The sequence below is a fragment of the Coffea arabica genome, chromosome 3e (assembly GCF_036785885.1).
Source record: "Coffea arabica cultivar ET-39 chromosome 3e, Coffea Arabica ET-39 HiFi, whole genome shotgun sequence".
NCBI classification, from domain to species: Eukaryota; Viridiplantae; Streptophyta; class Magnoliopsida; order Gentianales; family Rubiaceae; genus Coffea; species Coffea arabica.
This window is the reverse complement of record NC_092315.1, coordinates 46,387,125-46,459,213: the sequence shown is the minus strand read 5'-3', so window position 1 is coordinate 46,459,213 and position 72,089 is coordinate 46,387,125. Positions and strand designations below refer to the sequence as shown.

General features: G+C 36.0%; 5 protein-coding genes and 1 non-coding gene across 12 annotated transcripts; 3 read left to right on the top strand and 3 right to left on the bottom strand.

Moving 5' to 3' along the window:
- Positions 1-2,147: 2,147 nt before the first annotated feature.
- LOC113738333 (small nucleolar RNA R71) lies at positions 2,148-2,254 on the bottom strand. Its single transcript, XR_003460119.1, has one exon. It is a non-coding gene; the product is annotated as a small nucleolar RNA R71 (small nucleolar RNA).
- Positions 2,255-2,615: 361 nt separating this feature from the next.
- LOC113737724 (uncharacterized) lies at positions 2,616-3,911 on the top strand. The gene is made up of 2 exons (XM_027264906.1): positions 2,616-3,456; positions 3,520-3,911. Exons 1-2 carry the CDS (start codon positions 2,616-2,618, stop codon positions 3,909-3,911), a joined length of 1,233 nt encoding a protein of 410 aa, XP_027120707.1.
- Positions 3,912-35,103: 31,192 nt separating this feature from the next.
- On the top strand, positions 35,104-36,423 carry LOC113737723 (probable disease resistance protein At5g45490). The gene has a single exon (XM_027264905.1). It carries the CDS (start codon positions 35,104-35,106, stop codon positions 36,421-36,423), a length of 1,320 nt encoding a protein of 439 aa, XP_027120706.1.
- A 2,278-nt stretch (positions 36,424-38,701) lies between these two features.
- Positions 38,702-42,562, bottom strand: LOC113737722 (uncharacterized). Its single transcript, XM_072083564.1, has 2 exons — positions 42,426-42,562; positions 38,702-41,181 (listed from the first exon to the last, which is right to left on the bottom strand). Exon 2 carries the CDS (start codon positions 41,114-41,116, stop codon positions 38,975-38,977), a length of 2,142 nt encoding a protein of 713 aa, XP_071939665.1. The 5' UTR covers positions 41,117-41,181; positions 42,426-42,562; the 3' UTR covers positions 38,702-38,974.
- Positions 42,563-44,289: 1,727 nt separating this feature from the next.
- LOC113736952 (putative late blight resistance protein homolog R1A-3) lies at positions 44,290-48,703 on the top strand. Its single transcript, XM_027264179.2, has 3 exons — positions 44,290-44,924; positions 45,362-47,666; positions 47,782-48,703. Exons 1-2 carry the CDS (start codon positions 44,466-44,468, stop codon positions 47,624-47,626), a joined length of 2,724 nt encoding a protein of 907 aa, XP_027119980.2. The 5' UTR covers positions 44,290-44,465; the 3' UTR covers positions 47,627-47,666; positions 47,782-48,703.
- Positions 48,704-49,899: 1,196 nt separating this feature from the next.
- On the bottom strand, positions 49,900-62,170 carry LOC113714899 (uncharacterized). Of its 7 annotated transcripts, XR_011842132.1 has the most exons (6): positions 60,940-62,167; positions 58,297-58,352; positions 55,081-56,282; positions 53,394-54,777; positions 50,751-50,806; positions 49,900-50,122 (listed from the first exon to the last, which is right to left on the bottom strand). XR_011842132.1 is itself a non-coding variant. In XM_072083562.1 (5 exons), exons 3-4 carry the CDS (start codon positions 56,267-56,269, stop codon positions 50,763-50,765), a joined length of 1,233 nt encoding a protein of 410 aa, XP_071939663.1. In that variant the 5' UTR covers positions 56,270-56,282; positions 58,297-58,352; positions 60,940-62,166; the 3' UTR covers positions 49,900-50,122; positions 50,751-50,762. The 7 variants fall into 7 exon arrangements, 2 of the variants coding, with proteins under 2 accessions (XP_071939663.1, XP_071939664.1); XR_011842133.1 differs by lacking the exon at positions 58,297-58,352 and having other exon boundaries at positions 60,940-62,170; XR_011842134.1 differs by lacking the exon at positions 50,751-50,806.
- Positions 62,171-72,089: the final 9,919 nt, after the last annotated feature.

Sequence of the window (72,089 nt, the reverse complement as noted above, 5' to 3'; positions counted from 1 at the left end):
ATAGAGCTTGCCCCAGGGGCATTTTTGAAAAAGAAGATGTCACGCCGCAATTAAAAAAAGAAAAAGGAGGAGGCTTGGGGAGGAGAGCAATTGTGAGCATCAGATCTTCACTTTTCCCTGGGAGACAGCAGATGAGGCAGCCGGCTTCATGCTTAGTTTTTCGTCTTTAGTTTAGCACAAATTGTTGACTTTTCCTTGAAGTTTTACCTTTTGCTTTTGGGACTTACGAAATGTCAGGAGCTTAGTCATTGCTGGCTTTGACTTTTCTTCTCTAAATGCTCTCAATGGTTTCTTTTCCTTTGTGCGTGAGACGAAGTGAAACTGTGAATTGCCTTTTGTAGCTTTTCTATTTATTCACATTCGGACGAGTTGGATTCTCCAGAATTTCAACGGACAATGGCCGCTGTTCCCTTTTCAATTTCCCGTGGATTTAGTTCATCAATTATGAGCTAATTTTTCAATCCTAGTCAAGGAGCAACGAAGGCTCTGGTTCGCCTAAAAATTGTGAGATCGTTTTAATTTAATCTTTTCCTTTTATTTATTGGTATCCGCATATTTCTTGATTGCTATGCTTATGGTTATTTAATTCATTGATTGTCTTGGATCCGGATAATTAATTGATTTGGTAACCTATTGTCAATTAGGGCATTAAATCCGTAATTGTTTAATTGTCCTGAAATAATGACAACTGGCATGATTAGATTCGTGCCAGGGGGATACGCGAGCTAATCTGAAATAACTCTGGTAGTGCGTTATTTGGTTAGAATAGGCCTCCTCTAATACGTAAGGCAATTGGGAAATTAAATCTTACGGGCGTACCTAGGATTATTTCTTAATTAGAGCAGTGATTAACGGGCGTACCTTGATCACCGACACAATAAGGAGGGGTTGACTGTCATCGCTTGTTTGACAGTTATAACCTATTTATCAGTAAATAATTGGAATTGGCTTGCATCAATGATCAATTAGGTGAACCATTCCTGAAGTTACTTCTTGGCTAGATCTTTAATTAGTATTATCTTGATTCTAGTGAATTGTCATTTGGTTCTTAGTTGTCTACTTTATTTTATTTTTAATTGTTTCCTTGTTCTAATTGATTTAGGTTTTTAATGATTGTTAGTCCAAACTCAATGAGGTGTGGTTTAATTTCTAGGTAGTTATTTATTTTTATTTCCTTATTTGAATTTATTTGATTGTCGTCGTTCTTGCAAAATCACCCCCTGTGTTACTTTGGATTTCTTAAGAAACAAATATACCCAATCCCTGTGGATACGACCCTACTTGCCCTGTCTGCAAATTCATAATTATTGGTGAAAAGAAATAACCATTCCATTCGGGTATATCGGATTAAGCAAACTCTTCGGGAACAGGATGAATCAAGTAACACATTGCACACCTAGGATCCCTGCTCCAGTACTTGGAATTGGATTTTGGTCATTTTAACTGGCAATTAGGTTTAATTTTATTATTGCATAGGCTGACGACCTGTCAAATTTTGGCGCCGTTGCCGGGGACTGGCGTTATTATTTGTTTCTTTTTAAATTCATTTTTGTTCTAATTTTCTAGTATTTTTCTAGTGTATGCCTCGGTCTTCTTGTACAGGTGATTTGATTTTTGACCCTGAAGTAGAGAAGACCACGCGTAGAACGAGAAAGAAAACCAGACAGCTCAGAGAGGAGCACTCCAGTGCTACATCTCAGAGACCTGAGTCAGGAGTTGAACCAACAGATTCATTTGGTGACACTTCGATTGACTCGGAGCAAGAAGAAATCCCCATGGCTAATGCACGAACATTAAGGGAGTTGGCTGCCCCTAATTTAAATCAGCAGCCTTTGTGCATTACTTTCCCGAGTTTGAGTGAAAACACTTCATTTGAGTTAAAATCTGGTTTGATTTCTCTTTTACCCTCTTTTCATGGTTTACCAGGTGAGGAGCCGTATAAGCATCTGCAGGAGTTTGATGTTGTATGCAACAGTATGAAGCCCCCGGGCATTACAGAAGAGCAGATAAAAATGAGGGCATTTCCCTTTTCCTTGAAGGACTCTGCAAAGGACTGGTTATACTACCTACCACCAGGTAGCATCACCACGTGGGACCAATTGAAGAAAAAGTTCTTAGATAAATATTTTCCTGCATCCAGGGCTGCAAGTCTGAGAAAAGAAATTTGCGGGATCAAGCAGCACCCAGGGGAGTCACTCTATGAGTATTGGGAACGGTTCAAGAAGTTGTGCAGAATGTGCCCCCAACACCAAATAAGTGAGCAGTTGCTCATACAGTATTTTTATGAGGGGCTCCTTTTCAGAGACAGGAGCATAATTGATGCTGCAAGTGGAGGGGCACTGGTGAACAAAACCTCTCAGGAAGCACGGGAGTTAATAGAGGGGATGGCAGAGAATTCACAACAATTCAGTTCGAGAGAGGACGTCCCAATACGTAAGGTGAATGAGGTAGAGACATCCTCTATACAGCAGCAGCTAACTGAGTTGACCTCGTTTGTTAGGCAACTAGCTGTAGGGAATGCATCTCAGGCTAGGGTGTGCGGGATTTGCACTGGTATGGGTCACTCTGCAGACATGTGCCCAATGCTTTAGGAAGAAACTGCAGAACAGGTGAACATGGCTGGCCACGCGCCCGCGCCAAGAAAGCAGTACGACCCTTACTCAAATACCTATAATCCCGGGTGGAGAGATCATCCCAACCTCAGTTATGGAGGAAATAGGCAGTCCAACTTTGCACCGAACAGGCAGTCTAATTTCGTGCCAAATAAGCAACCAGGATACCAGCAGCAGTACCAACCCCGACCACCTCCGCCCCCAAGCTCTGGTCCATCTTTGGAGGAGATGATGAAACAAATGATGGCAACCATTACGCAAAATCAGCAAAGGACGGAGGCAACCATTATGCAAAATCAGCAAAGGACAGACTCCAAAATGCAGGACATAAGGAATCAGATAAGTCAAATGACCACAATAATCAACCGTTTGGATTCCCAAGTAAATGGAAGATTGCCATCCCAACCTGAACTGAACCTGAAGAACGTAAGCGCAATGACTTTAAGGAGCGGGAATGAAATTCAGGGGTCTGAACCTATGATCCCTAAGGATAAGGATGAGGAAAAGATCGAAAATGAACTTGAGAGGGAGGACAGCAATGGTGCAGATCTAAAGGTACTTCCAGACCCAATAATTACAGTTAAAACTAATCCCCCTCCATTTCCTTGCAGGTTGGAAAAATCGAAAAAGCAGGACAAGGAGAAAGAGATCTTGGAGGTGTTTCGCAAGGTAGAGATCAATATCCCCCTACTAGACGCCATCAAGCAAGTGCCGAAGTATGCAAAATTTCTGAGGGACCTATGTGTCAATCGAAGGAGGCTGAGGGGAGATGAAAGAGTTATTGTTGGGGAGAATGTGTCAGCAGTTCTCCAAAGAAAGCTACCACCAAAGTGTGGGGATCCAGGTAGGTTTACTGTCCCATGAAAGATAGGTAATACTCTGATTAGAAATACCTTGCTGGACTTAGGAGCATCGATCAACGTAATGCCAAAATCTATGTATGCTTCTCTGAATCTCGGTCCATTAAAAGAAACCGCGATAATAATTCAATTAGCTGACCGAACAAATGCATACCCTGATGGGTTGGTCGAGGATGTGCTGGTTAAAGTTAATGAATTGATATTCCCGGCTGACTTTTATGTACTTGACATGGATGATGATCATTCCCCTGACCCCTCACCTTTACTACTAGGTAGACCCTTTTTGAGCACAGCACAGACAAAAATTGACATTAATAAGGGTACATTGTCCATGGAATTTGATGGAGAACTAGTCCACTTTAATATTTTCGATACAATGGAACATCCTGTTAACTCTCACCATGTGTTTGCTATTCATGCTATTAATCCCTCTGTATAAGAATTTTCTGAGTTTGCTTGTAGGGATAAATTCAAACTTACTGAGAACAAGTATAAGGGGATGAAAGCACTGTATGAGGTGAAAAGGAGTAGAAAATTAAGAAAGAAGGCTGCACTCAAAGGCTATTTGGATCCAGGAGGAGGGCCACCGATTTTCAGGAAAATTGAGTTACACCCAAATTGAAGAGTGGTGTTCAATGTCTAGTCAAAGACATTAAAGAAAGGGGGAGCTGTTATATTTTCTGCTCTATCCAATTGTTTTGTCATCATCAAAAAGGGGGAGATTGTTTATCTCAATTCATATCTTTTGATGATTACAAAATAATTGGATGTTTCTAATACCTTTTGTAGAGATCCTTTTCAGAAATGCACCAAACAGGTCTGTGGATTTAAAACAGAAAAAGAAGATCAAAAAGAATGAAGTCTGCTGAGGATGATGTCGGATGCACAAAAGGAGAGTATCGGACGTCCGACATTCTTTGAGTATCTTCGGACGAGTAAAGAACTCAGACTCGGACGTCCGAAGAAGACAAGCCAGGAGTTACTTGATTATTGATCAGGATCGGACGCTCAACACCTGTGTATCGGAGGTCCGACAAGTGGTGCTGCTCTTCGGACGCAACACTCTGGATGCATCGGCCGTCCGAAGGAATTAAAGAAGAAAGTCCAAGTATTCATCCTACCCTTGGACGCATGATCGGACGTCCTAAGGGATTCAAGAAAACTTCCAAAACTCATTGATCTCGTTCGGACTCATAAAAACCAAACATCGGACGTCCGACAGCACCAACGGCTAGTTGACTCTTCAGTTGCCTTCTACCCGTTGACAGCATTAATTGAAGAACTCTCTGGTCTCCTATAAAAAGAACAAAGTCAACCACCTCAAGACAACTTTGCACATCAAGCCTACGTCAGATTGTGAGTGATTCGAGTGCTAAAATACTCAAAAGGAACATTTGTACTCTTTGCTTGTGCAATCTTCGTGTAATTTTTCAAGTGTGACACAGCTTCTTCAATAGTGTAGCATAGTGAGGGTTTGTAAAACTTTCTTGCTTGACCAAGTGTGATTTGGGGCAAGAAGGAAGTGATCCCTTCCTTGTACACAAAAGATTGGTTGCAAGTTTGTTCAACTTGAAGTAACTTGGTATATAAAAGTGGTGTTCAAACCTCAGTAGTGTTTGAAGCCTGGTTTGTTTCTTTACTTTCATTTACTGTTTTTCTATATAAACTGTTCTTCTCTTCATCTCACGAATACCTGTGCTCTTGTGTTATCTCGTTCATTGGGAGGTATCTGAGAAAAGAAAGGTTGTCTGTGAAAAAGTGGAATATATCTTAACAGGTTTTTTTGAAAGCCTAATTCACCCCCCTCTTAGGTTGTCTTCGATCCTTACAAAAAGTAACCAAATTTGTCCAAAGCAAAAATAGAAATCACATTTTGTCGAAAATAATATAATAAATATTTCATCAAGATCCAAATAAAATTCGGTGTTTAACAATAATCTAAAACTCCTATTACCTCAACTTAAATTGTTTTGTCATTGCCTATGTAGATATATCTTTCATTATCATTAGTTTTTCGATAATTCAGGCAACTCTATATAGACACACTGATGTGAATTATTGAACCAAAACCTTACTACCATGTGTGTCTAGGTATCGAAGTTAAAGTAATTTCAAAACAAACTAAATTAAGAAGCATACCTTTCTTAGCACGCCTAACGTGATAGTTTGTACAATGCTTTTTTTAAAACTCTTCAGTTCCATAGAAAAAATAACTATTTTCTTTTTCTGAATCAGTTGATTTCTTTTGTTGTTTCCTTTGAGGTGTCATACCTGTAACTTCTTTATGTTTCTTTCTTTTATGTCCCTTACTTTTATTATTAGTGGTTGAAATCAGATGAGAAGTCTCTATATGATATTGTTTCAATCTTTCCTCTTCCTTTACACAATGTAAGATGAGTTTATTTAGAGACTAAGTCTCCATTTTATAGTTGTAACTCACCTTAAATTGGTTAAATTGTGTAGGAAGAGATATCAAAACCAAATGCACTAGTAACTTTTCAGAAAGTACTATAATTAGTGCATTTAATTTCCAAACAAGATGAGACATTTCCGTGATATACTCTCTAATATTACATTTACTACTATATTTTATTGAAATTAGGCATATGAAGAGCGTACTTATTTCAATTTTTTCGTTCTTGACAAATTTTTTTTTAATATCCTGAAGGAACTCCTTAGCAGTAACTATCGTTTTTAACATTACTTTTTAGAATGTTTTTGGAATGACCTTTTTAATGATCATCAAACACAAACGATTTGTGCTCTCCCACCTTTCCTTATTTCTCATTTCATCAGAGGTATTTTGATCTATAAGAGGTAGAGGAGAATCAACCTTTAACGCAAGATCGAAATCCATTATTCCAAATACAATCAAGAGATTTTATTTATAGAACCTGAAATTTGTGTCATTTACCATAGGATTATTATTGATATTGGTAGTAATATTTGTAAGATCATTCGCAACTTAACAGAAAATATAAATAATTAAAGCACCACATAGACTAAAATAATAATAAATTTAAATAAAGGTAACCTCATCTTAAGATACCAATATTCCATTAATATTTTATTTCTGAAAAAAATATTAATTTCTAAATGATATCTTGGCACAGTAATAAACACTGGCAATAATAGCATGTCAAAAATAAAATTTTCTTTGGGTCAATTTATAATTCACATGTAAAAATTTGAATAATCATCATGTGTTTATTACCAGAAGTGTACAAACATTGATCTTCCTTTAGGCTGATCAACATTCACAAAATTATAAGTACCCAACTAATTATATTCTAGAATAAAATAAATAAATTTTCACAATAGATGTCACTTTGGTGGCATATTGTTTTAATTAATTTATTCCCAAAAAATATATAATCATGCCAATATTCAAATTTAAAATTATACAAATTATACAAAAAATTTGATGAAAATCAACTTTAGTCAACTCTAGTCAAAACATGGCCAAACCTGTCAAACGGATCAAAACTTATTAGACTAAAAGTCCATATCCATAATTTGACCCAAATTAATCATTCAAACCCAAAATTTTCTTGAAATCTATAAATGCCTTATAAGATTATATATTTAGTAGGCCAATCTTATGGACTTTGTAAGGATTAAATGTCTCTTTTAATTTTATTAAGATTCATTCAAATTAGAGAAATTCTAATTTTCTTAATATAAATATAGGCATATGGTTCTCTTACACAAGGAACATATAGAAAAAAATCCAAGTATTAACCAAATCAATATATAAAGTAAGTTAGTACACTAAAGTATCATAGTAAATCAATCGATCGTGATTAAAGTTTGATTACCGTGGAGCTCACTTGAATATCACAGCAATTCATGTGTAAGAATCTATGGAGCCCACTGGATTTGAGTGTCAATCGAATTCTTGAATCATGCGGCATGACTGTACGAAAGCATAGAGATAACATTATAGACGAAGTCATACGGCGTGCCATTAGGACAACAATTCATGCCATCAGCAACCAAAACTTCCAAAAAAAGGAAAAGAAAGAAAAAATACGAAAGCCAAAACACGAAATCTAAAACACGAAACCGTATCATGAAGCAATCATTGAACTTGACCAAAAACACAGAACAAAGACTTGTTGGCCGTGCAAACGAAAACTAAATTACTAAATTCAAATTATTTTCTAATAATCAACCATATCTAGTTCGGATACTACTTGTTAGTGAATATTTATATTAACCTTTGAATGAAAACCATCACCTATTAAATCCAAAATCTTTATAAAGATTATTAAAAAATAAATTAACAGTAAATTGCGGAAGCGTATCTAGATTTATGTTCACAAACTGGTACTTGAATCCTCAGCATTTTTTGGAGCGGCCTTACAAATCAACACGTATTCGCTAATCCCTTGAAATATGCTTTTAGTTTCTCTCTGATATCTTTCTTGATGATGAAAAGAGTTATTTTGTGGTACTAGAAAATACTACAATAACAATACGTGCGACTTGGGTGATGAGAACATGAAGATTTGCATGGATTCCTTTCATTTTACAAGTCTTCACATTCCAATGATGGTTGATGGTGCAATCGGGCTCGAGAATCATTGAAGATCCAATGTTTCCAAATCTTGATTGAAATCTTGATTGGTTTCCAAATCTTAATTGATTTCCAAATCTTAATTGATATCTTGATTGATTTCCAAATTGAGAGTTAAGTAAGTTGTTTGAATTAGGGAATAAAGGCTAAGGTCATGTTGACCATAGTTAAGCCTATTTGAGTTAGTTTCCTATTCTAGTTGAATTAGAGTTTTAGGAAAGTAGTTAATTGCTTCCAAATTTATTTAGGAAGTTGTGTCAAATTTAGAAGTCAAGTCAAATTTTCCAATTTAGATTAGGGTTTTGAGTTTTGTAAGGCTATAAATAGCCATGTTTATGATATTTTCAAGGAGAAGACAATTATGAATAAAATTTGAGAGTTTTCTCTTGTTCCTTGGGGAGCGTCCCTTGATACAAAGTGAGTTGAATCTTCTTTGTTCAAGTTTCGGCTTATCAATTCAAGACCATGTTGAATTTGTAGCACCATTCTACTGCTCTAAACAATCTCGAGTTGTCCTTGATTGGTTTAGAATCCATCTTTTGTACCCATAACCTGATCAAGATAGATCCTTCCGCTGTCTGATCGATTCGATTTCTTCTCGAGTAGTCCTTGGAGAATCGGGTTCGTATCATCTGGTATCAGAGTTTCGACTCTTGATTCAGGTTAATATCCTTTTGTTTTCTTTTTTTCTATTTATTTTTCTAACAAAACCCTAGCCGCCTTTTGTTTTAAAGGAAACAAAAAAAAATTTTGATTCTTGTTTTCTTGATTTTATCACTTGAGTCTAACCTATCCCTTTGATCGATCGAGGTTAAACTTTTTTGGTGTGATTACGTTCTTGAAAACAGGTTTTTCAAGGGTTTAATTTCCATTAAATTTCTTCCAAATGAAGTCGTAACCTTGTGTCGAGTCGTCAAAAGCAAAAAAAAATCGGACTGTTCACGGAGGTACTATTCACCGGTACTGTTCACGACTGTAGCAATACTGTTCATCCCCCGCTACTGTAGCAGTAATGTTCATCCGAATTTTTTTTTTTTGGGTTTCCATACCTTGTGATTGTTTCTTGTTGTTCTTGAGTCTTGTAATGGTTTGGTTATTTCTTGAAATTCTTCGATTACATATATCAAGACATTCTCCGAATTACTCCTTTGTTAGCAAGCGCTCGATTTGAGGACAAATCGTCTTTCAAGAGGAGGGGAATGATGAGAACATGAAGATTTGCATGGATTCCTTTCATTTTATAAGTCTTCACATTCCAATGATGGTTGATGGGGTAATCGGGCTCGAGAATCATTGAAGATCCAATGTTTCCAAATCTTGATTGGTTTCCAAATCTTGATTGATATCTTGATTGATTTCCAAATTGAGAGTTAAGTAAGTTGTTTGAATTAGGGAATAAAGGCTAAGGTCATGTTGACCATAGTTAATCCTATTTGAGTTAGTTTCCTATTCTAGTTGAATTAGAGCTTTAGGAAAGTAGTTAATTGCTTCCAAATTTATTTAGGAAGTTGTGTCAAATTTAGAAGTCAAGTCAAATAAAGAAACTTGTATCGTTTCCAATTTAGATTAGGGTTTTGAGTTTTGTAAGGCTATAAATAGCCATGTTTATGATATTTTCAAGGAGAAGACAATTATGAATAAAATTTGAGAGTTTTCTCTTGTTCCTTGGGGAGCGTCCCTTGATACAAAGTGAGTTGAATCTTCTTTGTTCAAGTTTCGGCTTATCAATTCAAGACCATGTTGAATTTGTAGCACCATTCTACTGCTCTAAACAATCTCGAGTTGTCCTTGATTGGTTTAGAATCCATCTTTTGTACCCATAACCTGATCAAGATAGATCCTTCCGCTGTCTGATCGATTCGATTTCTTCTCGAGTAGTCCTTGGAGAATCGGGTTCGTATCATCTGGTATCAGAGTTTCGGCTCTTGATTCAGGTTAATATCCTTTTGTTTTCTTTTTTTCTATTTATTTTTCTAACAAAACCCTAGCCGCCTTTTGTTTTAAAGGAAACAAAAAAAAATTTTGATTCTTGTTTTCTTGATTTTATCACTTGAGTCTAACCTATCCCTTTGATCGATCGAGGTTAAACTTTTTTGGTGTGATTACGTTCTTGAAAACAGGTTTTTCAAGGGTTTAATTTCCATTAAATTTCTTCCAAATGAAGTCGTAACCTTGTGTCGAGTCGTCAAAAGCAAAAAAAAATCGGACTGTTCACGGAGGTACTATTCACCGGTACTGTTCACGACTGTAGCAATACTGTTCATCCCCCGCTACTGTAGCAGTAATGTTCATCCGAATTTTTTTTTTTTGGGTTTCCATACCTTGTGATTGTTTCTTGTTGTTCTTGAGTCTTGTAATGGTTTGGTTATTTCTTGAAATTCTTCGATTACATATATCAAGACATTCTCCGAATTACTCCTTTGTTAGCAAGCGCTCGATTTGAGGACAAATCGTCTTTCAAGAGGAGGGGAATGATGAGAACATGAAGATTTGCATGGATTCCTTTCATTTTATAAGTCTTCACATTCCAATGATGGTTGATGGGGTAATCGGGCTCGAGAATCATTGAAGATCCAATGTTTCCAAATCTTGATTGGTTTCCAAATCTTGATTGATATCTTGATTGATTTCCAAATTGAGAGTTAAGTAAGTTGTTTGAATTAGGGAATAAAGGCTAAGGTCATGTTGACCATAGTTAATCCTATTTGAGTTAGTTTCCTATTCTAGTTGAATTAGAGCTTTAGGAAAGTAGTTAATTGCTTCCAAATTTATTTAGGAAGTTGTGTCAAATTTAGAAGTCAAGTCAAATAAAGAAACTTGTATCGTTTCCAATTTAGATTAGGGTTTTGAGTTTTGTAAGGCTATAAATAGCCATGTTTATGATATTTTCAAGGAGAAGACAATTATGAATAAAATTTGAGAGTTTTCTCTTGTTCCTTGGGGAGCGTCCCTTGATACAAAGTGAGTTGAATCTTCTTTGTTCAAGTTTCGGCTTATCAATTCAAGACCATGTTGAATTTGTAGCACCATTCTACTGCTCTAAACAATCTCGAGTTGTCCTTGATTGGTTTAGAATCCATCTTTTGTACCCATAACCTGATCAAGATAGATCCTTCCGCTGTCTGATCGATTCGATTTCTTCTCGAGTAGTCCTTGGAGAATCGGGTTCGTATCATCTGGTATCAGAGTTTCGGCTCTTGATTCAGGTTAATATCCTTTTGTTTTCTTTTTTTCTATTTATTTTTCTAACAAAACCCTAGCCGCCTTTTGTTTTAAAGGAAACAAAAAAAAATTTTGATTCTTGTTTTCTTGATTTTATCACTTGAGTCTAACCTATCCCTTTGATCGATCGAGGTTAAACTTTTTTGGTGTGATTACGTTCTTGAAAACAGGTTTTTCAAGGGTTTAATTTCCATTAAATTTCTTCCAAATGAAGTCGTAACCTTGTGTCGAGTCGTCAAAAGCAAAAAAAAATCGGACTGTTCACGGAGGTACTATTCACCGGTACTGTTCACGACTGTAGCAATACTGTTCATCCCCCGCTACTGTAGCAGTAATGTTCATCCGAATTTTTTTTTTTTGGGTTTCCATACCTTGTGATTGTTTCTTGTTGTTCTTGAGTCTTGTAATGGTTTGGTTATTTCTTGAAATTCTTCGATTACATATATCAAGACATTCTCCGAATTACTCCTTTGTTAGCAAGCGCTCGATTTGAGGACAAATCGTCTTTCAAGAGGAGGGGAATGATGAGAACATGAAAATTTGCATGGATTCCTTTCATTTTATAAGTCTTCACATTCCAATGATGGTTGATGGGGTAATCGGGCTCGAGAATCATTGAAGATCCAATGTTTCCAAATCTTGATTGGTTTCCAAATCTTGATTGATATCTTGATTGATTTCCAAATTGAGAGTTAAGTAAGTTGTTTGAATTAGGGAATAAAGGCTAAGGTCATGTTGACCATAGTTAATCCTATTTGAGTTAGTTTCCTATTCTAGTTGAATTAGAGCTTTAGGAAAGTAGTTAATTGCTTCCAAATTTATTTAGGAAGTTGTGTCAAATTTAGAAGTCAAGTCAAATAAAGAAACTTGTATCGTTTCCAATTTAGATTAGGGTTTTGAGTTTTGTAAGGCTATAAATAGCCATGTTTATGATATTTTCAAGGAGAAGACAATTATGAATAAAATTTGAGAGTTTTCTCTTGTTCCTTGGGGAGCGTCCCTTGATACAAAGTGAGTTGAATCTTCTTTGTTCAAGTTTCGGCTTATCAATTCAAGACCATGTTGAATTTGTAGCACCATTCTACTGCTCTAAACAATCTCGAGTTGTCCTTGATTGGTTTAGAATCCATCTTTTGTACCCATAACCTGATCAAGATAGATCCTTCCGCTGTCTGATCGATTCGATTTCTTCTCGAGTAGTCCTTGGAGAATCGGGTTCGTATCATCTGGTATCAGAGTTTCGGCTCTTGATTCAGGTTAATATCCTTTTGTTTTCTTTTTTTCTATTTATTTTTCTAACAAAACCCTAGCCGCCTTTTGTTTTAAAGGAAACAAAAAAAAATTTTGATTCTTGTTTTCTTGATTTTATCACTTGAGTCTAACCTATCCCTTTGATCGATCGAGGTTAAACTTTTTTGGTGTGATTACGTTCTTGAAAACAGGTTTTTCAAGGGTTTAATTTCCATTAAATTTCTTCCAAATGAAGTCGTAACCTTGTGTCGAGTCGTCAAAAGCAAAAAAAAATCGGACTGTTCACGGAGGTACTATTCACCGGTACTGTTCACGACTGTAGCAATACTGTTCATCCCCCGCTACTGTAGCAGTACTGTTCATCTGAATTTTTTTTTTTTTTGGGTTTCCATACTTTGTGTTTGTTTCTTGTTGTTCTTGAGTCTTGTAATGGTTTGGTTATTTCTTGAAATTCTTCGATTACATATATCAAGACATTCTCCGAGTTACTCCTTTGTAAGCAAACGCTCGATTTGAGAACAAATCGTCTTTCAAGAGGAGGGGAATGATGAGAACATGAAAATTTGCATGGATTCCTTTCATTTTACAAGTCTTCACATTCCAATGATGGTTGATGGTGCAATCGGGCTCGAGAATCATTGAAAATCCAATGTTTCCAAATCTTGATTGAAATCTTGATTGGTTTCCAAATCTTGATTGATTTCCAAATCTTGATTAATATCTTGATTGATTTCCAAATTGAGAGTTAAGTATGTTGTTTGAATTAGGGAATAAAGGCTAAGGTCATGTTGACCATAGTTAAGCCTATTTGAGTTAGTTTCCTAATCTAGTTGAATTAGAGTTTTAGCAAAGTAGTTAATTGCTTCCAAATTTATTTAGGAAGTTGTGTCAAATTTAGAAGTCAAGTCAAATAAAGAAACTTGTATCGTTTCCAATTTAGATTAGGGTTTTGAGTTTTGTAAGGCTATAAATAGCCATGCTTATGATATTTTCAAGGAGAAGACAATTATGAATAAAATTTGAGAGTTTTCTCTTATTTCTTGGGGAGCGTTCCTTGATACAAAGTGAGTCGAATCTCCTTTGTTCAAGTTTCGGCTTATCAATTCAAGACCATGTTGAATTTGTGGCGCCATTCTACTGCTCTAAACAATCTCGAGTTGTCCTTGATTGATTTAGAATCCGTCTTTTGTACCCATAACCTGATCAAGATAGATCCTTCCGCTGTTTGATCGATTCGATTTCTTCTCGAGTGGTCCTTGGAGAATCGGATTCTTATCATTGGGGACCATAACCCTATTTATAGACAATTATCTTGTTACGTTTTAGATTTTTATTTCAACCCATCATAGAAATAAAATAAAAATTACCCTTAAGTTTCTATATATTAAAGGTTCACATCCTATTAGATATATTAATATCCAAATCATAATTGGACACTTTAAATAGATGTAATCTTATTTGACAGTCTGCAAATACATAATTATTTATATATAAGTCTAACGTTAGATTAATGATCCAACACCCAACAGCTCTTATTTTTGTCAATGTTTATCGAATTAGACAATTACTGGTTCTCCAATTCCACCCGTGCCATTGCCCCCACTAACTACCACCCCTTACCACTGCTGTCTGTTTAATTCACTCCACTTGGGACCAAGATAGTATCATCTCGGCGCGTTAGTACCTCCACTGTTACTACTAGAGGTGTCAAGATGGGTGACTTGGGCGGGTTTGGGTTGGGTAAAATGGGTAATGGGTATAAGTGAGTCAACTCATTTTTACCCATTTAATTAGATGGGTATAAATAGGTAAGTTAAAAAATGAATTGGGTAACCCAATTACCCATTTATAACCCATTTATTTTAACTTTTTGTAAACTCATTTAAATTCATTTTTGCAAACTAAGTTATCAATTTATACCACTCTTTGTACCCATCATTAGTTTTAAATATTTACTTATAATGTTCAATAAACTTAATTACCAATTTTTTTTCATTTATACTCTATGTCATAAAATTACCTATTATTTAATAATTGAATAATAAGAATATAAAAATTTGAACTAAGTACTATAAAAATTAATATAAAAACTTAATCGAAAAATTTTGAACCCCTAACATTTTTTTCATATATAAATTTAAAATTTCATTTTATAAAGATAAGAAAATAGGCTAAAATTTATCATAAATTGGTAATGCTAAAAATTGAGCAAGTTAACAAACTAAGAGAAAATAAAATAATAAGATAAAACCAACAAATAATAATAATAATAATGAAACAAAAGTAGTTGACATCATAACAAAATGAAAATTTTGAAAAAAAAAAGGTGGGGGAAAAAAAGAGATTTGGGGGGAAGAGAATTCTAAATGGGTTAATTGGATTTGATGGGTTACCCAATAATACCCATTTATTAAATGGGTATTATTGGGTAACCCATTTATACTCATATACAAAAATTTAAGATACCCATACCCATCTATTATGGGCGGGTATGGACAAATTTAGTTAAGTGGGTTGATTTGCCACCTCTAGTTACTACCATCTTCTTTTTCCATTCATTTTTTTTTCTATTTGGTAAAACACAAATGATAAAAAAGAAAAAAGAAAAGATAGACTTTAATAAAATTTTCTTTGGGGACTTGAATATGGTTTTTTACCCATGACCAGATCTTGCTTGCTTTTTTTATTCTTATCCATGCTTAATCCATGTTTGGTTGAATCTCAGGTGTGGCATTGCCCTTGAATCTGAGTGCTCATTTATTAAACGTGGAGCTTGACAATTTCCTTGTCGTAGAGAATTTGGCTTGAATATAAACACATGTTTTGTTGGATTGGGGTGATTTTGAAGCTAATTTAAAAAAAAAAAAAGATTTAAGAGAGACAAAAAGATTGGAATTGGCAATTCCAACAGTTATTGGTTTGCTATTGAAAAAGGCTTAGAACTGGTGTTGGGATGGAAGAAGAACCTCCGGTTTTGGTGGGCATTTTAGGGATATCATAATTTTTTTTGTCAATAGTACTAACACAGTTGATTGGCCAGCACTAGTCAACTCATGGCAAGGGTGTGTTTGTTATTAAGTTGTGAGATTTCAGGATCTTTTCGTAGTTTGACTTAACCTGAGGGTCTGACTTGTAGTTTGACCAAACCTTAGGGATGATAAATGTAATTAATCCACTTTTTTTTTTATTTGAATAGTCAACACCAAAAAAGTCAACTTTTCTTATTGCATTAATCTAGAATTACCTATCTGTCCTGTAAACTCTTCCGTGCATGACTTTGTATTGGCCAGCACTTTAGTTTTGGGGTGAAAGTAAAATACTACAAGAATTTGTGGGCAAACATAAATTTTTTTTTTCCTCTCTTCTCCCATGATTTGTCTCATGTGCCGACTACCATATGCCACCATTTCTAGGAAAATGGCCAATTTCGTCCCTAAAGTTTTTTTATTGATGCTGATTTAGTCACTAATTTTTATTTATAGCTAATTTAATATTTGAACTTATGTTGCAGTTCCAATTAACAACCTCTGTGGTGGCACCATTACCCAAAACCTACTTGGCTCCTAATTAATTAACCAAATAGGGATATTATGGGAATGTCACTTATGACATTGTAATAAAACAAGTAAATATGTAAAAAATCATCTGATAAAACTTTTAAATCGTATAAAAATTCACCATATAAAACTTTTATAAAGTTTAATCTTGTGATTTTTTTTACAAGATTTACTTGATTTATTATAGTCTCATGAGTAACATTCCCAAAATACCCTGTTTATTGGGTCAATTAGGAGCTAGACCGATTTTAGGTAGGGGCACTACTGCAAAAGTCTTTAATTGAAACTACAAATTAAGTTCATCTATTAAATTGGCTTAGAGTAAAAGCTAGAGACTACATCGACACTAATGAAAAAGTTTAGGGGCGAAATTGGACATTTCCTCCACCATTCCCATTGCTTTCCGTCAAACATACAGATTTATTTAGTTTTAGTTTTGTCAAAATGCACAATTATAATGGATTGAAGAACTAATAATGGAAAAAAAAAAGAAAAAAAAAGATTGTGTAGTTTTTCTTATTCAAAATCAACACCCAAAGGCCTTAAGATATATATTTTCTCAATGAGCTCAATTTATTATCTGTCTTAGAACTCGTTTGGAGTTGCAGTAGTTTATTAAAAAGGACTTTTCCTAATCGAAATTTTAATAAAGCACTTATTGAGTGTTCAAGTGCTTTTACGTATATTATTTGGATACATAGTTCAATAAGTACTTATTATATTGGATAATGAATAATTTAAAATTTATAATCGTACTTATCTTTTTATTTAGTTCATAATATAGGATAAAAAGATTAAATTTGGGGATAATATTAGAACCCTCCATTGAGGTATCTCCTAATATCACTTGGCACCCCTGACATTTTGAAAATATCACTTATCACCGTCATTAGTAATTGTAAAAAGACTATATTAACCGTCATTTGTTGAATATCAAATAAATGGAATATAAAAAAAAAAAGAAACAAAAGTCACTTTGGTCTCTCTTCTTTTTTCAACATTCTTTCTTACTCATTTTTTTGGATAACTATACGATTTTTTATCTGTAAATTATAGTAAATTAAATTTTATCTATCTTTTGATTTTTATGATTGTAATAGAATTTGTATGATTTCTTTGTTTATTTTGAGTTGATTTTCATATCAGTATGATTTAAAGGTTTGGACATAGATTGAGAAGAACTTGAAAAAAAATATTAGATTCATAAAAAATCGGTTTTGAACACATAGAGTTAAATTGGTACTAGTGCATTTCTCTGTAAATATCTTTTTAGTTTTTCAAATTTATACTTTTATGAACTATAGAATTGTAATGTGGTAGTACTACTAGAGATTATTTTTTAGGTGATGTTTTTTTTTAAATAAAAAATGTGGCTTAGAAGTATCTTTAATTAGCGAGCAAAAGGGTAGTTTAGGGTTTTAAAATTTTGTAACACAAATAACAAAAATAAGAGAGGTAAATAATATTTTTAAAAACTTAAGGGTGCTAGGTGATATTAAGAGAAACCTCAAGGGAGGTTTCTAATAGTACCCCTTAAATTTAATGTTTTATTTTCTAAAACACAAAAGGTATTCTAAAATCACCAAATTTGTGTTTCTGCTAAAAGTGCTTCTAACACCAAAAACTCTAACTCCTAATTTATTATCTTGGTTTTTGTGTATATGAATAATTAGACTATAAAACATTTGCAGTCAAATATGGTTAAGATTTGCATGAAAATTATTTGGAATTGAAAACTTTCATACTCTTCACAAATATTTTTTAGAACTTAATATTGAAGATCACTTAGAAAATATTAGCCAATACAAGGTGGACGTCTCATAATTTAATTAACCAACATAGAAATTGTTAGATTGGATGAGCATCGACACGAGCCAATAATTTATTTAAAATCTTGAAAGCATGATACTTACTTTACACGGCAACTCATTTAAGAAAAATTTAATAAACACATAAAATGCCGTAATAGAAATAAAAAGGTTTTGCTTATACAGTTTTTTTTTTTTTGGGAGGGGAGAATTTATGTTTAATCACTTGAAAATGTGATTAGGAAATTGTTCAAATAGATAGGTAGAACCAAAACTTGCTAACCTTCTCGGCCAAAAAAGTTATATTCTAACAAAAGGCTAAGCACCCATGGTTGGTTTAAATTGATGCTTAGTATTGTATATTTATAATATCAATGACATAAAAAAAATTCCTGGTACAAATAAAAAAGATGAAAAGTATAATTTTATTTTGCTCATATATCTGTCTTTATGAGTGAATGTGCTCATTCCGTATGTTAATGTCCAATTGGATGCTTAGCATAATTTTTATTTTTTGTGTGACAATTTGTATGCAATAATTGGTTAGGTAGTCAAATTGATGAAAAGAATAAAAATGACACATAAACTTCTTTTGGGGATGGGATTGGTTTTCATTCTATACAGGACTTAAAAAAGAATTATTAGAAGAAAATAGGATATTACTTCCACATAGTAAACTTGGATAGCCATTTATAAAAGTATATTTTGCAATATTAGTGGGTAAAAAGGAATCAATATTGCTCTTTAAATTTTTTAAATTCCTTTTTAAATATTTTTTCAAGCAGGAAAACAATGGAACTTAAGAAGCGGGAAAGGGGTAAGTAGATTATATTAATGCAGGAAAAGGAATAAATGTGGCTCTTTGGTTTAGTTGTATCTTAATTGCTATGAATGTTATTATTTAATTATTAAAAGTATAGGGCAAAAGGAGCATGATTTTAATTTGATACTCTAATTCGGGTTTAGGATATTTTTAGACATGCCCAGGAATCAACATCGCCTAGAATTCAAAATGTAGATTATCCTTTGGTAATCATATTTATTGACGAAGAACTAATTGATTTTGTAAAAAAGTGCTATTAGATTCTTTTATTAAAGAATAAGAGAGTCAACAGAAATATTAATTAATACAGTAATAGAAATTTTTTTTTCCTTTTTTTCCTTATGCAAAATATTATGTTTCTTTATTTCCCTTCTAATTTACTTCTCTTTTGCTTTTTTAAGATTCCCACCAAAACATAAAACAATTGTACTAGAGAGGGTGGTTTGGGACTTGTTAGAATGCATGTTTGGAATAATTCCTTGCTGTTTAAACAGAATTGAAGTATTTTTAACAAGAAAGATATTCTATTGATTGCATGAGTTCATACGCTGAAGGTGAAAAAATCAATCTTTTTGGAAGTCAAAATTCCCCGGGACTCTACTTGGTTATGGACAAAGTTATTGCAGCGCCGAAATGTTGCAAGAGAGCACATCATCACCGTAATTGGGAATAAAAAGTGATCGTTTTTTGTGGTATGATCTTGGCACTGAATTTTCTGCTGGATGTTTATGGTTGGGACATCATTAATTTCTTAAGACAGTTTGCAAGTAATTTGACAGCTAAAATTTCCTCTTATCTATCATTCGGATTGGGAATTGGCAATGGTCTCAAGGTAGGCAAAGGACCACTCAGGTGGAGAGTTTGATTCAAGTTATGCCTGCTAATATAATTCCTGTGCTATCTGAACCTGATTCTCATAGATGGAACTTCCGGTGACTTTGCAACTCAGTCATCAATTCAGTTGCTAAGGGATCATTTGAAAAAGAAAAGCAAATTTGAATTAACTGCAGACAGACAACACAAACGGATAGGTTACCCAGGAAGCCGATATCCAAAGGAACAATGAAGATGTTTCGAATCCCAAAAGCTGATATACAAGTCATTGTAACTGAGAAACATACACAAAATGCATATAACCATTGACACTACGGAAATAAATTAATGCAGTGGAAGCACCAGTGTCGCAGAATGAAGATCTAATGCTTGTTATCTTTCTAGTCCCTCCATACAAGAAGACACTGAAGAAACGGCAGATGCCCATATGTTGGGAGTCCTTGCAAGTTTCTTGAACATAGCAATTTGACCCCTATTAACCATCTGTCTCAAAATCAATCACCTTGAATTATCAATACAAACTTCCATCATCATATACCATGAAGGTAGCTAATATCACACTAACTCTCAAAAATATTAAGCTTTTCAAATTTGCCATTCTTAACACCATTCCTGTCCCAAATCCATTCAAATTCCATCTTGCACAAATTTGGTTTTCCAAACAACACTGTAGCCTAAGCTGCTTCTTTGCTCTCGACTCGCTCAATTTTGCAGATAACTAGCTTAATGGAGAAGTTATTGAAATATTCCAGTTCTTTAATTCGATGATTTTCTCTTAACCGGCATTAGGAAACAATTTAGCGAGTCACAACTTAGGAAACAAATGCAGTCACAATTTAGGAAACAAATATATCGTTCCCATTTTCTTTCTTTTCCTTTCTTCACTTTTCTTAAAAAACAATCAAACAAAAAAATGATTTATTTTTTTTAAAAAAATATTTAATTTATATTAAATAAATAAATTATCGATTTCATTTTTGCAAGAATATTACTATAACAATTTTTGAATTTTACTTACAAATATTGATATATTTATCATAAATTAAATGTTTGAAAATAAAATACCCATAAAGAGCCGTTACTTTAAATAGGTAATGCGTATTTGTCTATAAACTATACTTCTTAAAATTTATTAATTGTTAATTGATCTGCAGTATTTTGTTATTCATTGGACATGTAGTACAAAGGACAAATTTGGTAAAAAATTCTAATTTCACTCCCTAAAATAATATTTTAATCATTTGGACTGAATTTGCATAGGATTAGTAACCTCAGGGGAGGTTAGTGTAATTTTTCAAACCACAAGGGAGGTCAGTGCAAATGTCAGAAACCTCAAGAGAGGTTTCTGCAATTATCCCTTTAAAATAAGCACTTGCTGTACTTGCTCATAAATGTTTAACCACCCTCCAAATCTCATAACGCATTCAATTCTTTACTTTTCTTACATTTGTCTTGTTTATTTCTAGCCTATTCCATACTCGTTCGAAATTAATTAGGACCCTTTCTTTTATTTGGATTGACCTTGATACCTACTATATATATATCCTTATACTATATAAGAACGAGTTTAGAACTAGATTTCAACCGCAGAGGTGAGGCTATTTTGGGAATGTGAGAGTGTTTGAAGAGTAATTAGAACACTGAGTACAAGTCATTATAGCTTTAATTTCACTATAATTACTCATATAACCTTTCAGACATTTAAGGTTAGGGGCAGGTTTGGTATGTTACAATGTTTGATGCCAAGTTGAGTATCAAGTACAACTGAATAAAGCTTGTATTTTGATAGAATTACATAAAAGTCCTTTTAATCATTTATTATACTAACATCCAAGCCTTCCAATTTCCTGAAACCTTTCTCATCGGTTAAGGAATTAATTGGATGTTTACATAATTGGATTTTAATTACAATTAATTAACTTAATTATTATCTGAACAATCATTATCATATTTATGTTCCCATGTTTAGCCGATACCCTTTCTTCTTTTCGGTTTCACCTCTTTGATTTTATTATGGCTATTAAATATTTGGTGGAATGCATAGCTTTTCCTTTAAATTGAGGCAAGTTCTTTGGGTTTGTCTTCTTCGATTATAGTTTTTTTTCTTATGATTGGTATATTCAAGAACTTCATATAGTTTGCCTTTTGATACTTCTAATTCCAAAAACTGACTAATTGTATTGTTTTTCTTAGTAGATCCCAGAGATTCTATCTCTGGTTAAAGTACAATTTGAGATAACGTTGTCACTTTCTAAAATAATCAGAAAAGCAATTTTGTCATCTTCTCCTCCTCAGCCAAGGTATTATCTCTTTATTTAAATCAAATAACCTTATTTCTCATGAACTTTCTCCTATTATTCTTGACTCCAGGGATCTGTTGACTACATTCCTGCAGTTATGGTTCAAGTAGTTATTTTTTCATGTAATATGATTTGGAATTCAGCTTGTGTTTATTTTAATTGGGAATTTTATGATTGTAAAATTTATTAACTTAGAATTTTGTACTTCATTGAAACTAAAAAAGAAAATTAATCATGCTACATAGTACTAAGATGTTATTTGCACTCTATTTGCTTTCCATGTGATCTCGTTCTTGTATTATACTGTTTATATAGTTTCAAATACAAAAAAATTGCTTTTTTATGCTATCTAAAAGAATTTGTGGTGAAACTTGATGAGTTTAAATGCTTTAGCTACAACACCATTTTGATTGCATTGTATTAATTTATTTACTCATAATTGTATATTGTACAATGATAAATAATGTTTCTTGATTTGATTGAAACAACTATTATCCATAGTTCAAACGAGTCAATTAAGTAGAGATGTTATATTGGATACTTATACAAGTAAATATTGGAAAATATCATTAAGCAGTTTCTACCTATAGTTTGCAATTCGAATTCATATGAGGAATTTCTTTTGATTTTAGTTACCATTTTCTACAATTTCAAATTTAGAAAATATTATTTGCACCAATTTTTTATAATCAAGATGGTTTCAATTCAGATCTTTAACAATTATGCAGATTTGAACTTATTTATGAGATTACAAAGAAATGTCTCTAGCAAAAAACACCAAATCTGAATAATTTCTACAAAACTTTGAAAAAGACCACTTAAATTTCTTATCTATCTATCATTTTTGGGCATTATTATCTCTGTAAGAAACATGTGATTAAGTCATATTATACCCACCAAATTATATAAATAGTTAGTCAAAAATAAAATTATTTTAGATTAGATTGGACGCAAAGTGATTGATGGATAAACTTGACTTGATAATTCAGGTTGAGCTTAAGTCGAGGGAGAAATCAGAAGCATTGCTTGAAGGATCTTTCACGAACATATATAGATTCGAGAGATGAAGGGTCCAATTGATACTTTAAAATGTTTTATCATCTTGGATAAGTTTTAGAAGAGACCTTTGGATACTTTTCAATTGCACTTCAAACATTCTTACATTTTCAAACTACCCTTATCTTTGCAGTTAAAATTCAAACATAACCTTTGATCACAATGGATTCTTATATAGTATAACGATAAGGATGTTTCATTGCACATTATTTTTATTGACTCACTATGTAACTTATGATTTTTCTATTAAAATCACATCATAAAATCATCATACTTCAGTTTCTATACTACAAAATATTAAACAATAATTATTAATTATCTTGAATCACAAGCACCAAATTCACGCGCGTCGCGCGGGCTGTCCCTCCCTAGTATATATATATAATCGAGTTGGCTTGCAAACTAATGAAGATCAACTCGATCTTAACTCAAGTTAAGTATTGATCGAGGTCGAGTCGAGCTACTCGCAATCAACTCGGGAGTGGCTTGACTCGTATGCAGTCCTAGAATTGATTGAAGCTTTGATGATATGATTTTTTAATTAATTATTTATTTGACTTGTATTTCTTTTTTTCAATGCTCCATTTATTTGTTAACCATTTTTTTCCTTTTTGGTATTAGGACTGCATGGTTATTATTATATTTGGATTTTAAGAATGCAAAATTTAAGGCTATACTGTAACAAGGGAAGGACGTACACAACTATACTTTGCTAAAATATTTCTTGAAATTTTCTTTTACAGTAAAATGCATAATATTGGGACAATTGTAAATGCCTCTAAGGCCTATTTTGTGTTCGTATCATCCACTTTCTTTTAAAACGGTCCTGATATTGGTTAAAAATGGTAAAGATCGTAGACTCAATATAATTTGCCTGAAATTTAACAGGACCAAATTGATTAATTTTCTAAATATCAAGGACTAAATTTGCTTCCTTGAAACGAAATTAAAAGAACCATTTTATCCACATCCTAATTGTGGAGGACCAAAATCTAATTAGTTTAATATTGAGGCGGAGGGCAAGCGCCTGAATGGAGGTAAATGGAGTTTCGAAGGGTGGTTGCCCCTCTCTTCTGCTTCTGATCCTCTGCCGATGATCTCCAAAAAAAAAAAAAAAAGTGCAATTCCTTCTTTCTAAATCCTAATTCTATATATTTTTCCATGTGAAATGCTAAGGGGCAAAAGGTCGTTTTGGATGACAATCATTTTCTTGCACAGTTGCGCGTACGTATTACACGTTTATAACTCAAAAAGAAGTCTCTGCAGTTGGTGGAGTCAGCGACCCATCTTAATGTGATAACTTATCTTTTGAAAGAACAATTAAAAAGTGAATTAAAGAATGATTAATGGTACAAATCAGTCACCACCACCCAATAAATACTGCAAGTTGTCATGTGAAAAGGTTCTTCCGTTTATTTAAATGTAATTAAAGGCAAGTGGATTGCTGCTTGAGCTTCTCAATCACATGTACTAATAATAAGCATTTAGCTGGACGTGTCTTTTGAGGTGGACATAAGGTGTAAACTATTTAACCATACCTGCTTCTTTTTTTTTTATATATCTTCAGGTTCATTTATTTAGAGTGTATTTCATAAAATTGAAATCTCAAATTTGAAGTTTGAAGTTTGAAATTTAAATCTATTAATTTATTAAATTGTAAATATTGAAATCTTAATATTTGACCTTATTCTGCATTAACTGAAATCCTACACAATTCGGACCCATTTAATTAATTAAAATGCTCTATTTTTCGTAATCAAACATATTTAAATATGTTAAAGATTTGAATATGTCAAGTAAATTTAAATATTGAATTAGGTTATCAGACAGAATTTTAATTTAAGAAGCATAAAATTGCATTCAAGTGTATATTTTTATTTATCAAACTAGTTTTTTCAGCCTCGCACGAGGATGCCCTGGGTCTGTGTTCTGCTTATTAGTAACAAACTTTATTGTGATTTCTAAAACACATTTATTGGGTATTTCAATTGCAAGGGGATACGATTCTGTCTGTTGTTTATTTACCCAATGCTAGTGGCATTGCTGAGCATATTCAATTGCATTCCACATACTGCGCTGAGAATGTGACTCGCACGGGTATACATATAACAATTAGTTCATCTATAGTCAAGTTTTATGATTATAAATTTCTAAATATCCTACACACAATTTTTCGCAAGTATACAAGTCGCAATTAAGTATAGGATATTAAGGGTCGAACCCACAGGAAAGATTTTCAATTACCGGTAATTTTCGAACTCTTTTATTATCTACACTATCATAAATATAAAAGTAATAAAAATAACACTAGAAAATTTCTAGAGGTATAGAATTTCTCACTATTCTTGCAAATGACATATTATTGATTAAATAAATATTATTATTTTGGTTAGTTATGGCGTAATTTCCTCATGTACGTGAAACCTATTGTCGTAGTGAATCAACTATACTTGTAACTAAATCATACCTACTCTCGAGGTTATGAAATTAACTACAAGTTTATTCTTTCAATAAAATTATATGAAACAAGTTACTAAAGTCACAAAGGTGTACCTCTACTCTAGTAAGTGTACTCCCTAGGTTTATCACTTCCTTGAACTAGTGTTAAATTCTAATTCTTATTGCAAACTTAACACCTTTAGATAATCACAACTAATAACCAATTAATCATGATTAAAAAAGCAAAAGTGATAAATAATTTGCTCAAAATAATATCATCGAATAATCAAACAAACATCACCAACAAGATATAGAAAGTTCATCCGTAACTCTAGGCATAAACTTTAACTAAACATAAAGAACACGATCCAAAGTTGTATTATAGCCAAACATAAAATCAAATACAAAAAAAATAGTGATAGGAGAGAAGTCACCCTTGTCACATGAGTTTTAACTCTCTATCTTTGCTCTTCAAATTTTCATCCAAATCTATCTACAAATACAAGATAGATAATCTACACTAACAACTTCTATACTATCCTAACTAATAAACTAAGGAAACTCTAGTGAAGCCTACTTTTTTTTTGGAGAGTTTCTCTAGCCTTTCAAAGTTCTGAAAATGGTTTCTAAAGGCTGCTATTTATAGAGGAATTCAAGAGGCAAATGAGTTGTTTCGAGTTGTCATTTTTTACTCTTGAAACTCCCATGAGTTGTCTCTCCAACTTTCCTCACTCTTCTTGGTCAGATACAATCAAATTTGCTTGCTAGAATTGAGTTGGAAAAGTTATGTGAAAGCAAGGCAAATTGATGAGCAAGTTGCAGAAAACAGAAGAGAATTTGCGACTTCAGGTCATGTATTGATAGCTCGCATTTTCGCTTCTATGCATTTGGCACCACTTCAATTGCTATTTTCTCAATGAGCTAGGTCTTATGCAAAACATGAGTTAGCTTTCCAATGTCTCAAAAATCATCCAATTTGGAGCTCTGTGACTAAGAAATGACCAAAATACCCTCCAATGGTCAGAGTTCTGTTTCAGTTTTCGACAATAGAGTTGCACTTTTGTATTTCAACTTTTTGACCATGACAACAACTGAACTGGATTTTGATTTCTTCATACCAAATGTAGATATACCTCTTAGCTTCAAATGGTATAAGAATCATCTCAATTCGATGTTTGTAGCTCAAGATATTGCCAAAATACAATAAGGTGTCAAACTATAAAACTTGCTTCCTTTTATTCTTGATTGCATTTCCTCTTTTGCACTTCATATTCTATTTTTATTACTTCAAACCATTATCAATCATCCAATTATCTTCTCATTTCATGCCATTTGATGATTGAATCCTTAAATCTAAAAAAACATGAAGTTTTCACCATAAAAATCCATAGAAATGCAACTTTTACCACTTAAACCATAAAATGTATATTTTTACTAGAAACTTAGTTAATTAGTTATAAAATTAAATAAAACACAGCAAAACTAACTAATAAAATATTTAAAACACGTAAAATATACATTTATCAAAATGCAATTATTCGTCCTGTGATGATGCAAGATTGCTTTCAAAATGTATATTTTTACTAGAAACTTAGTTAATTAGTTATAAAATTAAATAAAACACAGCAAAACTAACTAATAAAATATTTAAAACACGTAAAATATACATTTATCAAAATGCAATTATTCGTCCTGTGATGATGTAAGATTGCTTTCAAATTCGCTCTAGCCTATATCAAATAACACTCACAAGGCACACTTTTATTCAGCAAGCTGTAACTGTTCATGATTTAGCTATTCACAATTGTTATTAGTTGACTCGTTTTAGGGATTTGGCATTGATTATGCTAATCTAAAAAATAAGCATGACTGACTAATTTTACGTAAAAAGAAAGTTCTCTGTAGCTTGCTTTGTTTATATGAGTGGTTATAGTTTATTGTTCACGTTTAGTATGAATGAACAAAAAATTGGACTTCAATATGGAAGGTGCAGAGGCACGAAGCATTTCCCGACCCCTGCAAAACCCGATACCTTCAATTCGGGAAGTTCCATGTGACAAGTACTTGGCACACATAACGAGGCCTCCGACATACGATTGCCTCCCTCTTATCGTAGGTAGCCATCGAGCCATCAAATCGCCTACCTCCCTACCTACCCTAGTCCCCTACGATGGAGCGAGACCCAATAAAGGGATATCATTTTCCTATTATAAAAAGGAGTTCTGCCCGTCCTTTTGAGGTATGGAAAAAACATTAAGAAGCTTATATATTATTATTCCTTATCTATTACTCCCTCCGTCCTATTGAAAGTGTCATACATCTCCCAAAATATTCGTCACTTGCTAAAAATAGTAAAGACTTTTCATTCAATTTCACTCTTTTACCCTTTTGGTCTCCACAATAATCAAGTTAAGTCAGCCCTTTAAGCCCACTTGTTCCGTATTTGTGTGTTTGAAAAGTTCATATGAATATGCGCGTGGAGTGAAAAACCATAAGGAACTTGGTTGAGACCCTAACGTGCAAAGTACGCATAAGATATATGCAAACAAAACAGAAGTTTTGGCCCTACCTTCCAGTAGTTGTTCAGGGTTTTAATTTGAATTGGCACCAATACTTGAACCTATTGCATTTATGTGAAGAGCTTGGGTGAGGGACAAAACGATAAGCAACTCACCTATGCTGGAACTGTTCATATAAAGCATAGTTTTCTAAGTGCAAAAAAATTTTGGAACAAAGGGAGTAGAAGCTAACTTAAGTATCAGAGAGACAATGGGGGAAATAGCCTGGTCCTTTGTTTTGCAGGTTGTTTGGCTCCAATAGATTGGCAAGTTCACCGAACCTATACGATTTGGCGCCATCTGTGGGAATTGATGCATCTTATGGCTAGACGAGGTCTAATAGGGGGGACCAGGTACCTAAAGAACCAATAACAAGTCCTTACAATGCACATCAAACCATCCCAGAAGAGCAGTGGAGGGCAGAAGCAATAGCTAGAAAAGCCAAATTTATGGCCTCCAATCCCGGCTTTTTTTTGAAAAAAATAACCCATTATATGAAAAGGAAAGATAAAGCGGAATCTTCCAAAAAGAGATCGGAGACCCCTTCTGAGGGTGGATCGAATGATGACCATTGCAAAACGAAGAGGGATGATCTAGTGAAGCATAAGGTACTTTCTAAAGAAGCATCGGTTTTGAAGACTTTCATCCAAAACCTATTTCGTAGACGAGAGAATGAGGGCAGCACACACAGATACGCTCTTCATGGAGATTATGTGAAAGCTCCTTCTTTGATACCAAATATAAACGAGAACTCTTTCCCATCAATTTTAAATTATCCAATGTCTTTTACTGTAAGAATCAAAGACAACTTAGAGGGGAGTGAATTAGGTTGATTAGAAAACTAATCAAGTTATGGGCACTTTTTGCTCAATATGAAATTTATCCTCTTTTCTTGATGATCATACAATGAATCAATCAATGAATGAACAAAATCACTTGAGACAAGTAGAAGATATAGGCAATTTAAAGATCACACGATAACAATAAGTAAATAAGAAGGGAAGAATTGCAAACCAATTGACTACCAAACTCCTCTTGAGCTTGTCGATCAATTCAAACAAGCTTCTTCAAATTGGTGAAATACAACCAATCTTGTGTACAAAGGAAGGTTCACTTCCTCCTTGCTCCAAGTCCCACTTGATCAAGTTAGGTAGTTTTACTATCCCTCACGACAACCCTCATAGAGCTACACTATTGAAGTATTCACTCACAAATGATAAGCTTATAATGAACTTCACACCACCAAAACTACAAATCTTCCTTGGAGAGTGTTTTCTCACTAAAACTACTCTATATTTTTTGTATCTTCAGTGTGCAAAAGTTGTTTGAAGTTTCTGACCATGCTCTATTTATAGGAGACCAAGAAAGTGCTTCATTAATGTTTCCAACGGATAGAAAGTAGCTAAAGAGTCAACTAGCCGTTAGGAGTATCAGACGTCCGGTACATCCGAAGCATGCGTCCGACAGCAGGCAGTGAGTTTGAAAAATCTTCTTCAATTCTACCAGACATTCGGTATTGTCTTTGTGAGCGTCCAACAGCTTTCGTCGAGTTTGAGGGATCCTATCGGACGTCCGGTACTTCCGTCCGATAGCAGATAAAGAGTTTGAAGGATTCTAGTATCCGATCGAGGTCAGTAAGCTAGGGGGAATGTTTTATTTCCTTCGGACGTCTGGTGATGGAGTTCTTCATGCGTCCAAAGTTGCGCAATGATTATCGGACGTCCGATCCTGTCTTCACAAACATCCGACAGCTTTCAGCAACTTTTGTTTCTTTCAATTGCACTTGATCTTTGAATCTGATTTGCTTCATAACTGAAAGAATATCTTGAAGAGATATTAGTATCATCCATTTGTTTTGTAAATATCAAAAGTTAGGGACTAAGATCAACATCTACCATGATGAAAAGGGGGACCCGAAGGACCACATTCACACATTTTTGTCGGCATTTAGATTGTACGGCATTTTTGATGTGATTATGTGCCTAACTTTTCCTCATTTCTTACAAGGCAACGCTTGGAAAAGGTTTTGGAAGTTGGAACCGAAGAGCATTTCATCTCTTGAGGAATTGATAGAGAAATTTATTCATCGATTTGTCTTGTCCAAACCTATCACTAAGACCTCAGCATGCTTGATGAACATCAAACAACAAAATGATGAGTCACTTGATCGTACTTGTCTAAGTTTATTAAAAAAAAAATTCAAATTCCCGATCCAATCGAGAAGGTAACTATGGCTGCATTCATTCACGGACTCCGACCAGGGCCTTTAATATGGATCTCCATCAAAATTATTCAGCCTCTTTGGATGAGCTCTGGGAGCGAACTGATAGGTTTGTCTAGGGTGAAGATTCCAATAGGCTAAAAAGGGAGATATAAGGGCCTCTGTCAGCTGCAGATTGACGAGAGAGACCCAGACGAGGAAATTGGAGATTAGTGCTTAAGGAGGGAGCAGTCGAGAAGGGCAGAGCGTTTTTGACGGGATCTCCAAAGGCAAGCCACCCCTTCAAGACAAAGACTTGACTCTCCTATCCGCTACCTGTTCTCATATTTTATCCATTATGGAATAGCAAAACTTGGGTCATCCTGCGCCAAAGATGACAGGAAAAATACAGAAGCGAAATGCCAATGTATATTGCACTTACCACCGCGATATTGGTCATGAAACTAAACACTGGAATGATCTCAAGAAAGTGATTGAAAGATTGCTAAAACAAGGTTATTTGGATAGTCTATAAGGAATGACAAGAAGCATGACTCCCAAGGCGATAGAAGAAGTGATGGTCAGTTTGAGTGATGGGATGGTTTCCAAGATGACCGATGAGATTATCGAGATATAGATCAGTAACATTAGGATCATTGTGATGGCCGAGCATCTTGGGATCTGATAGGCTTTAAAGATAAGTGTAAGTTTAATTCAAAATACACCTGTTTCACTGCAAGTATATAGGTGAAATAGTAGTTTAGGGCATATATCGAGTTGAACCCATGAGAAGCAACTAATACAAGTACTAAGACCTTACTTACTCTCTTCTTTAGACTAATTATCAATAAAAGCAAGAGAAATCATAATTACTACTATCTAACTAATCTAACTAGCTAGATAAGTTGCAAGAAAACAATGGAGAATTGTTACTAAATACTTGAGTGTAGGGAAGTAAAGTCCACTTATGGTACAAAAGATACAAATGAATAGATTTACCCCTTTGTTACTACTATTGTTTAACTAGGAATTCATTTCCATATTTACCAAAACTTATTCTCACGATGTAGTGGTTTAGAATAGTCTAGTTTTTCCTATTCTCATGGTGAATAACTAGATCTACTTTCTAGTTCTTCATGAAATGCAAAGGTAATCCACTTAAGAGCACCTTTATTCTCATGAGTCTACTTCTTGATAAGTGTGTATTTTGAGTATTTTAAGTGTGTTTTCTTTTTTAGTTTTGGAGTGTTTTAATTATTTTTATAACTAATTAACTAGTTTTCTTGTGAAAATATACATTTTGTGATTTAACTATCAAAAGTTGCATTTCTATGGATTTTAATAGTAAAAACTTCATGTTTTTATAGGTTTAAGGATTCAATCATCAAATGGCATGAATTGAGAAGATATTTGGATGATTGATGATGGTTTGAAGTGATTAAAAGAGAATACGAAGTGCAAAAGATGAAATGCAACTTAGTGTACAAGATGGACGTTTTACAGCTTTGACACCTTGTGGTATTTCAGCTATATGAATATGATTGAGGCTATTCTTATACCATTTTGGAGCTAAGAGATAGATCTATATTTGATATGAAGACATCGAAGTCCATTCAATCATTTTCATTGTCAAAATGTCAAAATACAAAAGTGTAATTTTGTTGTCTAAAGTTGAAATTGGGGATTGACCAATAGAAGGTATTTTGGTCATTTTTCAGCCCACAAAGATCCAAATTGGATGATTCTTGATGCATTAGAAAGCTAACTCAAAGGAATATAATTTTATATTTTGTACAAGAACTAGTTCAGCCTCTATCATCAAGAAAATGTCAATTAAATTTGGAGAAAAGATAAAGCAAAGAGAAGACTTGACCAGAGATGAGCAAATCTGCAAAAGAGCAAAACATGGATACAATACATGACCTCAGATTGCATTTTCGAGGTCATGTATTCGTGTTTTGCTGCTGCAACTTGTGTTCTATTCACACAACCTTTTTGACCACTTTTTCTGCAAAGATTCCAGCTGGAAATAAGCAGATGAGCATGGAAACTTTGAGAAACAACCTTTGAGAGATTCAAGAAGCAATTTTGCCAACTAGAAACAACTCATCTTTAGCTTGAATCTCTCTATAAATAGAGGCCTTTGGGGAACATTTTCATAACTTTGGAAGGCTAGAGAAACTCCACAAAAATGTAGTATTCACTAGAATTTTTCTAGTTCATTAGTTAGGATAGATTAGTATAGTTAGTATAGCTTATCCTTCTTGTACTTGTAGCTAAACTTGGATGAAGATTGAGGAGCAAGATAGAGAGTTTGATCTCATGTGACAAGGGTGATATCTCTTCCACTACTTTCTCTCCTATATTTGATTTCATGTTTAGTTATTATACAAGTTTGGATTTGTATTTAATTATGTGTTTCTAAAGTTTATGTCTTAATTTTGGTTGAACTTTCTATGATTGTTTGGTCTTAACTTCTCGACTAATTTGATGCTATTATCTTGATTGAGCTATTTAGCACTTTTGTTCTTGTAATCATGATTAACTGGCCATTGATTATGATCATCTAAAGATGTTAGATTTGCAATGAAAATTGGGATTTAACACTAGTTCAAGAAGTGCTAAATCTAGGAGTACACTCACGAGATTAGAGATACATCTTTGTGGCTTTAATGATTTATTTTATATAATTTTATAGAGAAAATGAACTCGTAGTTAATTTCATACTTGTGAGAGTAGGTATGGATTAGTTGCAAATATAGTTGATTCACTATGAAAGTAGTTTTCACATATATGAGGAAATTATGCCATAACTAACAGAAATAGTAGTGTTTAATGATCCAAAAGTTTCACTTGCAAAAAATCGACTCATATATATGATATAAAAAATACTGGCGTAGGCGTAGCTGCTAGTAAGACTAAATATGATATTTCAAATGGTAAAGTTACCCATAATGGCACATGGAAGTTGCGGACGTTAAATGATGATAAAAAAATTCTTCGAGGTGCAAACTGATACTTATCCCTAATGATAGGGGTTTACTATAAATAACTCTTTTTCTTCTGTACATTGAGAGCCATCACGGTTGGGCACACTATTAATTTAGATTACTATCACGGTTTGATGAGCAAATATACAAAACTAAATCTAAATTTTAAATTCAAATTTAGATTAATTTTTATGACACATACATATGTTGTCATGCATAACAATGATATAGTGTATGAAAAATTAAATTTTAAAAAGGGAAAAATACAACTTTAATCTCCAATATTTTGCCCCTATGCAATGTTGTCCTGAAAGTTTTGACGAAAGCAAATTTGGTCCTCAATATTTAACCATATATAGTTTTGGCCCTTAAAATTTTAGCAAGACTGCCCCCAAATGTATTCAATTTAAAGCAAATTTCGGACGATTGAAAATTTTTTTCCAATTACTGATAGAATTTAGTCACATCTAATAATATGTTTGTCAAATTAAAATTCAAAACGAAGAAGCTAAATATTATTTAACTTTAAACAATAAAATTCAGAACTAATAACTTGTATGGTAACTAATTAAGTAGTAAAAAAAGAAAATTTAATTAAATCTAGTAAAAGGATCAAGTTTATTAATACATAATTCATTTTGTTTCTCTATTCCCACTATCCCAAGCTTCGTAATTGAACTATTCATATAGATTAACAAATATATATTTTTTAGCTAATTAGTTACTAATGTGCAATCATGTAAGTTGTTCTTATTGTTCAAAAGTATTTTTCATATATATTTTTCTATTCACTAGTTTTCTTCTTTTTAAAGTTTAATTAAACAAACATCTAATCACAAGCGACGGATTCCATCAATATTTGGAAAATATCAATCATTAGTCTCAAATCTGCTTCCAATTAATAGATAGAGGACTAAATTTGCTCCTTCCAAAAATTTAGGGACTAAAACTATACAGGTGTTGAACGTTGAGGACCGAATTTGCTTTTGTTAAAATTTTAAGAACTAATTCATAAGGGCTAAAGATTAAGGACTAAAATTGCAATTGTCCCCTTAAAAAAACAATTTCTTTTAATTGGAAAAATAACTTTCACTTTCACTCTTTTTGACCAACCAAAAAAAGAAGACTTTTCACTTGTTTGAGCCTTCTTCCTTCCATCTAGGCATATCAGTGGATTGGATCTTACAAAGATTCAATCTAGACCCGGTGTAGTTGAGTAAGGTTTGGATTTAATTTCTCTAACCTGGACCTTACTCAGACCCATGTATATATAATTAAATTATATATATATATATATAGGTAAATCATTTATTCACTGACAGTATATATACCAGTGGGTCTAGATGCATGTCGCGTATATTTAAATTCAAATTTAAATGATATGACATTCATCCAACACTAACAGTGTAAAAAAGATTAATTATATATATATACTAGTAAATTTATAAAATATTCTAACATTCTATGGTCATTGAATCGAATACGTTAAGATTTCATGATTGAATTGAATACAGTAAGTTGTCATTGTAATTAGTACAAACTTTTTTAGAAAAAGGAGAAAAAATAAAGACAAATAAATAAAAGATTGGCTATAGACATAGTTGAAGTTTTAAAAATAAATAAAAGCAATCAATAATAGTTATTTTTTCAAGTTCATAATATTACATTTAATTTCTTAAACATTAATTTTATTATTTGAAAATAAAAATTGGATGGTGTGTGTATATATATATATATAATTTTTGAAATCTATGTATTTTTTATTTTAGTATATTTAGAAAAATACAATGGATATCCATCCATTGGATATCCCAATCCAAAAGGATCTGGATTTGAACTTGCTTTTTTCAGACCCATAAGGGTCTGAATTTAGATATGGATCTAGCAAAATTTAATGGGTTTGAATCTGAAATAAAGAATCCAATCATTGCTCCGTCTTGCGTTCATTCCATCTGCCGGTTCTCTTCCAGTTTTAGTATTGGTTCTGACTCACGAGAGTGAATTGGAAAAAAAAATGGGATCGGTGGATTTCGGAGAAGTAACCCATTATCTCTTGACTAAGTTCTCTGCCCTTCTTGTCGAAGCAGGAACAGATAAAGATCTCAGCAGACTTTCTTGCATCTCTCGCTTCCGAAGTGCAGAGACCCTCATCAAATCCAAGTACGCCAACGCTATCAATACTTGCAAAATAACCACCCGTGCTAATTCTTGTACGGATCTTGACATCCGGGAGTTGCTCTATGACCTCATTTCTGCACTCTCAGAGTGCCGCGCTTTCGCCCAACAGCATCGCGGGGCCGGGGCCGGAGCCGCGGCCGGGGGGCACAAGAAGGGTTTCTTGCGATTCAAGCATTTGTGGTTCATTAGTCGCACGAATCGAAAGCTGGATGACCTAGACAAGAGGCTCAAACAAATTTTCAGTGGAGAGATTTCAACTGGGGCAGATCCCGCCTCGATTGCTGGTAATAATGAGGACGACGACGATGATGCTTATGATGATGAAGAAGCAGACTTTTCAGCGGGGTTTGTAGGATTGGATCCAGCAGCGGAAACAGTCCAGAAATTTATAGTTGAGGGATGTGAAGATGATACTAATACTATACTGAAGGGGTTTGGAATTGTGGGGTTTGGGGGATCAGGGAAAACCACGCTTGCCCGGAAGGTTTTCTTGAATTTGAAAAATATGTTCTGGCCAAGGATTTGGGTTTCTTTGTCTGGGACCCTTTGTGATGCGGCGGTGAGCGTGGACTTGAGAGTGAAGATTTTAAGGAAAATGCTGGAGCAGGCTGGTGGTGATGTCTCAGAATTGTCGACTAATGTTGGCGATATTCCCAATCTCACTGAGAAGCTTTACCGTCTGTTGACAGGCAAGAGGTATCTTATTGTGCTGGATGAGGTCTGGCATGTTAATGGTTGGTATGGGGATTTATGCTCTGAGCAGCCAAAAGGCGATGCATCATTCGGGGACTGCATATCTCATGCCTTGCCCAAAGATAGTGGTGGGAGAATCATTGTCACAACTAGGCGAAAGAATGTTGCAACACAGATGGTAGGTGAGGAGAACTTGAAGCGAATTGATACTCTGCTGGGCAAAGAGATTGGCTGGTCAGTGTTTTCTGAAGCTGTACGTGAAGATGGAAGAGTTGATGTGAATAACAACACTCTGTTGAAGATGGAGGAGATAATAAAAAAAAATTGTGCTGGCCATCCCTTATTTGCCAGGACTTTAGCAACGATAATTCCAGAACAAATCCATGTAGAGGAGCGGGAGGACAGGGAGAATGAGGATTTGATCGAGTTTCTAGAGGCCCTGCTCAGAGATTCTAGTCCATAATCCCCTTCTCTCCACTTCTTAAATCCCATCTCTCCATTGTTGGGGAAAAAAAATGATGTCAATGGCGCTATTTACTTTGTTTCTGAAGGTTCTGATGGCACTTGATCTTATGATATGGTTCTGGTTGTAATTTCTGAGATGCTGGCATTGTTGTAATGTGGGATCTGAGTTCTCACTTATTATCTATCTTGACTTGGAGGGTCTAGATTTTCTCTTTAAGCAGTGAAAATTTTGTGCTTTTTCTGTCTTTGTTTGCTTGATACCAAAAAAAAAAAAAGGCCTTTAATATGGTTAATAAGTACTCTACGATCGATGCTGGAGGATAAATCTTGCTGGAATACTTGTGCTCAGAGTCTAGAAAAGTTTTGGTTAAAATATCAATCCCACTCGATAAGCCATCGTATGTATGTATGTATTTGGTCGACTTTCAGCGTGTCGACCAAACCAAGGAAATTGCTTCCAAACCAAGAATATAAAAAAATGAAGAATATAAAAGTTGCTTCCAAACCAAGGGAATTGCAGGCACGCTTCATTCTCGGAATTTGGAAGGCCTAAAGTTTGTTACCAGATATGTGGGTAAAGTTTAGAGGCCAAACCAAGGTTTTTTGTTTTGTGTCACCAATAACAAGGGCTTAAACATTTTAATTTTCTGTATGGGGCTTTGATTCGAGTGCTTGCTTTGGATTTGTCTTTCCTTCTTCTTTTCACTCCACATCAACAAAGTAGGGCAATTTATATGGGTGATTTTGTGAGTATAAAACAAAACATCCAAATCATTCACTTTGTATAGAAGTATTGGGTAACAGGAAAACAATGGAATGAACCAAAACCAAGATTATTCCTTTGACTAGAGGTGTGTATATTATTAATCCAATTTTATTTTATTTTGTATTTTTGTTATTACTTTATTTTATTTAAGGCAGTTTAGTTTAAGTTCTCAAACCCCCACCCCCCCCCCCCCTTCCTCTTATTGATAGTTACTGCAAAGAAATAAATCAATTAATTCCTGTTAAAATGACTCTACTCGTCATTGCACACAAAAGCAAAATTTTCTTCGTGTAGGTATTTTTATTTTTGGTAAATTCAAGGGAAAATAACCTGTTTCATCCCTCACATTTCATAAAAATATTTTTTTTGTCCCTCACATTTAAAACGAAACAAATTGGTCCTTCACATTTAAAAACCGAAACTTTTACATCCTAGAAATAAACTCTCAATTGTGAATCAAACCATCTAACAATCCAGTTACAAATTTTAGGGGTAGAATTGGTAGATCACTCGCAAAACATATTTCCAACAAATAAATTAAAATAATTAAAAAATCTTAATTAAAACCCATTTGTTTCTTCAAAAGAACAAAATTGTGCTAAAGCTCTCAAGCACTAAACCCTTAGTGCAACAAAACTGAAGAATTTGTCTAAGGGTTTAGTGCTTGAGAGCTTTAGCACAAAAGCAAAATTTTCTTCGTGTAGGTACTTTTATTTTTGGTAAATTCGATGCCCATCACCTTATCTAAAACATCATGCTACGATAAATCCTATTCTTTAGCTTATGGGCATTTTAGACTGTGACTATAGATAGTGTTTTAAATAAATTTTATTTTTCTAAAATAGGAAAAAGATATACCATCCAATTACTAGACCCTAAATTCAAAAAGTTTATTTGATGAGGTGACACAATTATTGTTGTTATATTTCTCTTTTGCCAACAAACTTGACGAGAACACATCCACATGTTTACCGATATATTACTTGTAACACGCTAAGCTAGTTTCTCATAGCTGACTCAGACACGGAGGTTGAGTTGATAATTAATCATGCACAACTACTATAATTGTCTTATAAAGCTTTTAACGAGTCAAATAGTGTCGAATTGAGCTCAAAATTGAGGTTGAAAATGATTTAATTCTAATTTTTTTTAAAACTAATACATAATCTAGAATAATTATAATTATATTGGTATTGTTTAGAGAATAAATAATACTAATTTATGGATAATTACTTTGTTAAGGGGAAATACAGGTGTATATAGCCATATTTGGTAATATATATAGCCGTATCAAACGTTGTTTTGAATTCAATGAATTTTTAGGAACTACGTACTCTTAAATATTTTGAAAATATCATTTTTTTTTTGGCAAATATCGTGTTTTGAAAATGTCGCTACCGTGTATATGGACCTCTTAACTTTTAGTGGTCATGCAACTTTTTGTCTTTTCCCTATGAAACTCTTTGGTACCTTCAAAAGGAAAGGGAATGGTAGACTCTGACAGGCAATGGAACACATAACAATTGTTATCTGTATATATGCTTTAGAAATGTTCATACTTGCTAAGTTTCAATAGTGCCATAATGTCAAACAAGATGAATCTACAAGACAGCTTTCGATGAGTAAAGAAAAATTAGCATGACTTATCATGCTGAAATGAAAATTTTTTGCCACAAGGACAATCACTCACCAAGCCAGGGAAGTAATCCTGGCTGAAGAACTCTTTATCTGATTCCACAGTCAAGAAGAAAATTCTTATTCGGCCTTTACTTGATTATAATCCCTACTTTCCCACGATCAATTTTGCTCTTGCATGCCCAGCCTCAATCCGAAATTGGTCTCCTAATCCAAAATGAGCCATCAGTATCCAGACGAAAGTAATCAGCTCACCCCCTTTACTGAGCTCCTGAGCGTGAGCATATGGTCGGCAGTGACTGGCAGCATAGGACAACAGTTCCACCCACACTTTGCTCATTATCTCCCACCTTTGATCATCCTCCAAGTTTCTCAAATCCTTTGCGAGCCTACAGGCATCAAACAGCACTGATTTGCTTCTGTCACCCTTCACATAAATGGGTTCAACATCTGTATTTACATTAAGTAGCTTTTCACAAGCAACTCTTTGTCGGGTTGCTGAACTTGATCCTCTTGCAGGGAATGTATTCTTGGCTATGCGGTAGATGTTCAATTTTGAGCAGATATCCAAGGCTGTTGAGATTGGTGGCCTTAATTCTGTCTTCCACCTGCTGAAAAACTTCTTAGCTTCTTCACACGTGTCCTGAAATCGAATCTGTCCAATGCCAGCAACTGCAGACATCATTGTAGGCCGCATAACCAAGAGATACAACATATAATCAGATATAAGCTTGCAATATTCACGATTGGAATTTTTATCACCAGGGCTTGTGGAATAGCATAGCTCAGTGGCAATATGCCACAGCAACACGCTTTCATCATAATCAACTTCCTCACTTACACTTGATGACATGGTCTCAGATCTATAGCCAATGTAATCTGACAGAGCACTTTTACCTCTTGCCGAGTATATTTCTTTAGCAACTTTATTGGTTTTTGCTTTGTAAGCTTTACCCTTGAGCTCGTGAAAGATAAATTCTTTCAAATTATCTTTAATGACAGAATCCTTTTTGTATTTCATTTCATCAAGAACAGCCTTGAGTCCAACGGTTTCAGCTGCAATATCCAACCATCTCCACCGCTGATTCAGGCAAAAATTGATCAAGTTATGCTGCGAGATTGTATTAGACCACCTTCGATCAGATGACAGCTTGTCACGGACCGCAGATACAATTCGTTTAACTCTGCGATTCTTAAGCACAACTACAGTCCAGTCAGAGAAAATGACCTTAATCAAAGCCACAAGATCCAAGCCAACAGCACCATAAAGCAAAATGTAGGTGACAGCAACATCAAAATGGTTGATCTCAGGACTATGATGTGATGCAAATTCCACAAAAGAAAGCACTATAAGTACAGAGCAGATGAAACGGAAAACATAACCTATGTTACTGTGTACCACAGCCATCTTAGTGTAGAGAGAATCATACATGAAATTGAGCTCCACCTCCATCACTCTGAAAGCATCATGGGCAGACCTTCGGGAGAAGAAGTTTCGGCTTTTATTACGCTCATGGAAGCTAAACATATGGTCAACAATCAGCCCCCTAAAAGTGGTGAAGAATTCATACCCCGTCTGCACAACATCTAGGTGAGGATTTTGTTCAGTAGTCCAATCTGTTTCCTCTCGAATTTCAGAAATCTGAGAGCCTCTCTCAGGTTCGTTCTCTATTTTTATCTTAATCGGAACATCAGCAGCTTTCCTAGATGAGTACTCCTCCATAAGCTGAACATAATTTGGTCCAGCATCTGGCATTGGAAGCATAGAAGCCTTGAAATTACCCAAGCAACCTAAATATAGAGCACGAGTTCGCTCAGCATATTTAATAGCTCCAGCGAAAAACAAGAGTATTGTGGGAACTGAGAGTACAGGATGGATGGACTGGGCAAAGACGTAAGCAACAGCAACAAGCTGAATGACAAGCCCAAGCAGATGCCGGATCCACAACTCATTATCTTCAAGGGAGAAAGCAGTGATGTTATCAGGGCCACCAAGATGTAGCAATAAAAATGGAGCCCAAAATGCCGCAAGCTCTTCATTTATTCGGATTTTATCAGGATTGTCATTCCTTTGGCCCCTAGAGATGAGTCCAACAGCAAAAGCAGCAAGCCAATCGGCAAGCAGATAAACAGACCATATTATGGCATTCACTATTCTGTTTCCTGTTCGTTTTCGAAATGTTGCTAAGGATATTAACGCCATTTGGAAGAAAAGACTAATAAGGACTGCAGCACGAAGATTCCAGTCATCCCATAGCCTCTTTACCGTGTCAGAGATGAGGGAGGCCATGTATTCTTTTTGCTTCTTTCCCTTCTTTATTCTCTAATAAAATCAGTCCAGATAGCCTAGAGAAACTGGAGGGAAGTCAAGACAAATTTCAACTTGAAATTAAATGCCAATTTGAGATTTCTGAAAAAAAAAATGCATGCATTTCTCTAAATTAATTGTATCTTGTAGAGCTCGAAGAACAAACAAACAGGAACTTCGGTTGTTAGATGTTACTGTTACAAGTGAAAATTTTTGAATACCCTCCACATCTACAATAAGAACACTATTACCAGTTTCTGCAAGCACTTAGTCTAGCATGAAGCCAGTCCTCAGTATGTCTGGCAAATGGAAGTGTTTTAAGAAACCTTGAGGACTTCAAAATAACTATCGATTATTTCTAGAGGATATTTGCAGAAAATATTAATTTATATTAGTCAAGCAATTTAGCTATTTGTACCTTGCAGAATTTCCATCTTGTTACACAACATGATAACCACAGTCTCTCAGGCACTCCGTCATTTGGATTTCTAGTTCAATTAAAATGGCACTACAACAGGTTAATTTCAATGGTTAAATCTCACGCCAATAGTTGTTGTTTATAAGGCTGGGCAACATCATAAGCCCTGAAACCAATCCGACTTTTTGAACTTCCTATGGCTTTTGAGGATGCTGCAAATTGAACACTTCTTGGGCTTAAACCTTATATTTAAATGTTTTATTATGTTTTTCATTGCTAGAACATCATTGTTTGAGTATCAGAGTGCAATTACTATCATCAAAGGAGCAGGTCATAAAACTTAAAAAACTATTGTCACCCCGATTAATCTCCCAATTCTCAAGCTAGCTTTTCAAGAGGTAATACTAAAGCTAAGCCCTTTTTGCAAGTTTAAACACCAGAGTTCAAGACTACCTCCTACCAAAAAAAGAGAAGAAAAGAAAAGAAAAACGCACAAGCTTTGCAAGAATAATACTACCTCCCAAGAACCTTTCTTCCATAATCCAACTTCTTGGAAGCTAGAGCATGCATACACACTAACTGCTTGTGTTTGTGTGTGTGACTGAATGTGTGAGAACTCAGATCTGAAAATCCTGAAGAGAAGTCTTCTATGCATACTCAGAATGCACATATTATTGCTCAATCAATTCCGAACATATAATCAATTAGCAAGAAATCACACTGTCAAATATGTTACTGCCTGAATTACAGCTGATTCTTCTAGACAAGGTAAATGAAAGATCTTACAAGAATGTTCAAACAAAACTGTAACGATCACAAACAAGTAAACATGGTAATCAAGACCCATAACATGAAAATGAACCCATTATTTACCTGAGCTGAGTTTTGCAATTCTTCCTTCGTCTTCTTTGTAGTATCCATTGACTTGAAGAGTAAAGTCATCATTGCACTGTGATTGTGTACTTCATTACTGGGACCGCTCCATACGTCCTGCATATATCAATCGCGCAATTTCACACCCAACAGGTTCGTTTTCATTTTTTTTTTGTTTTTTAGCCTCATTTTAAACTTTACTGAAAATGTAAAATCTCATTTCTTTTTGTAATTCACATTTTTTAGCTCCTATTTTTGGGTTAGGAGAAAAAAATGCTCTTAATCTTTTAAAGATAAAATAATAAAATGCTTTTTATGTTTTAGGACTAAAGTGTTTTGTTTCATAGTACCATTTCAAAAATAAAAAAGGACAAAAGTTTGACTAGACAACATAATGGATTTGGATCCTCTAAATGGGTCCTCTCTCTATTTCTTATAATACACGTCTTAATTTATGACACATGTTTTATTTATTAGAAGCAAACAAGATCGTTTTAAGTTTGATTAATTTTAACTCTTACTGATAAATAATTACACATGTTATGCATCTAGAAGTGCATTGTGAATAATGTAGAAAAGATCCACAAATGGTATGTAAGAGAAGGAAACGAGGCATGCTATGTTTTGATGGGAACGGTGGTGAGTTGGGATAGTGTGGAAGTACGGTTTACCATGGTCCTTGAGCAACCTATGAATTGTTGTATAAGTTGCTCATAATCAATTAATACTTGCCAACTAGACAATCACTGGGTCTAGTTGGGAAAGATTAATTTTATTATCTTATCAAACAATAACAAGAACAATCATACATCCCTTCTTCTCCTCTATTCATTCATTATTATCTCCTAAATTCTCTCATTTCATAACCAATTAAAACTTGCCAGCTACACAACTAATGGATGCAGTTGGGAAAGATTAATTTATAGGGTTAAAAACCAAAAAGTCCCTGGGGTATACCTAATATACAAAAAAGTCCCCGTGATTTTAAAACATATAAAACGACACCTCATGTTTTGAACTAATTTGGTTCCCATTGACGTTGTTATGATAATTAACTCATTTGTTATATTTATCACCTGCTTAGATCCCTTGTACTTGGTATAATTTATCACTCACTGATTTAGAATCTTAGAAAAATGTTTTCCTACTTATATTGAAAAAAATATATTTTGTAAAATTTAAAATAAAAAGGTGGTAAGTCATTATTAAAACAAGATCTGTTGTAAGTAATTGTAAAATGTAAATGACTTTGCATGGTTTCTCCAAACATGACAGTTTATGTTTAAATGCCTTTTTGTGTTGTTCATAAACTCATTTAGTTTTGGACATCTACGAGAAAAGATGATGAAGTAGAAGCATTTTAGTACGTTATGAAGCACGAGGTATATCAAAGGTTTGGATAGTAGATTTCTCAATTTGATCCGAAAATGTTTGTAAATGCAGGATCCATGACTAAAAAAATATATATATAGTTTGATGAATCTAATTTTGGGGAGATTGTAATCTCAGATTTCCAAGTCCACTGTTCATCTCAATTACTTATCATATCTTGGAAACCATTTCCTTATGCAGTAACTACTGTGATGTGATGCTCCCATTGTCCTATGCCGTAACCATTCTTCCGTGTGAAACGAATCCTGGCGGCTACCAAATGCAGCTGGCCCTAATTTTTATATTTGCCACTTGCATTAATCAATTTTTTGTAGTGCCCCAATAAGCAAAGTATGCAACTTGGCTAATTCATTAAAAAAAAAATTAGAACCACATCGTTAGGTACCTAGGCATGATCATGATACATGAACAAGAACATAAACAAAGTGCAATTATTAGTGGCTAGAAAATGACTTAATGGCAAGGGTCCACAGCCATACATGTTCATCCATGAAGTTGAATCTAATAGGAGTAGCATTTATATGAGTCGACCTTTAACACCTAGAGCACTCGATCCATACACATATTGAGCCTCAAAAAAAGAAATTTTTTTTTTTTTGTTTTGTCCAGTTAGCTTTCAACAGAGAAATCAAAACCGGGGGGTCAGAGATGGAAAAGCCTGCAGAGGTTGCAGTAGGATTTGTGTTACAAAATCTGGTGCAGTTGATCGATGAGAACCGTAGATTGATAGGTGGTAATTATGGAAAAATCAGCGATCTCCAGGACGGCCTCCGTCTCTTGAAGGCGTTCATGGCTGACTACAATGAAAAGCACGACAATTCAGGGACCCTGATGGAGCTGGCGGAGGATATCAGACACCTGGTTTTCGAGGTTGAAGATCTCCTAGAAACATACATCATGGAGGAGACACTCTACAAAAATAAGAATACACTCAGCCAAGTAGTAAGCGCCAAAAACCACCTAGAAAACCTTCGGAAAATAGGTGAGACGGTACAAAAGTTGAGCACACAGGTGAAGCAGACGTACAAAGAAAACAAGGACTTTGGGGTGCCTGCTTTGGGGAGGAAAGGGATGGCAAGACACAATTCAATTGATGAACACAATCAGGTACTTTGCACTACTTAAATTGGTTACCAGTACTACAAGATTTAAAATTGCATATATTTCTCACGCTCATGAGTTGCCAATTCATTTAGACAAGTTCATGCCTTTTAACCACTGAAGTCAAGCCAATGACCAGAGTAAGGTTCTTAAAGTCTTCCAGGTTACGGATTCCAATTGCATATTTGACAGTTTGGAGGTGGGAATTGTGTGGGGGGAGAGATGGGAAGGTTATTTAATAATAATAATAATAATAATAATACTCCCTTGCCTTTGGCGCTTTCTTCCCCTTAATCTTATTCTTTTATGCAACTCATACTTTGTGCATAGGCTTTTTACATTTTTGGCCTATCTTTCTTCTTTTACCCAAATTAACATGAAATTGCAAAAATTCCCAAATGCTCCTTAATTTCTAGTGACTCTCCTCATCTTCATGGTAATAGATTGGAGACAATGAAGGGGCTGACAGAATCATTGGGTTTACGGATGCAACTGATGAAGTATTGAAACTTCTCGGCGGCCAAAAACTTGTTCTGGGTAAATCCGAGGCAGAGGAGCAGACCCCGTCCGGGGCAGAGCAACATGGTGAGTCTAAGCAGCTAGAAGTAGTGGCAATCCACGGAATGCTTGGACTAGGAAAGACGACACTTGCAAAGAAGGTCTTGAATGACCCAAGAATTCATCATCATTTTTTCACTCGCATATTCGTCCGGGTTTCAAATGTTTACAATAAGCAAGAAGTGCTTTTTAGTATCCTAAGTGCCTTCACCGAGAACATTAAGGATCAAAACCTGTCCATGAAAGAATTGGAAGACAAGGTCAAAGAGACCTTGAAGAATAAGTATTTGATTGTGATCGATGATGTTTGGGCCACCAAAGCATGGGACGATCTCAAGAAAGTTTTTCCAGACAACAACAAGGGCAGTAGGGTGCTGATAACTACCCAGCTCGAGCCTGTCGCTAAATATGTTACAACGAAGACTGAACCCTATAAGTTGCGATATATGAATGACGATGAAGCTGAAAATTTGCTGAGGACTAAGGTTTTCAATGACAACAAATGTCCCAAAGAACTGCTGTCCCTTGAACAGAAAATTCTGGCTAGATGTAAAGGGCTACCGCTAGCAATAGTGGTAACAGCAGGTATTCTTTGGAATCATCCAAGAGATCCAACCTGGTGGGATGATGTGCTTCATGGTGTGGTTGAGTTACTGGGTGATGGCCAAAGGATAATAGATGTCGTGATAAGACGGAGTTATGATAACTTGCATCCAATACTCAAATTGTGTTTTCTCTACCTTGGTGTCTTCCCCAAAGACTTGGAGATCCGAGCCTCAAAATTGTTGCAACTGTGGATCGCTGAAGGGTTCATACCCGAATTTGAGAAAGCAAGCAAGGAGAAGATAGCAGAGGCATGTTTGAGGGAATTGGTTGGTAGGAATCTAGTGACGGTGGAACAGAGAACCTTAAGTGGTCGTATTAAGACTTGTCATATCCAAGACATGCTGCGTGACTTTTGCAAGAATATAGCCAAAGCAGAAGGTCTATTCCAAGAAACTCAAGTGCGTGCCAGTTCATCATCTTCTGCCCGTCGCCTTTTCTGCAACAACTCCCAATTCTCCCAATACGTTTGGGAAAAACAGCCTGCTGAGAAAGCACGCTCATTCTTGAGCTTTGGCCGTGATGAAATCAAGCTGGATCCAAATCTCAGCCTAGATGACGTATTTAAGCACTTCAAACTACTGCGGGTGCTGGATATTTTATCTGTTAAACTTCTTACTGTACACCTTCCCAAAAAACTATCTAACCTTGTTCTCCTAAAGTTCATCGCCATCAATTGGGAGATTGAGATTCTTCCCAAGATTATGTCTAGCCTACTTAACTTGGAGACTCTCATAGTTCACACAGTGTCCCCGACCCTTGATATACAAGCAGACATTTGGGCAATGACAAAGCTAAGGCATCTAATTACTAATTCCTCCATGTCCTTGCCCAGATGTCAGGAGCAATCCACAATCAGCGAAAACCTACAAACTCTTTCTGTAGTTTCACCTGAAAGCCTCACAGATGAAGTGCTTAAAAGAGCTACAAATCTCAAGAAGCTTGGTATATCTGGGAATTTAGGCACTCTTATGAAGGCCAAAGGTGAGTCTAATTTGTTTGACCATCTTTGCGAACTAAACTTCCTTGAAAGGTTGAAGTTGTGCAGTAATGATGTGAATTCCAAGCTGCTTGCCCTTCCTCAACCACACAAATTTCCAAAAAGGCTAACAAAGCTGAGTTTGCAAAACACAAGCCTAGGTTGGGATCAAATGTCTATACTTGGAAAGCTTCAGTATCTGGAGGTTCTCAAGTTGAAGGACTATGCTTTTACGGGAGAGGATTGGCAGACAGAAGAAGGGGGGTTTCGTTCTCTAAAAGTTTTGTTCATTGGAGCTACTGATTTGAAGTGTTGGGAGGCTCAAGCCACTGATTTCCCAGAGCTAAGACGCCTTATCCTCAGGCAATGCAAACAACTTCGGCGAATCCCACCGGACTTCGTAGACATGAAGAAGCTCGAGGCTATTCACCTAGAACATACCACAGGTTCTGTAATTTCATCAGCTAGGAGAATTAGGCAATTACAGATAGATATGCTTCAACGTCAAAATTTAAATGATAAGAAAACAACCCCAACTAGGATCAATGTCTATCCTCCAGAATACTGATCGACAAGTAAAATATGCTATGCAGGTTCTTCTTTGGCAGGTTAGTAAAAAGAACAACTCTGACTATATTCCTGAATCTATTTCTTGTTACACCAATCGTGAAACTATTTCTTGTTACATCAACTTGTGGGAATCTGAAAGAATGTTGCTCGCAGGTATTCATGCTCACTAGATTTTGTCTTCCATTCGCTCGAGTAATGTGGGGGGCTCCATGTTTTCTTCTTTTTCCTGCCTCACTAACACCTTCTGCTTGGCTCGGGGGCAACAAATTTCAGTTGCTATTACCTCTTTGGATGATTTTCATTTTGAGTATTTTTGGTTAATGTTAAATGTTCTTTTCAGCAAGTTTATTGTGATGAAAAAAAGGCCGTGGATCTCCTGGCCAATTTAGTTCCGCAAAAACATGGTGAAAAGGTATTTTTCCTTTCAACCAGGTTGGTTTGTTGGGTCAAATATGGAGCCTTGAGAGGTAGCTTTTGTGTCTCTAAATCTTGTTTCCTTGTATTTTTAAGTTAGGGATGAATCTTTCTATGCTACATTTTACATTGTGATAATTTATTTTCTTTCAGTTATATAAACCAAGAACTCTTCAAATTAGGATACTGTAGCGGATGGAAATTTTGGTCACCATTTTTTGTTGTCACTATTTACTTCTTTTAAATGTTTTCATTCTGGTTGCATTTTCTGAGTAGTGGATTTCCTCTTAGAAAATCAGGTGCAGTTAATTATAGAGAATCATAAATTGACAGTGTTGTGATAGAACCTATGGCTCACTTGGTCCAACACTAGTCAAACTCCTAGTATTTTCGCACTTTGATCCATCATCAAGAAGAGAATTTTTATCGATCCAATTTTGAGAAGTGGTGAACTTAGGTATTAAGGTAGACTTGCATTGAGTATTAATAGTGGATTTGGAGAAGAGCTTGTAAACTTGAATTTAACTAGTGATACCATACGTGCGTTGTACGTGGTTGGATGATATGTAGTTATATCATTTTGTTTTGTTTTTATAATGAGTTTACCTTTGTAATGTAGAGTTGGGAATAGAAGCAAGGGTGGGAATTGCATGTTACAAAATTTTGTAAAGTAAGCAATGCAAAACCATCTTATTGAATGTAAGATAAAGAAAAAGAGAAGATATTAAACGTGAAACAGTAATCATTAGTGTTTTAATCTTTCTCTACTTTTATCTTCTTTTTCAATTGAGTCTTGAGATTGGATGCATTACTTCTTGCTCCCCCCTTTTTTGGTTTTGAAGGACTGTAGTGAAACATCATCGTTAATTTCAATCACCTTTGAATTTTTGTCTTTTATTATGCTTTGCCGAACATGTTGTTCAGATGCAATAGATGGAGTGGCATCTTCTTGTTTGTTTGTATTTGGTAGTTGCTCGAATGTTATTGCCACCATTGATAGATGTCCATGAGTGGGGTGCCCGATCCTATTAAGCTTGATGAGGAATTTGAACTCCTTATGCTTTGTGGCAATCATTTTCTTATACAACTTTGATTCTCCTTGTCCTGTTGGGTTTTCAGTATTTGTAAATCAGATAGGTTTAAATTGAATGCTTAACTAATAAGAATTGATGTGTTTATTATTTTAATAATTTTTAGGAACTTACCTTGAAAGATGTAGTGCTATCTATATATTCTTGTATTGGGCATCCAATAAAATTAGTTGCCAAGTCCTCAAATAATATTATTGTTGCTACATCTTGTCCATCGACGACTTCCATCCTTATATTGTACCTATTTTGGAAATGATATTAAATTGTTAACTGTGCTTTTCAAGTTTGCCTTTTTAAAGTCTAGCTTGTATGTCATGTATTTAATTGAGTGACTTACCTTGGTGTAAAATCTTTTGTTGGATAATTGCATTTGGGGCATTCTGCATCTTCTTCAAAGTTGATAATTTTGGTGTTGCATCCTTTACAAGCATTATAGTATAGTTCGGCTTTGTTCTCTATATCGTTAACAATTGCGTTGGAAGTGTAGAAAGCATGCTGCAAGGAGCAGTTTTTGTTATTGTTTTTAAGATTGTGGCGACCCCACTTTCCCCTAAGGCGAACCAAAGGGTTGGCGGGCCGTCTGCCCAGCTCTCGCCAGGACTCATGCAAGCATTCTAACCTAAAACCTTGGAGTAATAAACTACTCTGTTACAAAACAAATTTTCCCGAATAAGATCATCCTTACATCCAACTTAACTTCAGAGATAGCAGAGATAAATTAGCCAGTCGAGGCTCTTAAACATCCCACGTGCTACGTACCAAAATATAAAGTCGTACCAATCCGGGTAGATAAATACATAAATCTCTATTACAAATTTACAGGCCAAGTAATCGAATTAGGGTTTACCCATTTTCCCGTTTCAAGTGGCAACCCAAAAGAAAAGTGCATTATCTCAATAACACATTACAGCCCACAGAATAAGTTATAGCATTCAAATACAATCCAAAAGGAAAACTTAAGTAAGCATCCAGCTTTCAGTTTCCAGAACCTGTTAAGGAAAACAATAAACGTGGGGTGAGCTAAAGCTCAGTGGTGCCCCAAAAACATGCAATCAATTAAAACAATTAACACGTATTGATTCGATTGAAGTAAACAAATAGGAAGGCGATAATACCCAAGTGTACCTTAGACTGGTCGAGGGATTCACCCAACGACGTTACGTCCTGAACTTACATTATTATTATAGACTCGTCGAGGGATTCACCCAACGACTTTACGTCTAGCACTTGATTGATTATTATTGACTCGTCGAGGGATTCACCCAACGACTTTACGTCTAGCACTTGATTTATTATTATTGACTCGTCGAGGGATTCACCCAACGACTTTACGTCTAGCACTTGATTGATTATTATTGACTCGTCGAGGGATTCACCCAACGACTTTACGTCTAGCACTTGATTTATTATTATTGACTCGTCGAGGGATTCACCCAACGACTTTACGTCTAGCACTTGATTCACAAAAAAAATGTTTTACGCAAGTCACCACTCGAAAGGCTAGTGTGATAAAGTACACATTGCTCACTTCGATGGGTCAAAACCACTTCATAGTTATAATATAGCAAGTTAATAAAGCGCTTAACCACATAACATAAAACAAGCAGGGACACTCACCAAGAGTGAAGTTCAGATGTCAAGTTGGGAATCGAATTCCGCTTCCTCGCAATATCCTAGAATATCAAATATTGAAATTATAAGCTTTTATTCAGTCTTTAGACTCGAACACATTGAGGTTTATCTAATATATTGCTAGTTTACTTTCCCATAGTAATTTCAAAAATCTACTTAGATTGAAACTTGACACAAATAGTAGAAATGTTTCTTATAATTTTCCTTGAGGTACTTTTCCTTATAAAAAGGGTAACTAGTATAAATTTTCTGGAAATAAGTCGACAAACCTCTTAATATCAATGTTAGAAAGTTACTTTGAACATTTCTTTAAAGCTATGGTTCCTGCAAAAATTATTACTAAAACTATTTTACCCTAAAATAAGGTTTCTTGCCGAGCAAGTTTCCCATGCTTTTCCCCAGAATTATTACAACTCGTATTTTGGAACTTTTCCTATAGTTAACTATAGCTTAAGGAAAGAAAATGAATTAAAATAAGACTTAGAATTTTCAAAAGCTATATAACTTATTTACTAATCGAGGCTAGTTTGAGCTAAAGGAAATTATCGAGTTGGAAAGTTTTATAATATAATACTAGCTGGAAAAATATTTCTGATTAATTTGATCACAGCTACTCGAGTTCGCAAGGTCGATACAACTTCCACAGCTCCGATTCCGTTTCGAAATTATAATATGGATCAAAATATGACAAAAATCACATAGCAAATTACTAGGGCTTCGTCAATCATTAGCCCTAGATTTCAACAAGTGCATTTCTGAATAAAATAAAATGATCAACCAAGGCTTCATCAATCATTAGCACTTGGTTTCAGCAAGCCCATCATAAGCAACTAAAAATAAAATAAAAGTAAAGCCTCCAAGACATTCCAGCAATTAACTTTCGTCACCCTGTAGTACTTAGAAAATCATTCAAATGGCCAAGAGCTTCATCAATCATTAGCTCTTGATAGCAACCAATCACTTTCAAACCAAAATTTCAACTAGAAACAAGGAGTAAAGTCACGGCTAATTTAACGCTTAAATAACTCGAGAAATTCAGATTACCACCATAGCATTTTACTAGGCTCAATGCCATTCACATACCAGAAAATTTTAGCATGTAAGCTTCACTTGAAATTCAGAAATTCAAATCACAGATAGGCCCAACATTCGATTCAAGTCAAAATTCATTTTCCTGAAGAAACAGGACATTAAGTCAAGACAGCCTACTTTGAGGAGTCACGTACAGCCGTACACATGGAGGAAAAATATAAAATTTCTACAGAACCAAGGCCCATGTTTCTAGTTTCAAATGCCACTGACGGCACCTTAAACGGATTTTTCTACACCAAGATATAAGCATTTTACTGAAATTGGTCAGGGACATCCAAAAATCTGAAATGTCATTTTTCACATGTGAAAAACTCCTTTTTCTCTTTTTGCACCAAAATGTTTTTATTCAAACCATCCATACATTTCTTATATAATTCCAAAACAACATATTCCAGGCATTTCCATCCCTCATGATTTGAAGGAAATTTTCGAAACTAAGTTGAGCTTCCAACTCAACCTTCGGCCATCACAAAGGAAATTCCAGCATTTGTATACTAACCTCTTTAATTCAATCCTTCAATATATTAAATATTTCCTCGCCAAACCACTTAAATTTTGCATCTCTTATGTAGCTCAAGACCATCATAGTCCAAGGAAACAATAAAATAAATGTTCAGAAACCATTTAAACTTTCTAAAGGCAAACTGAAATTTCTGGTTCAACCTTGCTTGCGGCTTCAAAGATTTCCAGCAAACAATTCAACTTTAGTTCAAATTTCCTTGGTTTAAACATGGTGTTAGTTACTCAATTCAACATTTTAAACACCTAGTTAGTTACTAAAATTTTCCACTTTCAAAATTGAGTTCAAACTATCATTATTAACATCAAAATTTCCAGAAATTTTCCTGCTTGGGCTCGGGTGATCATGCCTTGAAGCAGAATGTACTCTTAACCTTTATTTCTCTGATTTAAAACTTACTAATCAACTACATGCAGGGCCTAATTAACTTGTTATTAGTCATCTAATCATGGTTATAAGTTTAAACAACAACACTAAACCAAATCAGGTTGCAAAGCTTTAAGCTAAGCTCTCGGCCAAACCAGAAATTCTTCCAGCATTTGTTTAGTCACAAACCATTTTTTTTCTATGGTTAATTCCTGTATTTTGCACTTAATTTCACATGCACAACTGCTGAATTTAACTAGCTATCATATCCAGACCAGAAATCAGTTTGATAGCAACCAAATTGAACCAAGTTAAGCTGTAATAATTAAGCTAGGCTCTCGGCAGAATTTTCTTACCCCAAACTAACCCAGAAATTTATCTCTGCTTTAACACTTCATTCGAATGCCCAATTCATCATACATGGTCTTAATCTTCCAGTTCTTACTCAGCTAAAGACATTTGGGTGTTCAGATTATCACACAAAACAAAATTGGAGCTGCAATAACACCTCAAGTCTCGGTAGCAACAATTTCTCAAAACAGAAATTTTCCTAAGGTTTTGATTTCAGCATCCGATTGTATAATCTAAACATGTAATCTCTGATATAGCTTGATCAACTAATAATCAACCTATTTTAGACCAGAAATTACCTCAGCTAGCAACCAATCTTTCACACGAAATTCCAGAAATTTCCTTCCTAGCTCTCGGCCAAGTGCAGATGGTGATTCTGGTTTGGAGTTGCGGCTGAAAAGGGTTGTGGATGAAGGTAGAATTGGTGAAGCTTCCGGCAGATTCCCTTCCCTGGCTTTGCTCCAACTCACGGCTGAATCCAAGAAGTTTCCGGCAGCTCTCTCCCTCTCTCGGTGCTCTCGGTCAAGGCAGGGAAGAAATGAGGTTTTGTTGTGAATCAAGAATGAAAGAGTAGAGTGGTATTTGGAGTGAAGTTGATTTCGACTTTGGTTTGTGCAGAGAAAGAGTCGGCTGAAATGGTTGTGAGATGTAGTGTGAATTTGATCAAGTGGTTTTGTGGTGCCGCGGTTTACGAAAGGTTGCGTATCGAATTGGTTAAAATGCAATTGGTCGAAGTTGCGGTGATGGGAATTTGTCATAAGGGTCGTTTGGTTTCGCATGGAATTGTAAGGTCTTTTGGTCTTTTCACTTGGTTTCCTAATCTCAACTTAATTTCTCAAATTTATCCTCAAGGGTGATTTGAACGCCTAATAACCCCTCCCAATATACTTAACCATTTTTATCGAATAAATATCGATTAAACTTAAATATTAAGGTTCCTAACATTATATAGCGATTAACTTAATTATCCGCATCTCCAATTGTTTATTCTCAAGAATTAAAGTTATCCTACACAAAATTTATCGAATTTTCATGCCTTAAGTATGTTTAGTATAGGAATATCATATTTATCTAAAATTCATTGATTTTTATCTTAACGCGGAAATTCCTATAAACATTTAACATTATTAACGATTAAAACTAGCTATCGGAAATCAAAGAATTTATTTTAAAGTAATAGAATTAATCCAACTCAAGAAATATTAATTTAGTATAGCAAAACCGAATAATTCAATATTGGCACAATTATATTATTTATTACATAGAAATTATCTTTACCCTTTTATTTCAAAACAATTAATTACAATACTAGAATTCAAAAAAATTAATTATTAGATCAATGAAATAGTTTACCATTGAAATATGAAGTTAATGTAACAAAACTAAGAAGTTTAGTAGTTTAGCACAATTCTTTTATTTTGCACATAACGTTTATTTCTACGTACTTACTTAAAAACAATTGGACTTAGTGCTAAAATTTATTAAAGAATTAAAATGCAAATAAAATATGCACTGATATTTATATGTCTATTTTCAGGGTTCTCACATCCTCCCCTCCTTAAAATGAATTTTGTCCTCAAAATTCTTACTTTCTTGAGAAACAAATCGGAATACTTTTTCTGCATTTCTTCTTCTAACTCCCAAGTTGCTTCTTCGGAAATCCAAAGTTCCAATACTTTTGTTCTGCAATCAAGCTTAGCATGGTGATGAGCTAGAAAATTCTTTCATATAATAACATCATAACCTCGTATGTCCAATTTGATTAGATCCACTAGTATTTTATGCCCTTCAATCCAGAATTCACAGTTATTATAAGTTAAGCTACTGATTAAAATCTTATTACCCATTGATGTTTTAACTTCAAGGTCAAGGGTAATCTAACAGGTTTGACGTTAACTCCGGATGGAAAAGTTTGGTTCACAAATGAATGAGTTGCGCTATGATCAATTAACACTCTAGCTAATTGATGAGAAATGGGAAGAGTACCTTCCACGGCTTCCGAAGAATCAGGTACAGGTTGGTCATTTATAGCGTAAACCCTGGTAGGAACTTTCGGCCTATTCTCTCTAATGTTGGCTGGTTCATCATTCAGGGTATTATCCTCTTGTATTTTCGGGCAACCGGCAATTTGGTGCTCGCTGCTTCCACACTTCAAGCACTTTCCTGCTTTCCTCCAGCAACCGGCCTCGGTATGTCCAGGTTTCTTGCAATACCCACAAGTTCCCAGGAAAGTTATCGCACGACTTCCTTGTGGAGCGTTCCTAGGTTGACCTCTTCCATTTGGTCCCCCGTTAGTTCCATTATTTCTTCCTCCGGCACCTCTGGCACCAGTTCCTCGACCCACTTTGGCCAGTGGAGCATTTGTATAAGTCGGCTCCCGACTGCTGCTAGGTGCAAATCTTTTCTTGGCCTGGTAAGTTTTTACTTGAGTTCTAGCAACTTCAACCCTTTGAGCTCTTTCTACAGCATCAGCAAATGTGTCTATCCGAACAGCAGCTAATCCCTCCTGAATTTCCACGTTTAGTCCCTGCACAAACCTCCGGACACGCCTTTGTTCCGTGGCTATCAGTTCAGGAGCAAATCGGGACAATTTTGTGAACTGGACTTCATATTCGGCGACACTCATCGCCCCTTGTTTACATTTTATGAAGTCGTCCTCTCTCTTTTCTTGAATGAGAGGTGGAAGAAATTTGGCGTTGAACTCCCTTGTGAAGTTCGCCCAGGTCCTGGGAATATGATTCCTGTCCCAATTGACCCTAATTAGGTTCCACCAGGAACGAGCAGCTCCTTCAAACTGGAATGCTGCAAAAGTCACTTGCCTCTCTTCCGTATAATTTAGAGCGGCAAAAATATCAGAGATCCTTTCCCACCAACCTTCGGCTACCTCAGGTTCTGGGCCTCCGTAGAACTTAGGAGGTCCAAACTTCAGGAATCTCTCTAATGCCCGATCCTCGTAATCGATTGGGCCTCCTTGCTGATGCACCGCTCCATGGGCTTGATGCTCAGTCATGCGCTCTAACACATCAGTTATTCTATTGATTGCGGTGGCCACTGGATCTCCGGCCACGTTTCCCTGACCATGGCCTGGGTTGGCCTCAGGTTCCCTATCACTACCACCCTCGGGGTGTTGCCTAGTTGGTCTCCCACGTCCTCTATTTCTAACTTGTAGATCCATAGCCTAGTTATGCCTATTGATAAAAATAAAGTGATCAAGCGAAGATGTTGCTATTTATTTACTTGTTATTATTAAGTGAAGTCAACATGAATACCAAGAGAAAGAAAATTTAAAACACTTAAAGCATATATTCACATACCAAAGTTCATACAACTTTAAAAGCCAAACAATTCACGGTACATTTAATATTTTCACACATAACTCATATTTCGATCTTTATAAACATGAAGGAAAGCAAGTCAATAATACACCGATTATTATAACCACATAACTAATAGCTCAACCCTTAGTTTAGATTCAACTTAACCTTCATTAGTTTAGTCTTTGACAATCCCACTAGGCCCCACTCATTCTTCCGATTTCGCTTCCATAAATTCCTCTTAAATACGTAATTGGCACTAATCTTCAAGATCACACCATTGGCTCTTTACCTTTAACTTTCAAAAGTTAGACTTGATTCCTTCAATCCTACTTTTCCAAACTTAGTCATGATTTCTAGTCACATCATAATGCGATATACTGAATTCTTTTCAATTGCAAATACACCATTTAATGAAATATCTGGTATTCGGGTACAAGAATCTGACTATAGGATAATTCACACCTCAGGCTGGCCAGTCCCAAGAGTAACTTACCTATATTTGAGATTCCTACCCAACATACATGTCTAATATCCCAACTATAAACTTTTGTTCCACACTTAACGAGTCAATCCCCACAGTCCGAGAGTCCTCTCCCGGCACGAGCTCGATAAGAGCTCTGATACCACCTGTGGCAGTTCTCAGGGTCACATCACGGGGTACCTATCAGCTTGCCACCCGCACGCGGGCATCCCCTACGGAGAGTTTCGCTTCGTGACTCTTCACGAACGAGAGGCTCGGGGCTTTTCCAGACGAAGGACTTAAAGTCCCAACTGTCGGCATATGGCTCTGATACCACCTGTGGCGACCCCACTTTCCCCTAAGGCGAACCAAAGGGTTGGCGGGCCGTCTGCCCAGCTCTCGCCAGGACTCATGCAAGCATTCTAACCTAAAACCTTGGAGTAATAAACTACTCTGTTACAAAACAAATTTTCCCGAATAAGATCATCCTTACATCCAACTTAACTTCAGAGATAGCAGAGATAAATTAGCCAGTCGAGGCTCTTAAACATCCCACGTGCTACGTACCAAAATATAAAGTCGTACCAATCCGGGTAGATAAATACATAAATCTCTATTACAAATTTACAGGCCAAGTAATCGAATTAGGGTTTACCCATTTTCCCGTTTCAAGTGGCAACCCAAAAGAAAAGTGCATTATCTCAATAACACATTACAGCCCACAGAATAAGTTATAGCATTCAAATACAATCCAAAAGGAAAACTTAAGTAAGCATCCAGCTTTCAGTTTCCAGAACCTGTTAAGGAAAACAATAAACGTGGGGTGAGCTAAAGCTCAGTGGTGCCCCAAAAACATGCAATCAATTAAAACAATTAACACGTATTGATTCGATTGAAGTAAACAAATAGGAAGGCGATAATACCCAAGTGTACCTTAGACTGGTCGAGGGATTCACCCAACGACGTTACGTCCTGAACTTACATTATTATTATAGACTCGTCGAGGGATTCACCCAACGACTTTACGTCTAGCACTTGATTGATTATTATTGACTCGTCGAGGGATTCACCCAACGACTTTACGTCTAGCACTTGATTTATTATTATTGACTCGTCGAGGGATTCACCCAACGACTTTACGTCTAGCACTTGATTGATTATTATTGACTCGTCGAGGGATTCACCCAACGACTTTACGTCTAGCACTTGATTTATTATTATTGACTCGTCGAGGGATTCACCCAACGACTTTACGTCTAGCACTTGATTCACAAAAAAAATGTTTTACGCAAGTCACCACTCGAAAGGCTAGTGTGATAAAGTACACATTGCTCACTTCGATGGGTCAAAACCACTTCATAGTTATAATATAGCAAGTTAATAAAGCGCTTAACCACATAACATAAAACAAGCAGGGACACTCACCAAGAGTGAAGTTCAGATGTCAAGTTGGGAATCGAATTCCGCTTCCTCGCAATATCCTAGAATATCAAATATTGAAATTATAAGCTTTTATTCAGTCTTTAGACTCGAACACATTGAGGTTTATCTAATATATTGCTAGTTTACTTTCCCATAGTAATTTCAAAAATCTACTTAGATTGAAACTTGACACAAATAGTAGAAATGTTTCTTATAATTTTCCTTGAGGTACTTTTCCTTATAAAAAGGGTAACTAGTATAAATTTTCTGGAAATAAGTCGACAAACCTCTTAATATCAATGTTAGAAAGTTACTTTGAACATTTCTTTAAAGCTATGGTTCCTGCAAAAATTATTACTAAAACTATTTTACCCTAAAATAAGGTTTCTTGCCGAGCAAGTTTCCCATGCTTTTCCCCAGAATTATTACAACTCGTATTTTGGAACTTTTCCTATAGTTAACTATAGCTTAAGGAAAGAAAATGAATTAAAATAAGACTTAGAATTTTCAAAAGCTATATAACTTATTTACTAATCGAGGCTAGTTTGAGCTAAAGGAAATTATCGAGTTGGAAAGTTTTATAATATAATACTAGCTGGAAAAATATTTCTGATTAATTTGATCACAGCTACTCGAGTTCGCAAGGTCGATACAACTTCCACAGCTCCGATTCCGTTTCGAAATTATAATATGGATCAAAATATGACAAAAATCACATAGCAAATTACTAGGGCTTCGTCAATCATTAGCCCTAGATTTCAACAAGTGCATTTCTGAATAAAATAAAATGATCAACCAAGGCTTCATCAATCATTAGCACTTGGTTTCAGCAAGCCCATCATAAGCAACTAAAAATAAAATAAAAGTAAAGCCTCCAAGACATTCCAGCAATTAACTTTCGTCACCCTGTAGTACTTAGAAAATCATTCAAATGGCCAAGAGCTTCATCAATCATTAGCTCTTGATAGCAACCAATCACTTTCAAACCAAAATTTCAACTAGAAACAAGGAGTAAAGTCACGGCTAATTTAACGCTTAAATAACTCGAGAAATTCAGATTACCACCATAGCATTTTACTAGGCTCAATGCCATTCACATACCAGAAAATTTTAGCATGTAAGCTTCACTTGAAATTCAGAAATTCAAATCACAGATAGGCCCAACATTCGATTCAAGTCAAAATTCATTTTCCTGAAGAAACAGGACATTAAGTCAAGACAGCCTACTTTGAGGAGTCACGTACAGCCGTACACATGGAGGAAAAATATAAAATTTCTACAGAACCAAGGCCCATGTTTCTAGTTTCAAATGCCACTGACGGCACCTTAAACGGATTTTTCTACACCAAGATATAAGCATTTTACTGAAATTGGTCAGGGACATCCAAAAATCTGAAATGTCATTTTTCACATGTGAAAAACTCCTTTTTCTCTTTTTGCACCAAAATGTTTTTATTCAAACCATCCATACATTTCTTATATAATTCCAAAACAACATATTCCAGGCATTTCCATCCCTCATGATTTGAAGGAAATTTTCGAAACTAAGTTGAGCTTCCAACTCAACCTTCGGCCATCACAAAGGAAATTCCAGCATTTGTATACTAACCTCTTTAATTCAATCCTTCAATATATTAAATATTTCCTCGCCAAACCACTTAAATTTTGCATCTCTTATGTAGCTCAAGACCATCATAGTCCAAGGAAACAATAAAATAAATGTTCAGAAACCATTTAAACTTTCTAAAGGCAAACTGAAATTTCTGGTTCAACCTTGCTTGCGGCTTCAAAGATTTCCAGCAAACAATTCAACTTTAGTTCAAATTTCCTTGGTTTAAACATGGTGTTAGTTACTCAATTCAACATTTTAAACACCTAGTTAGTTACTAAAATTTTCCACTTTCAAAATTGAGTTCAAACTATCATTATTAACATCAAAATTTCCAGAAATTTTCCTGCTTGGGCTCGGGTGATCATGCCTTGAAGCAGAATGTACTCTTAACCTTTATTTCTCTGATTTAAAACTTACTAATCAACTACATGCAGGGCCTAATTAACTTGTTATTAGTCATCTAATCATGGTTATAAGTTTAAACAACAACACTAAACCAAATCAGGTTGCAAAGCTTTAAGCTAAGCTCTCGGCCAAACCAGAAATTCTTCCAGCATTTGTTTAGTCACAAACCATTTTTTTTCTATGGTTAATTCCTGTATTTTGCACTTAATTTCACATGCACAACTGCTGAATTTAACTAGCTATCATATCCAGACCAGAAATCAGTTTGATAGCAACCAAATTGAACCAAGTTAAGCTGTAATAATTAAGCTAGGCTCTCGGCAGAATTTTCTTACCCCAAACTAACCCAGAAATTTATCTCTGCTTTAACACTTCATTCGAATGCCCAATTCATCATACATGGTCTTAATCTTCCAGTTCTTACTCAGCTAAAGACATTTGGGTGTTCAGATTATCACACAAAACAAAATTGGAGCTGCAATAACACCTCAAGTCTCGGTAGCAACAATTTCTCAAAACAGAAATTTTCCTAAGGTTTTGATTTCAGCATCCGATTGTATAATCTAAACATGTAATCTCTGATATAGCTTGATCAACTAATAATCAACCTATTTTAGACCAGAAATTACCTCAGCTAGCAACCAATCTTTCACACGAAATTCCAGAAATTTCCTTCCTAGCTCTCGGCCAAGTGCAGATGGTGATTCTGGTTTGGAGTTGCGGCTGAAAAGGGTTGTGGATGAAGGTAGAATTGGTGAAGCTTCCGGCAGATTCCCTTCCCTGGCTTTGCTCCAACTCACGGCTGAATCCAAGAAGTTTCCGGCAGCTCTCTCCCTCTCTCGGTGCTCTCGGTCAAGGCAGGGAAGAAATGAGGTTTTGTTGTGAATCAAGAATGAAAGAGTAGAGTGGTATTTGGAGTGAAGTTGATTTCGACTTTGGTTTGTGCAGAGAAAGAGTCGGCTGAAATGGTTGTGAGATGTAGTGTGAATTTGATCAAGTGGTTTTGTGGTGCCGCGGTTTACGAAAGGTTGCGTATCGAATTGGTTAAAATGCAATTGGTCGAAGTTGCGGTGATGGGAATTTGTCATAAGGGTCGTTTGGTTTCGCATGGAATTGTAAGGTCTTTTGGTCTTTTCACTTGGTTTCCTAATCTCAACTTAATTTCTCAAATTTATCCTCAAGGGTGATTTGAACGCCTAATAACCCCTCCCAATATACTTAACCATTTTTATCGAATAAATATCGATTAAACTTAAATATTAAGGTTCCTAACATTATATAGCGATTAACTTAATTATCCGCATCTCCAATTGTTTATTCTCAAGAATTAAAGTTATCCTACACAAAATTTATCGAATTTTCATGCCTTAAGTATGTTTAGTATAGGAATATCATATTTATCTAAAATTCATTGATTTTTATCTTAACGCGGAAATTCCTATAAACATTTAACATTATTAACGATTAAAACTAGCTATCGGAAATCAAAGAATTTATTTTAAAGTAATAGAATTAATCCAACTCAAGAAATATTAATTTAGTATAGCAAAACCGAATAATTCAATATTGGCACAATTATATTATTTATTACATAGAAATTATCTTTACCCTTTTATTTCAAAACAATTAATTACAATACTAGAATTCAAAAAAATTAATTATTAGATCAATGAAATAGTTTACCATTGAAATATGAAGTTAATGTAACAAAACTAAGAAGTTTAGTAGTTTAGCACAATTCTTTTATTTTGCACATAACGTTTATTTCTACGTACTTACTTAAAAACAATTGGACTTAGTGCTAAAATTTATTAAAGAATTAAAATGCAAATAAAATATGCACTGATATTTATATGTCTATTTTCAGGGTTCTCACAGCAAGAAAAATCACTCCGGTTAGCTTCTCAACCACCAACTCCTCCAATTTAAAGCAAACTAATCTAAGAAAAAGGAATGGTTGCTCACATTTATCAGCAAATGGTCCAACTATTAACCAAAATCTCGACATTGAGATCACAAACTGGCAAGCTGACTTATTCACATACTAACACAATCTTTATTTTATTATTTTTTTCTTTTTGTTTTGTTTTTGTTTCTTTTTCTTTTTCTTTTTTTTTTTTTTGAGTAACAAAAGACTTAGTCTATAGCCCTTAGAGCCTTTTGACGCGAACTCCAACATTTGATAGATGGAGGAGCCCGGTTACTCAACTCTAATTGCTACGGGACCACGCACTCATAGCAACTACTACCTTTTGACGCGGAAATCAACACTTTAGGTGAAGATCCTCGGTTACTCAGTAGTAACAACTAGTGGAGTACAGTCACCTCTTATTTATGATAACATACCACAATAACTAGAAAATATCACAAAAATAACAGCAGCCAGCCTCAAATTTCCAAACATGGAGAACTAAAATTAATAATTGGACCAATTCACATGAAAAATGCCAACAATCATTCCCTATGCCTAGAAAAGTTAACCAAAAATTGAAAAAGTTAAGCAATTATTGATATTCACCAAAGAGATGTTCCTGAACCCAACCACATCAACTTGATATCCTTTTATTACTAAAACTTGGCAATAGCAGAATTAGAGGCAACAATCCAACATCAAAACTTGGTAGTTCTAGAAGAGCTGACCACTAGAAAAAAGAAAAGAAAATAAACGAAAAAGAGATGCATATCAAACTTAAAACAAAGGAAAAATACCTAAAAATCGAAAATTGGAAATACTAGCACCCAAATTGATCCCCCCACACCAAAATCACACATTGCCCTCAATGTGATAAACCAACAACAAAAGTAAAGAGAAGGGCAACGGTACTTCCCTGAAATTGTCAAAACAGGGGCGGGCCGGGCGGAGTGCTGCCAAATTCTGCGCCATGTTATGCAAGTCGATGTCAATGTGGGTCACTCGAGTCTCCAGTCTCTCAACTGTCATCGAAAGTTGGAGCCAGTCGTCGGCCCCTGGGGGAGGATCGTGGCTTCACCATGGTAACTAGTAGGCAACCCAAACAATAAAATGCACAATGCAGGCTCCTAAAATCTATACGAATACCCCAATACTTATAGCAAATGCAATTGATAAGCACTTGTGGTCCCAATTCAGTCAGATATAGAAACAAAGTAGTCCAAATGTGCAACAACTGCTCCAAAGACTTGAGTAATTAAAATTGATGGGCAGATTACCCCAAGCAAGTCAATTAGATGCAACAAAATGAGCAATAGGCACATTCATATCCCAATTCAACAAATAAACGCAGGAAAGTAGCCACAATATTAGAGCACAGCTCCCAATAATGCAACAGAACAGCAACTCGAACAAACTAGGAACTGTGCTAGTGTCTTAATAAATCAACAACTTCCAGCAATTAGACACAATCGGACCCAATATCGTAACCACTGTCTCCAATTGGACAGTCAATTACCCACTTCAACTTGCTAAAATCAGCAATTGACCCAAGAAAATGGCACTCCAGCAACAACAGTTCAGAAGTTGGACAGAAACAATTCAACCACAAATGCCCAGTAGTCGATTAGGCAACCAATAACACAGGAGTAACAAATATTATGTAAACTACCCTCACCAGTACCACTGGTGCATGCACAAGGAAAATTGAAATCAAATGGCCAACCCAAGACATGTGATAAAGCCAAACACACCAATCAGTACCACTGAATGGCAGAGGGTAACACGGGACCCAATTGACAAGTAACTCCCAAATTACCCCCAACAATTTCCAAACAAATAAACTGGCACAAAAGTCATCAAATTTTATCCCCCAGATGCAACAGAAATCTCAAGTAGTCAAAACCCAATAAGCACAGGTATCTCCCAATTCAAAAGGGTAATGCACAATAAATGGCCCACCAAATTAGCAATGTAAAGTCCTGAGCAATTTACGCCCAACAAGTCAATCAATACCAAAAAGCTGCCCCAAACAATGTAACAGTTACACTCTATGGGCAAAGGACATCCAACCAATTTCACTCGAACAAACTAGGAGCAGTGCGAGTGACGAAACAAAGCAACAAATTTTAGCAATTGGACACCATCCCACCTAAGATCTCAATAACTATCTCCAATTGGACAGTCAATTGCACAACTCAACCAACCAAAAGTTCTAGCAACAGCAGATCAGAATTTGAGCAACAACTCAATCACAAGAACGTGAACTTTCAAACAAGCAGGCATCTGACCAAATATAAGCAACAACTATGGTCGAAAGACCCCAACCAGTACCACTGGTTATCACACAAGGAAGAATTTAATCAGACGGCCAACCAAATCCACCAAGAAATCCAAACAATCACTAAACAGCCCCAGAATTTAGAAATTGACATTCTCGTATTTAAATTAAAAATTTCTTTTAAAAGTACCTCCCTTGTGCCCAACCGTAGACAGCGGGACAGTGGTGGGGCGCAATGGCGGGCTGAGGGAGAGGCGCGGCGGTCTTCGATGGCGGCACGCGGAATTGTGCGCTCGGGGTCGCGCGAAGTGAATGGCTGAGAATCGCGCGGCTGTCTGCGAGTGAGCTGGAGCTTGGAGCTGTTGCTGAGGGAGGCGTGGCGTCGCACGGCTGTCGCGCACGAGGAGCTGCGGGCGGCGCCGGCTGGGGTTGTGGGCTTTGGCCTGCGATTGCTTGACTGTGAGGAACGGCGGCGGCGGCTGCCCTTGGGCGAGCCAATGACGCGCGGCCAAGAGATAAGGGAGAAGGCCGCGCGCTGTGGGAGAGGTGGTTCGCGAGCTGTGGCCGCGCAAGGGGGAAGGAGCCGCGGCCTGCTGGTGGTGGCTGGTGGGCTTCGTCGACGAAGGAAGATAGAGAAAAGGGAAAAGCAGCGGGGAAGAAGAGAAAGAAAGAAAGAAGAAAGAAAAAAAAAGAAAAGAAGAAAAAGAAAAGAGGAAAGGGGAAAATTTTTTTTTTCTTTCTTTTTTTTTTTCATATTACGCTAATGTAATCGTTTCAGCTGGAAATTGCTGAAAAATCTTCTTTTTTTTAATTTTTTTTTTTAATTTTTTACTGCAAAAACGTGGTTTGGGTCGTCTAACACCGCGTGGGCACGCCAAGATTAGTCTTCGTCCTCTGGTCTCAGAAAACACGAACACCGCGCGGGCACGCCAAGATTGGTCTTCGTCCTCTGGTCTCAGAAAACACGAACACCGCGCGGGCACGCCAAGATTGGTCTTCCTGATTGCAGTGAAAGAAATATTAATACAGATACTACCCAACGAGTAAATGACCCAATGCAAAAGAAGAACAACTAGAAATAACAAAATAACTAGAAATAACAAGACTAATATTCGGGTTGCCTCCCAAACTAGCGCCTTTCTTTAGTGTCTTTGGCTAGACATAACCCATAATTTGCTTAAACTAAGCAAATTGGGTCCTCCAAATGCATCATCTCTACCCGCTCAACTGGAACCTCATCATAATATAGCTTGAGGCGATGACCATTCACCACAAATTTCTTCTCCGTCTTTAGACTAGCGATCTCTACTGCACCATAATCAAAGACATTAGTTACCATAAAGGGACCGATCCAACGAGAACGCAACTTACCTGGAAATAACTTTAACTTTGAATGATACAGTAGAACTTTCTGCCCACATTCAAACGTTTTCCTAGAGACCTGTTGGTCATGAAATATCTTATTTTTCTCCTTATAAATTACAGCATTCTCGTAGGCTTCATTACGAATCTCCTCCAATTCTTGTAACTGCAACTTCCTTTGAATTCCTCCCTCCTCAATATTCATATTGCATTGCTTAACTGCCCAAAATGCTTTATGCTCGAACTCAACTGGAAGATGGCAAGGCTTACCAAATACCAACCTATAGGGAGACATCCCTATTGGTGTCTTGTAAGCAGTCCTGTATGCCCACAAAGCATCTTCCAACCTTGAGCTCCAGTCCTTCCTGTCAGGGCGGACCATCTTTTCCAAAATGGACTTTATTTCCCTATTCGAGACTTCAGCCTGGCCATTGGTCTGTGGATGGTAGGAAGTAGAAACCTTATGAAGTACACCATACTTCCTGAACAAAGCAGCAATTGTCTTGTTGCAAAAATGTGTCCCCCTATCACTCACAACTGCCCGTGGCATTCCAAATCGCACGAAAATGTTAGATTTTATGAAGTCTGCAACAACCTTAGAATCATTAGTGTGGGTGGCTTTTGCTTCCACCCACTTCGAGACATAATCTACTGCTAGTAAAATGTATACAAATCCACAAGAATTTGGAAAGGGACCCATGAAATCTATACCCCAAGTATCAAAAATTTCAATGAAAAGCATGGGCACCTGTGGCAGTTGATCCGTTCGGGATAAATTGCCTACCCTCTGACATTTATCACATGTCTTACAAAACAAGTAAGCATCCTTAAATAAGGTAGGCCAAAAAAAACCACTTTCCAACACTTTTCTAGCAGTCCGTTTAGGTCCAAAATGACCCCCACATGCAAAAGAGTGACAGAAAGTCAATATAGATTGGAATTCACCTTCACTTACACATCGTCTCATTATTTGGTCAGCACCTTGTTTCCACAGATAGGGATCATCCCAGACATAGTACTTTGCATCACTTTTTAGTTTGTCCCTTTTTGCCTTGGGCCAACCTGCGGGCAATTTGTCAGTAACCAAATAATTCACAATATCTGCAAACCAAGGAGGGGATGAATTAATAGAAAGTAAATGCTCTTCAGGAAAAGACTCCCTTAATGGTAATTCTTCCTCCGCTACCAGTATTCGACTGAGGTGGTCAGCTACTAGATTCTCTGCTCCTTTTTTATCTTTGATTTCCAAGTCAAATTCCTGCAGGAGTAGAATCCATCTTATTAAGCGGGGTTTAGCGTCCTTCTTGGTCAGTAGGTACCTCAAAGCTGCATGGTCAGAATACACAATTACTTTAGCACCTAGCAAATAAGGTCTGAATTTTTCTAAAGCGAAAATAACAGCTAAGAGTTCTTTCTCCGTGGTAGAGTAATTGAGTTGGGCGCCATTTAAAGCTCTGGAGGCATAATATATTGCGTGCGCCGCTTTCTCCACCCTTTGTCCCAAGACTGCTCCCACAGAGTAGTCACTGGCATCACACATAATTTCAAACGGGAGATTCCAGTCAGGTGGTTGGATGACAGGTGGAGAAGTGAGTAATTTCTTCAACTTCTCGAACGCTTCCTTGCACTCCTCGTTGAATGCAAAAATAGCATCCTTTTGTAAAAGCCTGAAAAGTGGTGCCCCAATCTTTGAGAAGTCCTTGATAAATCTACGATAGAAACCTGCATGTCCTAGAAAGGAACGAACTTCCCGTACAGTTACGGGGTAAGGTAAATCAGATATTACATCTATTTTAGCTTTATCAACTTCAATTCCTCTAGACGACACTACGTGTCCTAGAACTATCCCATGCTCAACCATAAAGTGACATTTTTCCCAATTGAGCACTAGGTTAGTCTCAATGCATCTTTTTAAAATTAATGTCAGGTTATCTAAGCAATCGTCAAAACTATCACCATAGACACTGAAATCATCCATGAATACCTCAATTATTCTCTCCACATACTCAGAAAAAATGCTAATCATGCACCTCTGGAATGTTGCGGGGGCATTGCACAATCCAAAGGGCATCCTTCGATAGGCAAAAGTGCCAAAGGGGCAAGTGAAAGTTGTTTTCTCTTGATCCTCTGGCGCAATTGCTATCTGAAAATAACCAGAGAAACCATCTAAAAAACAATAATAGGCACGACAAGCTAACCTTTCAACCATTTGATCAATGAATGGAAGGGGAAAATGATCCTTCTTGGTCACTGCGTTCAATTTACGGTAATCGATGCACTGGCGCCAACCCGTAGGCTTTCGAATTGGAACAAGGTCCCCTTCATGATTTTCTTCCGCAGTTACCCCTGCTTTCTTCGGCACCACTTGTACCGGACTCACCCATGGGCTATCTGAGATAGAAAAAATAATTCCTACGTCCAGAAGCTTGATTACCTCTTTCTTGACCACTTCCATCATGTTGGGGTTCAATCTTCTTTGTGGTTGTCTTATCGGTCTAGCATCCTCTTCCAGGCGAATTCGATGCATACATACGGACGGGCTTATACCCTTGATGTCTGCAATTGTCCACCCTATAGCTTCCTTATGCTCCCTTAAAACCCGTAGCAGCTTGTCCTCCTCCGTGGGTGATAATTTGGATGAGATTATCACTAGTAACGTCTCTTTTTCACCCAGATAGGCATACTTTAAATGCTCGGGCAGGGGTTTCAACTCCACTTCAGGTGCCTGCACGACAGAAGGTAATAACTTTAGGTGCGGTTCAGGCACAAATATAGGAGCAACATCATACCTTAGAGGACTTTGGCCCAGTGAATGCAAGGCTCCAATCATTCTTTGCAAACTGATGTCTAACTCCATCTCGCAGTCTGCTTCCAGATCCAAATGTTTGGTGATTGCTACCTCCAATTCATCCCTGCCATTAATCTCAAATACTTCTTGCACCAAAGGGTCAATTACACTCACAGCAAAAACAGCATTAGAATGACACGGATATTTCATGGCCTCAAATATATTGAAATGAACTATTTCTCCATCAAATTCCATCGTTAGGGTGCCCTCACTAACATCAATTTTTGTACGAGCTGTGCTCAAGAAGGGCCTCCCCAACAAAATTGGTGATGGATTTGGAAAACGTTCATCACCCATATCAAGAATATAAAAATCAGCAGGGAACACTAAATTATTCACTTGCACTAACACATCTTCTATCACCCCATCAGGATAAGCATTAGTCCTATCAGCCAACTGAATTATAATGCCAGTTTCCTTTAAAGGGCCCAAATTTAGAGAAGCATAAATAGCCTTGGGCATCACATTTATGGATGCCCCTAGATCTAGCATGGCATTCCTAATGCTAGTGTTCCCTATTTTACAAGGAATAGTGAACATACCTGGGTCTTCGCACTTGGGTGGAAGTTTTCTTTGAAGCACTGCAGATACGTTCTCTCCCACAATTATCCTTTCATCTCCCCTCAGTTTCCTCCTATTGATGCATAGGTCCTTCAAAAATTTGGCATACCGGGGTACTTGCTTAATTGCGTCAAGTAGGGGGATATTTATCTCCACCTTCCTAAACATCTCCAAAATTTCCTTTTCCTTGTCTTGCTTTTTAGGCCTTTCCAACCTGCTAGGAAAAGGTGGTGGGTTAGGTTTAACTGGAACCACTGGGTCACGTATTACCTCTTTATTTGTGTCGGGCGTTCCTTCTTGCTCGAGCTCCTTTTCAATGCGGTCCTCATTCTTGTCCTTCGGAGCCACTGGCGCTGGTCCTTCAACCTCTCTCCCACTCCTGAGGGTCATTGCACTTACATTCTTGGGATTCACCTCAGGTTGGGATGGAAGTTTTCCTTTTCCCTGGGAGTCCAGTCGATTGACAATTGAGGCTAATTGACTCATCTGATTTTCCAAGTTTTGCATACGTGCTTTCATCTCTTGATTGCTGGCCTCAGTGTCCTGTTGAAATTTCATAGTATTAGAGGCTATGGTTTTAACCATGTCTTCTAGGGACATACCTGAGGCAGAGGAGGGTTGATTCCTTGTTTGATATTGTTGCTGGAAGCCCTGCTGTCTATTGGGGATGAAATTTTGTTGCTTATTTCCCCCATAACTCAGATTCGGATGATCCCTCCAACCCGGATTGTATGAGTTGGAATAGGGGTCATACTGTCTACGTGGCATGGGCATGTTACCAGCCATGTTTGCTTGCTCAATTCCCTCCTCTTGTAACTGTGGGCATGAGTCAGCGGTATGACCAATATTCGTACAAATCCCACACACTTTGGCCTGCTGTGCATTTCCTACAGCTATCTGTCGAACAAATGAGGTTAATTCAGATAACTGCTGTTGAATCGAAGATGAACTTACCTCGTTGACCTTTCTCGTAGGAACATCTGCTCTCGTACCAAACTGCTGGCAATTCTCTGCCATTCGCTCGATTAAATCCCATGCCTCCTGGGTAGTTTTATTCACCAGTGCACCACCACTTGCTGCATCAATGATATTTCTATCGTTCATCAGTAGCCCCTCATAGAAGTACTGAATCAGCAGTTGATCACTTATTTGGTGATGAGGGCATCGGGTACGCAGCCTGGTGAACCTCTCCCAATATTCATATAAGGATTCCCCCTGAAATTGCTTGATGCCGCATATTTCCTTTCGCAAACTAGCAGCTCTAGATGCAGGGAAATATTTTTCAAAAAATTTTTTCTGCATCTCTGGCCACGTGGTGATAATGCCTGCAGGTAGACAGTATAACCAGTCCTTTGCCGAATCCTTGAGAGAAAAAGGGAAGGCCCTTAATTTAATTTGTTCATCAGTTACTCCCGAGGGCTTCATACTCGAACACACTACATCAAATTCCTGCATGTGTTTGTGGGGTTCCTCTCCTGGCAGACCATGAAAAACAGGCAACAAATGTATTAAACCAGGTTTTAATTCAAAAGCTGCATTTTCACTAAGGCGAGGAAAAGTTATGCAAAGAGGTTGTTGGGTCAAGTTTGGAGCAGCCAACTCCCTTAATGTTTGTGTGTTTGCCATGGCGACGTTCTCTTGGTACGAATCACTTGAAGTGTCACCAAACGAATCTGATGGTTCAACTTCGGGCTCAGTTCTCTGAGATGCAGCACTGGAGTGCTCCTCTCTGAGCTGTCTGGTTTCCTTTCTCGTTCTACGCGCGGTCTTCTCTACTTCAGGGTCAAAAATCAATTCACCTGTACGAGAAGACCTAGGCATACACTAGAAAAATACCAGAAAATTAGAGCAAAAATGAACTTAATAAAGAAACAAATAATAACGCCAGCCCCCGGCAACGGCGCCAAAAATTGACAGGTGCCGAACCTGTACAATAATAAATACCTACTCGAGAAAAATACAGATTTTGTATATAGCGGTGAGTAGGGTCGAATCCACAGGGACTGGGGATAATTCGTTTCTTCTAGAGTCCAAAGTATGGGGGGTTTTGGATTAAATGCTAACTAAATAAATTAACTGCAGAAAATAATTAATTAAAAGAAATGATTGGGGAAACTCTAGCCAAGGGTACACTTCAGAAATGGTTCAGGCACTGATCATTGATGTAGAAATAATTCCAACATTTAGCAATAGATTAGTTATAGTTATGCACGCGATAAACAACCAACCCTTCCTTAATTTCTCGATAGCTAAGGTACGACCGTTAGCTATTTCTCTAACCCAAAAATAACCCTAGGTACGACCGTAGGATTTAATTTCTAGATTGCATTAATAATTAGAAAGACCCAATCCTAACCAACAAACACGCTACGAGGGTTTGTTTAAATTAGATCATATGCTCCCCTGACATAAACCCAATTACGCCAGTTGCTACTGAGGTAGAGATAACGAACAATTACGGATTCAATTACCCCTATTTAGCAAAAATAGCCTATATGAATAATTAATTATTGCGCACTAATCAATCATACACAAGGCCATAGCAATTAAAATCAAGGAACATATAAATACCAATAAATGAAGAAAATAATTAAAACAGATTCGATCTCACAGTAATTGTCGAACCAAATCGTCAGTTGTCCCCTTGACTAGAAGAGCTTAACCACGCCTCATGAGAAAATCTCCCCGTTGGGGAATATTGTCGAATACCTGGCGTGTGTCAGAGGCCAGTCCAAAGAAAGAAAACTAGAACTAAACTAAAAAACTAAAACTAAAGCCCTAGATATCTTTTGCTTCTGTACGTTGTCCCCTTTTAAAG

Coding starts and splice junctions, on each gene's coding strand:
- LOC113737723 (XM_027264905.1), top strand. CDS start 35,104: ATGGGATCGGTGGATTTCGGAGAAGTAACCCATTATCTCTTGACTAAG.
- LOC113736952 (XM_027264179.2), top strand. CDS start 44,466: ATGGAAAAGCCTGCAGAGGTTGCAGTAGGATTTGTGTTACAAAATCTG. Junction 44,925..45,361: donor CAATTGATGAACACAATCAG/GTACTTTGCACT, acceptor TCATGGTAATAG/ATTGGAGACAATGAAGGGGC.
- LOC113737722 (XM_072083564.1), bottom strand. CDS start 41,116: ATGGCCTCCCTCATCTCTGACACGGTAAAGAGGCTATGGGATGACTGG.
- LOC113737724 (XM_027264906.1), top strand. CDS start 2,616: ATGGCTGGCCACGCGCCCGCGCCAAGAAAGCAGTACGACCCTTACTCA. Junction 3,457..3,519: donor ACCAAAGTGTGGGGATCCAG/GTAGGTTTACTG, acceptor TGCTGGACTTAG/GAGCATCGATCAACGTAATG.
- LOC113714899 (XM_072083562.1), bottom strand. CDS start 56,269: ATGGATCTACAAGTTAGAAATAGAGGACGTGGGAGACCAACTAGGCAA. Junction 50,807..55,080: donor TTCTTCGGAAGCCGTGGAAG/GTACTCTTCCCA, acceptor TTGATATTCTAG/GATATTGCGAGGAAGCGGAA.